We start from the raw sequence: 72,089 nt of genomic DNA on the forward strand, positions 1-72,089 counted from the left end.
TTTAGTTGACCAAAACCTTTAAAAAAAAAAATCTCATGTGCTTATTTTCTCTGTTCACTTCCCTTTCTTGTTCTTTCCACCCTATTTCTCCTTCCTCTTTGCCATCTCTGGTCCCAAATAAAGAAAATGTAGAGAATTCTTCTAATGACTCTGGCTCCTCATAATAAAGATACCATTAACCCCTTTTTGGGGGGAGGGTCTTTTGCTTTCTTTTTGGATTTTCAAGAGTCATAGGCAGATTATTCTGAGGTCTAAAGCTCTGCTGTTTTCTACACTGTGTTACTTGATATTTTGGACACCAGAAAACACTTGTATGATGAAAAATAAATTGACCTTGGTGTATAGAACGAACACACTTTGAGAGATGACTGGCAGTTGCTTATAGTGAATGATTATCAGTCATTTCTTTGTATATTGAGAAGACTGCATGCTATCTTGGCCCTCTGAAAAGGGCACCACCATGAAGCCGGTAATCGAGTTAAGAAACAGATGAAGCTAAAGAGCCCAAATACACCTTTCTGGCATAGACCTGGCTATCTTTTTTTTTTCTTTTTTTTTTTTTAGTTGGAGTTCCAATCTTTGTCGCCCAGGTTGGAGAGCAGTGAGTGGCACACTCACAGCCACCGCAGCCTCAACCTGCTGGGCTTAGATGATCCTTCCGCCTCAGCCTTCCAAGTAGCTGGAACTACAGACGCACGCCAGCACGCCTGGCTAGTTTTTTGTGATTTATTGTAGAGATGTGGTCTCACCAAGTTGCCCAGCCTGGTCTCGAATCCCCGGGCTCAGGCAGTCCTCTTGCCTCAGCCTCCCAAAGTGCTGGGATGACAGGCTGAGCCACTGCGACCAACCTAGACCTGGCTATCTTAAAACCTTTTTCTAAAGTTAACTTACATCTTTAAGAAAATCTCCATTTGTGATAGTGTCTGTCTGTTATTTTCAATTTATAAGTCATGACTTTATATTAAAGTGCTTTTTCTGTGAATTAACTGAAATTTTCTTATACTATTTTTTCCTTAAGTAAAATGGGAGAAAGGAATTTTACAAAGTGGCAAACAGAAAATCTTATTGATCTATAAGATCTGCTTCTGTGTGTCTGTATGTCTATGTGCTATGTACATGTTTCACTGCCAAAAATATATAAAGAATTCTAATTAACTAGATAAAAGTATTTAAATCAAATTTTTTTTTCAAGAAAATAAAAACTTTAACTCAAATGCCTTTTAGCTCTTATGACTTTAGTAATCTTTAATCAATTAAGACAGCTTTAGAATTATTGGTAAAGCAAAATAGAAACATCTTTAAATTTTTCTTTTTTTTTGAGTTGGAGTCTCACTCTGTCGCCCAGACTGGAGTGCAGTGGCCGCTCCCGGCCACCACAGCCTCGACCTGCTGGGCTCCGGCAATCCTTCTGCCTCAGCCTTCCGAGTAGCTGGAATTACAGGCATGCGCTACCATGCCCGGCTGATTTTTTGATTTATTGTAGAGATGAAGTCTCGCTGCCCAGGCGGGTCTCGAACTCGCGGGCTCAGGCAATCCACTCACCTCAGCCTCCCAAAGGCACGGGATTACAGGCTGAGCCATCGAGCCCGGAACTAAAATTTACTTTAAACATTTTGCTGAGTCTGTTGATCAGATATTGCCTTTACTAATTTTTTTTTTTTTTTTTTGAGTTGGACTTTCACTCAGTTGCCCAGGCTAGAGTGCAGTGGCAGGTTCATGGCCACAGCAGCCTTGAGATGCTGGGCTCAAGCAATCCTTCCACTTCAGCCTTTCAAGTAGCGGGGACTACAGGTGCTCACCACTATTCCTGGCTAATTTTTTTATTGACTGTAGAGACAGATCTCATCAAGTTGCCCAGGCTGGTCTCCAACACCTGGCTCAGGCAATCCTCTGGCCTCCACCTCCCAGCACTAAATGTTTTAAGGTCATAAGCTGCTTCTGCGATATTTTTGATAATTGAGTTGTTTGTCTTGGCCATTAAACTCTGGCTCTAAACAAGTAAGGCTTGACAACATGTGGAGTTCTCCCTGGCCTAGCACCCCACGCCTTCGATCTGCTGGGAAAGGGCAAGCATCCTCCGCAGCTCTGAGCTTGGCCCTGGGCTCTGCATCCGGTACAAAATTAAAACTGCTTACCTCCTAACTTTTTTCACTAAAAATACAAGTTCCTAAGAGTTAACACTGTAATTGATATATGTAAGTAAGCTACTAGATAGATGAAAAAAATTTTACAGACAGAACGTATAAGGAAAGTAGGATGTGCTTTGGTAAAAAACTATAAGAAGGAACAGGAATGTGGATCTTGGTAAAGGAACAGTAACTCTGTTTAGTGTAGAGGGATTTTAAGTTGCCTTAAATTTGAAGGAAAGATGATGGCTAAGACCAAATGGATATAGAAAGTTAGAGAGGAAAGTACATTTTAAGATAAAACTGAAGGTTTAAGCAAGTTGTAGAAGGTTTGTGGAAGATGAATCTTGCAAAAGAAATTTTATGTGTGATGAATTTGGCTAAAAGTTAAATGGAATTATTTAGTGTTTATATAAGTTAAACATTAATATCAAAAGCATATTGATGCAGGGTCAGAGTCTTAACCCCAGTGTTGGAATATCAGGATTTTCTTGGAACATTGATCTGCTCTTTAATTAAAAAAAAAATTGTGGTCAGGCTCGTTGACTCAGCCTGTAATCCCAGCACTTTCGGAGGCCAAGGTGAGTGGATTGACCAAGCCCTCAGGTTTAAGACCAGCCTAGGAAACTTGGCAAGACCTCATCTCTACAATAAATCAAAAATTAGCTGGGCGTGGTAGCCCACACCTATAGTTCCAGCTACTTGGAAGGCTGAGGCGGAAGAACCACCGGAGCCCAGCAGGTCGAGGCTGTGGTAGCCGAGGAGCATGCCACTACACTCCAGTCTGGACGACAGAGTGAGACTCCAACTCACAAAAAAAAAAAAAAAAATTGTAAAGGTTATAAAAGGTTTATAGAAATCTTACTTTATGATCAAATTTATTAAACTTAATAGATTTGTTTATAATGTTTTATTTAAAATAGCTTTAATGTTAATAATATTCTAAAGTGCCAGGCACGGTGGCTCACACCTGCAATCCCAGCACTTTGGGAGGCAAAGGTGAGAAGATTGTCTGAGCCCAGGGGTTTGAGACCAGCCTGGGCAACTTGATGAGACCTCGACTCTACAATAAATCAAAAAACTAGCCAGATGTGGTGACACGCACCTGTAGTTCCAGCAACTTGGAAGGCTGAGATGGAAGGATCGCCTGAACCCAGCAGTAACTGTGAGCATGCCACTGCACTCCAGCCTGGAGTGACAGAGTAAGAGTCTGACAAACAAACAAATAAATAAATAAACATTTTTTAAAACTACACTAATGCAAAGATAAAATTTAGCTTTCTCTTTTAAACAAGATTTCTATGTACTACTAAAAGTAAAATATTTTTGTTTACCTTTTGAATAAACTGCAAAAAAACAAAAAAAGAAGAGAGTTTCAATTGGTCTCATGCTGTCTTTACTAGGTCTTATTGTTTCAGAAACTGAGTAGCTTATCAAAGAGTAAAGGTTTTTGCTTTTTCAAATATTTGTATTACCATTCTGGTAAATGAATGACTTACTTTTCAGATTCCTGTGACTCTGTTTTGTGACATCAGGGTTTTAAACTCTGATATTTCACCATCTTTCCAACGCCAAAATTTCAAGTTCTAAATTCAGTCTTTTTGGCCTCATTAACTTTTAGATATTAGTTTCCCTGAAGTGACACATTTGTCTTATTTGGTATGGTAGAATCATACAGGAAGCATTGTCAAATATGAAATGGTTGGCAGGTGCAGTGTCTCACACCTGTAATCCCAGTGCTTTGGGAGACTGAGGCAGAAGGATTGCTTGAGACCATCCTAGACACATAGTAAGACCTCATCTCTACAAAAAAAATTTAAATATTAGCCAGATGTGATGGGATGCAACTGTAGTCCCAGCTATCTGGGAGGCTGAAGTGGGAGGATCGCTTGAGCCCAGGAGGTCAAAGCTGTAGTGAGGTGAGATAATGCCACTACACTCCAGCCTGGGCAACAGAGTGAGACCCTGACTCAAAAAAAAAAAAAAAAAAAAAAAAAAAAAAAATATATATATATATATATATATATATATATTAAAAAAATATATATATGTGTATGTGTGTAACTTTCTTTGGGATATATTTATATGTGTCATAGCATGCATATTAGATTCTTATAATTCTGATATGTCTTATATGTTATCAGTAATAATAGTGATTATGATTATGTCAAATTGTTGTATGCCACAGAAATGACCAAATTTCCTTTGACCATGGCTATCTTGACCCTTGTCATTCCACAATTATTGTTTTACTTTGATCCTTTTCTTTTCTTTTTATTTTTTTTGAGTTGGCATCTCACTCTGTCGCCCAGACTGGAGTGCAGTGGCACGCTCCCAGTCACCGTGGCCTCGATCTGCTGGGCTCTGGCGATCCTTCTGCCTCAGCCTTCTGTGTAGCCAGAACTACAGACGTGTGCTACCACACCCAGCTATTTTTTATTTTATTGGAGAGACGAGGTCTCACCAAGTTGCCCAGGCTAGTCTCGAACCTGCAGGCTCAGGCAAGCCACTCACCTCGGTCTCCCAAAGTGCTAGGATGACAGCCTGATCCTTTTCAAGAAGTAATTTATAACCAGTTATATAATTCTGACAGGTGTCTTTCAGTACAGGTTTTTGGTAACTTTAAAGATTGTTCCATTAGACTAGGAAAAATTCCAGAACTCTTATTGGAGAGCTTATGTGTTCATGAGGATTGCTAGCATAATATTGAGCAGAACAGGGGTTAATTACATGAAATGAAGTAATAGAAGATTAAAATAATTTTATGACCTTTTGTTTAGAGTATTACTGATTCTCCTTATTTTGTTTTTCAGAGTCAAGAAAACCTTTTTTCTTTTGAACCATTTACAGCTTCTAACAACTGAGTAAAACATACCCTTGAGAGCAATGTTTGAAGTGTATTTCTTCTACCTGATTTATCCGGAACTTAAAAACTATTTGTAAATATTAATTTATGGCAATATAGTTATTTGCATAATTTCAATAAGAATCTGTTATCTTTTGTAACAAGACACAATCGGAGACACCAGTTATTTTACCAAGGTTTTGACAAGAATGACATTTTCAGATATGAAAAGACTGCTTTGAGGAAATAGCATTGAACACAGAGCCAATAAAACCTCTGGAAAAAAACAGCCTCAAACTTTGTCAGTTTGTTACAGGATTCCTGACCTCTGTTGAGTAGAGATCACTTATTGACAGGCCCAGGAAACCTCAAGTCATTTCAGGACCTTAGAAGAGAGAATTCACCCAATTGATGCAGGTATTCTGTGGGTTCAGATAAATTCTTTGCTGATCTTGAGAGGTGTTTAAAAGGTCTAATCTTTTTCATAGAGTGATATGAGTTCCTAACACAGAATCAATCATGCTGCCCATCAAAAGAGGACTGGTTAGAAAAAAAAAGTGGTACATATGCATGAGGGAATATTATGCAGCCATAAAGTAGGACAAAATTATGAACTTCACAGCAACTTGGTTGGACTTAGAGTCTATAATCCTAAGTGATCTATCACAAATACAAAGAACAGAGTATCACATGTTCTCACTCATAAGTGGATCTTGAACATTTATTGTAATACTCCAAGAAAGGGATTGGCAGTAGGTAGTAGTGGGAAACTGCCAGGGGAGGGGGGATCACATCTCATCAACAAAGGTACCTGCATAATGAACATTTGTATACCTAACCCTGAATTGTACCCCACATCTTTAAAATAAAAAATTTAAAAGTTAAAAAAAAAAGGTCTAGTCTGAGATTCCTGGTGGAAAAGTTCCAGCAAAGCCAATTTAAAAAGAGCTATATGGAAAATAATTATTCTTGCACCTTATGCAAATAATAAGGCCAAGTATGATAAGACTAAAACTTATTTTGCAAGTAAATTGGTCCTACTATGGTTTGTCTTCAGTAAAAATGGAGGACTGGAGAAAGAAAACTATGTTTCAAAAGAAACTATGGTACATCTCTTATTAGATTCTCTTGTTCATTATTTTTGAGTTTTTGTTTTTTTTTTTTTTTTTGGAGTTGGAGTCTCACTCTGTCACCCAGGCTGGAGTACAGTGGCATGCTCACAGCCATCACAGCCTTGGCCTGCTGAACTCAGGAGATCCTTCCACTACAACCTTCCAAGAAGACAGAACTACAGGCCTGTGCTACCACGCCCAGCTAATTTTTGATCCATTGTAGAGACGAGGTCTCATCAGTTGCCCAGGCTGGTCTCCTGCGGGCCCAGACAATCCTCTCGCCTCAGCCTCCCAAATTGCTGGGATTACAGGCTTGAGCTACTGTGTCCGGTCGTTTTTGAGTTTTTATTTTCTACAGTTCAGACTGAATCCTAAATTCACCCCTGGCTACAAATTTTCAAACTAATGTTTTCAAATTTTTTCTTCCATATTTCTGATTAAAGGCTGGCCATTTTGCCTTTGGTTGGTGGCAAACACAACCCTTTCCATGAGGAAAACAAAGAAATTAGCATTTAAGCAGTCCCTGACCATCTGGATCTCTCTCTATTCCCAGACTTTCATAAAAGAAAGGCAGAGAAACGGCTGTCCAGGAAGAACTCTCCAGTTACAAGTAATGCGTATCGATAACTCCCATATAGCTTTAAAGGTATGCAACAGCTTAAACCCAGTCACCCTCCTCTTGTCCGAAGACAGTCATCTATCCTATAATCTCATATGCTTAGATGTGGTAAGTGTACTCCAGTAGCCCAGTCCTTGAAAGTGAACCCATCAAAAGTGCAGAAACCAAATGGTTCACTGATGGGAACAGCTGTATGTGAGAGGGAGAGAGGAAAGCAGGACATGCCATAGTCTCCCTCACGGAAGTCGTAGGAATGGCACTCTCCCATGGGGTGCTTCTCACAAGAAGGGGTACTAGGGTTGGGGGAAGGAGAGATCCTCAATGTACACACTGGTTCCAAGCTTGCATGCTCCACCCTGCACGCACAAGGTGTTGTTCAGAAAGAAAGGAGCATACTGACCTCTGACAGCAGACAGGTTAAACATAGCACAGCCATCCTGCAATTGTCAGAAGCTACAAGGAAGCCAACCCGGGTGGCTGTGATCTATTGCCATGGCCACCAGAAAGAGGTCACCAAGGTAATTCACGGAAACAGCACGACTGGCCTGGTGTCCAAGCAGGAAGCTTTAGGAGAGGTTACCTTCCACTTGTCCCCCATTCCTTCTCTCCCAAATTCTACCTTACTGACCCTGGCATACTCCCAGAAAGAGAGAAAAAGCCTTCAGATGGGGGTACGCTACCTGGATGACTGGTAAGCCCCCACAAACAGCTTCTTCACCCAAGGGAGATTGTCCTGCAGACCATTAGGGAAGCCCATTCCCATACCCAAGAGGCCTTTATGATGGACTCTACTTGCCTTGCCAACAGGTGTCTTCATCTTTGTTCTTGGATCTTTGTTCAGGTGTCACCTTGTTCATCCAGAGCCGAACCCTTACTTAGGGATCTGCCTCCTCCCAGCTATCACTACCATACTTGCATCCGTGTGCCCCAGGGACACCAGTAACAAAATGCATAATCAACTAATGACATGCATCGTGATAGTCTTCATTCTATACTCATCCCTCATAATAGAGACTCATCCCTCTTGGTATCATAACTCTGTCATAAAATTAGCAAGAGGCATTATCTGGAATAGTTCTCCTAAACTGTCTAGTCTCTTATGTCTAGGCGAATTGAGGCCATAACACTACAGATGATGGTTACTCAAGGGCTTGAATAGCTATGCTTGCATCCAGAAGATAACCAGACCTACTTAAAACTAGCTAGGGAGAAAATTTCATTCCTCTAACAACCTACATCAACACCCAAATTCACTTGAAGAAGTTACAGAAGACAGACTTTCACCCCAGCACCCCTCAAGAATAAGGAAGACTGGGCGCAGGGGATCACACCTGAAATCCCAGCGCCTTGCAGGGCTGAGGAAGGAGAACTGCTTGAAGCCATGAGTTCAAGACCAGTCTGGCAACACAGAAAAACCAAAAAGAAAAAAAAATGAGGCGTGAATACAAAAAAAGGTGGTAGTGGGTTGTTACCCACTGTGCTGACCACATGACAGAGCTGAATTTCTACCCCAACCTAACCCTGCTTATCTTTAAGAATCAGTAAGACCTGTGGACAGAAGTTCCCCTTCGACTGGACCAGCTGAAACCAATAGGCTCCAAGACGGCAGCTCACTCAGCCTCTAAAGAACCATTCACCTCATCACAGTCTGCTTTCCATACTAAATGGCACATTCCTCAGCAGCCATGACAGGAAATGTGGGACACGGACCCAAAAATTAGAGAAAGGGGATGTAATCTGAATTCTGGGAAATCTCTGCCTATTCCCTAAGATGACATGAATATTTCTCCCCTCATTTTTAATGTCCAACCCCCTCATTAAGGAAAATCTATATCTTTTTTTTTTTTTGAATTGGAGTCTCACTCTGTCACCCAGGCTGGAGGGCAGTGGCATGTTCCCGGCCATGGTAGCCTCGACCTGCTGGGCTCTGGCAATCCTTCTGCCTCAGCCTTCCAAGTAGCCAGAACGACAGGCACGCGTGACCACGCCCGGCTAGTTTTTGATTTATTGTAGAGACGAGGTCTCACCAAGCTGCCCAGGCGGGTCTTGAACCCACAGGCTCAGGCAATCCACTCGCCTAGGCCTCCCAAAGTGCTGGGATTATAGTCTGAGCCACCCAGCCCAGCCAGGAACCCTATATCTTAACCCCAGTTTGGGAACCATGCTCCTACTTCTCCATAGAATTAAAGCCTGCACTGCTTGATTCCATTTTCCATTTTGTATACTGGCTTCATGTCACCGGATAGGAAAGAACTCCATTTTGGGGGTTGGTACTTTGCTGTTACTTTGTCAATAACAATTTTGGCCTTTGTAAAAGGGGATAATAGCTCCCTTTCGAGTTCATTGTAAGGTTTAGGATTCACAACAGATGTAAAGCGTTTAGCACTATACCTAGTGTTTATTAAGTACCTAATAAATTACGCTAGTATTAGATGATACTTTAAATGATTTCATTACAGCCTTCCCATAGTTACATGGTGGCATATAAAAGATCAACTTTTGAATTTCCCATAAATCACTCTGTTTACAACCAAGTTCATTACATTAAATTACATCCACAGGGAACAGCTGATTTGTGTTTTATTCATTTTCTCACGCAATAACTACGGAATGATTGAGGGCCACGGGGACAGAGCAGGAAATAAGACCAGGGCCCTCTCGCCCCTACAGAACTTACTAGAGGGAGCAGACTATAAGCCAACCGAAGATATCTATGTGAAGCAGTGGCACATGCGACAGGAAGGGAGAAAAGCACAACATAGGGGCCAGGGGAGGGGTCCCTGTCTTACATAAGAAGGGAAAGTCCTCCCTGAGGAGGCACCCTGTGAGCAGAAAACACGAGGGCTGTGAGGCCATGTGTCGGCTGGGACTTCTAAGGAAAGAAAAAGGCATGTGCAAAGACCCCGAGGCCAAAGTCTGCTTGATGTGGTTAAGAAACAGAAAAACAGCCAGTGTGTTCAGAGCCAAAAATGCGGTGGGGAGTGGGGCGGAGAAGCTGGGGAGTGCGGGCAGGCCCCAGAGGACCCTGCAGGCCACTGAGAATGAGAGGAGGGTTGTGAGCAGAGGAGGGCCTGAGGGGATGCATGGTCCCCTGCCCTCCCCCAACACTGGCTGTTTTAAAGGAGAACTATTCTTGAATTCTTTAGTTTCAGCCGGCTCCGTGGTCACTATCCCGCGCCTCAGCCTGTAATCCCGCGCCTTGGGAGGCTGAGGTGAGTGGTCTGCCTGAGCCCGCGGGTTCGAGGCCCGCCTGGGTAACTTGGCGAGACCTTATCTCTACAATAAATCAAAAATCAGCTGGGCGTGGTAGCGCGCGCCTGTAGTTCTGGCTACTCGAAGGCTGAGGCGGAAGGCGCGCTGCCTCAGCCGGAGCCCAGCGGGTCGAGGCTGCGGTGGCCGGGAGCCTCCGGTCTGTGCGAGAGTGAGACTCCAACTCAAAAAAAAAAATTCTTTTGTTTCTGTTTTTGTTTTTCTTTACATTCCTAGCAGCTGTGTGGAGAACAGGGGTGAGAAGACAGGCGTGAAGGCAGGCCGGCCAGGTGGTGGCGACGTGCAGGGGAGAGGCCGGGCGGCTGGGGTGGAGAGCAGAGCAGCACCAGGAGCGGGAGTGCTTGGCTTTCAGACGTGCGGAAGGCAAAGCCAGCGGGGCTGACAGATCCCCTGTGGGCGTGAGTGACCGGAGCTGGGCAGGCCTCCAGAGCTTGGTCCTGCGCAAACTGCCATTTACAGCCATAAGAAAGCCTGCAGAAGGCACGGGCTTGGCTGGGAAATGGCAGGGCTTGGTTTCTGTTTTGTCAGCATCAGGAAGCCTTGTAGGCACTCAAGGGCAGACACCACGGAAGCAACTGCCCGTGGAAGCCTAGGCAAGCAATCCGCTCAGGAATCACCAGCTCCAGGTGGCACTGAAAGCCTTCCGGATGAAATTAAGGAACGAGTAAGTGACTGTAGATACAGACACCCAGTATGAGTTCTGGGGTCAGAGTCTGGAAGCCAAAGCAGCACCCCCCGAGCTGGGGAGGACAAGAAAGCAGTACAGAGAGAGACAGAGAGACACAGAGATTTGCAGAGAGTTCCCTTCCAGTCTTTGCCTACTCATCAGCCCGCATGTGAGAAAACCACCCAGGGCCAGGGGAAGAATCACCTCTGAAGATTAGAGGACACAGCCCTCAGCACACACACAGGGCCTGAGTGAGTCCCTAATCCCATTACACGAATGACAAACCCCATAATTCAAGGACAGTGAGTTGAGGTGAATGCTGCTCAAGGCCTACCCCCCAAAAAAGCCTTAAAAAGAGGCCTGAAGGCATCGAGCTCTGTCCCAGCAATCTATCTGTATCCCAGAACAAAGCTAAAACACATTTGTAAAAATAAGTATTATGCATATTTTTAAGTAAACTACTCAGTGCCTGACATTCGACCAAAAACCACCTGGCATGTACATGTGGGAAAATACCACCCACAATGAGAAAAAAGTCAGTCAATGTCAACTATCTCAGAAATTTCTTAGTTGATAAAATTACTAAAAAATCATACTAACACCATTATTTCAACTGTGTTCCATATGTTCAAGAAGCTAGAGGAGACTGAGAAGCTTACGCATGCATATGCGAGATGTAGATACAGATACCCAAACTAAACTCCTGGAGATGAAACGACAATGCTCAATAGTGAAAATGTACTGGATGTTTAACAGCAGATTCAATATTGCAGAACAGATTAGTAAATTTATTTAATTTGTTTTAAGACAGGGTTTCTGTCACTCAGGCTGGAACGCAGTGGCATGATCACTGCCCACAGCAGGCTCGAACTCCTGGGCTCAAGTGATCCTCCCACCCTGTCCTCCTAAAGTACTGGGATTATAGGTGTGAGTCACTGCACCCAGCCAGATTAGTGAATTCAAAGACATAGCAATAGAAACTATGCAAAATAAAACACAGAAAAGACTGACAAAAATGAACAAAGCATCAATTAACTGTGGAACAAATTCAAGTGGCCTCATATAATTACCAAAGGAGAGAAGCAGCAGAAAAAATATTTGAAGAAATAAGATTGAAAAACTTCCAAATCTGATAGAAACTATAAATTCAAAGACCAAAGAAATTTAATGAAATTCAAGGACAAGAACCATGAAGAAAACCACTCCTAGGCACATACATCATAATCAAGTTGCTTAAAACCAAGGAACAAGATAAAACCTTAAAAGCAAGCAGAGATAACAGGCATGTTCCAGACAAAGGAATAAAGAAAGGTAGATGCCTTATTGGAAACAAAATAAGCCAACAAATAATGAAATCGTATCTTAGTATTGGAAAAAAAATCATAAAAACCTAGAAATCCAAATTGAGCAAAAATATCCTGACAAACCAGAAATGAAATAAAGATAGACATGTTAAAGCTGAAAGAACTCATCATCAGCAAATCTACACTTCAAGATCTGTTAAGGAAAGTTCATCAGGCAAAAGAGAAATGACACCATGGAAATCGAATCTACACAAAGACATAAAGAGTCCTAGATATGGTAAAAATGTTGGTAAATATTAAATACTTGCTTCCCATTATTTAAATCTACTTGTTAAAATTGGCTGAAAGATATATACATACAATGTACTGAATATTATTCAGCCTTAAAAAGGAAGGAAATTCTAACACATGCTACAACACAAAAACCTTGAGAACATTATGCTAAGTAAAATAACCCAGTCATCAAAAGATACTGTATAGCCAAAATAACCCTTAGCAAAAGAAACAAAGCAGGAGGCATCACACTCCCAGACTTTAAACTTGATTATAAGGCTACAATAATCTATTTACTGAACTATTTACTGAATAGATTCTCCTCTAGTGGGGAGAGGAGAATCTATTCAGTAAATAGTGCTGAGAAAACTGGCTGATCACATGCAGAAGATTGAAACAGAACCCCTACCTATCACCATACACAAAAATTAACTCTAAATGGAATCAAAGACCTAAACATAAAACCTCAAACTATAAGAATCTTAGAAAACACAGAAGACACCCTTATGAAAATTGGAACTGGCAACCAATTCCTGATCAGAACCCTAGGTGCCCATACCATAAAAAATAAGATAGACCCGTGGGACCTCATCAAACTAACAAGTTTCTGCAAAGCCAAAGAAACCATCAAGAGAGCAGAGAGACAGCCCACAGAATGGGAAAAAATATTTGCCAAATGTATATCTGACAAAGGCCTAACATCTAGATCTACAAGGAACTCAAACGCGCTGAAAGGAAAAAAACAAACAGCCCCATTAAAAAGTGGGCAAAAGACATGAATAGACACTTCTCAAAAGAAGTTATATTGGCAGCCAACAAACACATGAAAAAGTGTTCAGCCCCACTAATCATCAGAGAAATTTAAATCAAAACTACATTGAGATATCACCTAAGAATGGCCACTGTTAATAAAACAAACAACAGCTGGCTTGGTGGCTCAGCCTGTAATCCCGTGACTTGGAAGGCCAGGATGAGTGAATTGCCTGAGCCCAAGGGTTCAAGACCCGCCTGGGCAACTTGGTGAGACCTCATCTCTACAATAAATCAAAAATTAGCCGGGCTCGGTGGCTCAGCCTGTAATCCCACGCCTTTGGGAGGCTGAGGTGAGTGGATTGCCTGAGCCCGCGGGTTCAAGACCCGCCTGGGCAGCGAGACCTCATCTCTACAATAAATCAAAAAATTAGCCGGGCGTGGTAGCGCGCGCCTGTAGTTCCAGCTACTTGGAAGGCTGAGGCGGAAGGATCGCCGGAGCCCAGCAGGTCGAGGCTGCGGTGGCCGGGAGCGGCCACTGCACTCCAGTCTGGGCGACTGAGTGAGACTCCAACGCAAAAAAAAAAAAAAAACAATTAGCCAGGCATGGTAGCACGCACCTGTAGTTCCAGTTACTCGGAAGGCTGAGGCAGAAGGATCACCGGAGCCCAGCAGGTCGAAGCTGCGGGGGCCAGGAGCGGCCGTTGCACTCCAGTCTGCATGACAGAGTGAGACTCCAACTAAAAAATAAAAATAAAAAATAAAAAATAAAAATAAAACAAACAATAGATGCTAGTGAGGATGCGGATTAAAAGGTATGCTTCTGCACTGCTTGTGGGAATGCAAACTAATGCAACCTCTTTGGAAGACAGAGTGGCAATTTCTGAAAGAACTAGAACTTGACCTTCCATATGACCCAGCAATTCCCCTATTGGGAAAATACCTGGAGGAACTCAAATCATTCTACCAAAAAGACGCTGCACACACGTTTGTTGCAGCTCTATCCACAACAGTAAAAGCATGGAACCAACCATGCTGCCTGTCAAAACTGGACTAGATTTTAAAAACGTGGTACATATACACAATGGAGTATTATGCAGCCATAAAAAAGGAAAAACACATGAACTTTGCAGCAACTTGGATGGATTTAGAGTTGATCATACTCAGTGATCTACCACAGAAATAAAGAACAGAGTACCATATGTTCTCACTCATAAGCTGACCTTGAACCATATCCTAATACTGTAAGAAAGGGACTGGCAGAAGTGGGAAACTACCAGGGGAGGGAGGGCGGGATTGGCAGTTGAGGGAAACTGCGGGGGTAGGGGGGATGATACCTCATCAAGGGTACCTACATAATGAACATTTGTATACCTAACCCTGAATTGTGCCCCACATCTTTAAAGTAAAAAATTTAGAAGTTTAAAAAAAGATATAGCCGGGCTCGGTGGCTCAGCCTGTAATCCCGCGTTTTGGGAGGCTGAGGTGAGTGGATTACCTGAGCCCGCGGGTTCAAGACCCGCCTGGGCAACTTGACGAGACCTCATCTCTACAATAAATAAAAAAAATTAGCCACGCGTGGTAGCGCACACCTGTGGTTCCAGCTCTTTGGAATGGCTGTGGCGGAAGGATCGCCGGAGCCCAGCAGGTCGAGGCTGTGGTGACTGGGAGCGGCCACTGCACTCCAGTCTGGGCGACACAGTGAGACTCCAACTAAAAAAAAAAAAAAGATATATACTGTAAGGTTACACTTACATGAGATATTGTATCTAGAGAAAACAATTCATAGGAACAAAGTAGAATGGTAGTTGCCAGGGACTAGAGAGGGGGAATGTGGAGTTACTGTTGAACAAGTACAGAGTTTCAGTTTGGCAAGATGAAAAGAATTCTGGAGATGGATGTAGTGGTGGTTGCACAACAGTGTGAATGTACTTAATGCCACTGAACTGTATATTTAAAGATTGTTGAAGCCGGGCTCGGTGGCTCAGCCTGTAATCCCAGAGCTTTGGGAGGCCAAGGTGAGTGAATTGCCTGAGCCCGCGGGTTCGAGACCCGCCCAGGCAACTTGGCGAGACCTCATCTCTACAACAAATAAAAAAATTAGCCGGGTGTGGTAGCGCGCGCCTGTAGTTCCAGCTACTTGGAAGGCTGAGGCGGAAGGATCGCCGGATCCCAGCGGGTCGAGGCTGCGGTGGCCAGGAGCGGCCACTGCACTACAGTCTGGGCAACAGAGTAAGACTCCAACTCAAAAAAAAAAAAAAAAAAGACTGTTGAGATGGTAAATTTTTTGTTATATGTGTTTTAATGCAATTACAAAGGAGAGAGAGAGAGAAGAAGCCGCTTAAAACAAAAATAACTCACTGGGCATGGTGGCTTAAGCCTGTAATCCCAGCACTTTGGGAGGCTAAGGTAGGAGGACTGCCTGAGCCCGGGGTTCAAGACCAGCCTGGGCAACTTGGTGAGATCTCGTCTCTACAATAAATAAAAAATTAAAAAAAAAAAATTAACTGGGCATGATGGCGTGCACCTGTAGTTCCAGCTATTTGGAAGACTGAGGCAGAATTGCCTGAACCCTGCAGGTTGAGGCTGTGGTGGCCATGAGTGTGCCACTACACTCCAGTCTGGGCGACAGTGAGACTCCAACTCAAAAAAAAAAAGAAAGAAAAATAACAATGCATGAGGGGGTACAACATATGTAGAAGTACAGCATCCAGAATACAGATGCTGGGGTAAATTGTTGTTTCTTATGCTCTACATAAAGTGGCGTATTATCACTTGAGATGGACGTGTGATTAGTTGAAGACCTGTACTATAAACCCAAAAACCACCACTGAAGTAACCTGCAAGAAGCTATCCCTTCTAAGTTACAAAGCAGCGAAAACAGAATCACAAAAATGCCTCTGTCCACTGAAAAAGCCTAGAAACAGTGGCACCCCTGCAGCAGCAAGCACAAGTGCACAAGTATATCAAAATGTATCAAAGCATATAACTTTAAACATGTGCATTTATGCCCATATATTTCAGTAAAGTTGTTTCCAATAAAAGTAGAAGGAGCCACTGGATAAGTGAAAATCCTAGCATGTCTTTCCACACACACATTTTTTGACCCGTTCTTTCAGGGATGTAATAATTGCATTTTGCATTTTGTGCCCTCTTTAAAATTAGGTGTTATCACGACTTACTTTGCCCCATGAAATGTAACTGCGAGCAATTCTATCAATTAAATCCTGAGATCTTCCCTAGTTGATGCACAACTGGTCCTATATTCTTCTTTTGCCTGAGTGATGGTGGGAGGTGTGTGCAGATAAAACTTGGGCCAGCCTGGGTCTACAGAGGCCCATCCAGAGCCATGTCTCTCTGCCAGCAGGAGGGGACAGGTGGTCCCAGTGAGAAATGAACTTCACTGTGTAAATCACAGGGAGATCTTTGTTACTGTAGCTAATCTAGCCTGTCCTGACTGAAGAGTCCCATAACAACAGATGCATCTGATCATGCACATAGTTTTGTTTGGCAGCAGAAGGCAAATAGGCCCAGCAGCCTCTGAGGTCTCTTCCAACTTGAAAATGTGACTTCTGCGTCACGGGTTTCACCAGCCTGGGTGTTGAACTGAACTTACATTTTTAAGCCTCTACCACCAAGTGCAGAACTTGGCTCCTTCTCAAGGTAACACCCAGGCATTTGAGTCCCCAAATGCTCTGACACAAGTCCACTCGGGTTCTTTGACTCCCGTTCCCAAGGAAAGTCACCCTGCCGCTAAGGCTGTGACCAGTGCCCTCCACCACGACTATCTCCAAGAATCCCATGCCACCAAGGCTCCTTGTTGGCCATCAAGTGTAAGGTCCTCCCACATAGTCAGGGAGAAGGAAGGAAAGTACCAAACACCTGAAGGACCCACTGACCTGGGAAGGAGCGAGTAGGATCTAGCTGGAAGAAATTCTTCTCCCTTTATTTTTTTCTTAGACAAATCTCCAACATGCCAGGCTTTTGGACACCCGTTTCACTCTGCCACAAATGTCCCCCAAAGAAAAAACTGGAGAGAACACGCATTAATTTCTCAATAAATATTCCTTCCACACAATCGCTAGTCCCTTAGAATCAAAGCAGTCCCCAAGAATATTTGGAAGAAACTTATTTTCTCTCCAAGATCCAAAATCAGTGAGATGCAAAAAATCTTTCATAGTTATCATTCAAGGAAATTTGGCTCCTTTAAACCTCAGCTACACAGATTTCTCTTTCCAGTTGTGATTCTGACTTTACATTTGCAAACTAAATGATCTCTTTAGGTGGTTTTTCCAAAATAAAGTGTCTTTCCCTGAAGGCCTATTTAAGTCTTTGTTATTCCCAAGACAGAAAGCTGCTCACAGCTTTGTAACAGCAGCTTCATAATACTTATTCCTACCACCCAGTGCAGTTTCAGTCAATAATGCAAACTACCCCTGCAGCCCAGTGGTTTCTTTCTTGTCCACAGCAGTTTCTGGCAGGAAGAAAACGTCAATGCAAAGACCAGGAACGGTCTTCCAGCGATGCTGTTTCGTCCCACTTCCTGGGATGGCTGCCTTTCTTCTGGAATGGTTTTGATCAGAATCAGTTGGCTATACTCAGGCGCCTACATCAGCCCCGATGTGCAGAAAACCAGACAAGAGACACATGAGTCGCTGAGCCATTGAGGAGGAAATCTCCAAAACAGTTCAGGGGAATTACAACGCTCGATTTCTCAGCACGAGGGCCTGTCTGAGATTTGGAGGCAAGGACATGTCTTTGCTGCCAAAGCCAGAGAGGAGTAAAGCAGGAGCCAAGTCGCCTTTGGGGAAGAGGGAAAGTCTGAAGCCAACTTGCATGGAGCAGGGTGCCAAACGGAGCCGGGGACCAGGGCAGATGTGTGGACTGGCATTTTCCACACAGCGCGGACCACTCGGGAACTTTGCCACAGCCATTTTTAGTGGTCTACCACCTGTTTTGTTTTGTTTTTTGAGTCGGAGTCTCACTCTGTCGCCCAGACCGGAGCCTCGACCCCCCGGGCTCCGGCGATCCTCCCGCCTCCGCCTTCCGAGGAGCCGGAACGACAGGCGCGCGCGGCCACGCCCGGCCGATTTTCTGATGGATGGTAGAGAGGAGGTCGCGCCGCCCAGGCGGGCCTCGAACCCGCGGGCTCAGGCCCTGCTCGCCGCAGCCTCCCCAAGGCGCGGATGACGGGCTGAGCCGCCCAGCCCGGCTTGGCAAGGCACGTCGCTGTTTTCGTGGATGTCCAGAAACCCATCTCGGTACTGCCGGCAGCGCCACCACCTGGATCCAGGCTGCCGCTTCTGCTCCCCGGAATTCATTTCCGGTGTTCGTGTAACGGCGACAGTTATGCCTTTCAAGCAGACCTGCTCGAACTCCATCACGGCTCCCCCCTCACCCCGGCAACCCAGCGTCTTCTCGCGGCCCGGCAGTGGGACATGACCTGGCTGCCCGTCGCCCGTCTCGCCTCAGCTCCGGGAGCTCCTCTTGGGCACGCGGCTGCGGCTGTGGTGGCCTCCTCCACGGCCCCAAGCGCTGCAGGGTCCCGCAGCTCGAGGTCTTCCGCTTGGGCTCGCCCTCTGCCTAAGATGCCTTTTCCAAGGAGCTGAATGGGGAATGACTCCTCCGCTCTCTGGTCTCTAATCAAATGCCACTCTCTCAAGGCACCCTGCTGAAGTGGCAGCGGCGGCCTCAGCTGTCCTTGCCCATGACAGTGCCGTCTTCCAACATATCCTATTACGAGTGTCCCCTCTATCGACGTGAATTCCTACCATTTTTCCCGTTTAACTCCCCCAGGAGCAGGTTGCGTCTGGGCGCGTGCAAGAGTGGCTGACTCCGTAAGGAGGAAAACAGTCAGCTTGGTGGTGACACGCAAGGCTGTTAATCCAGCAGTTTTCCTTGCGTGCGGATGGGAATGAGAAGAGTCCAGGATAAGGGACGGCAGTTTCTGTCTTGGGGTTTAGCTCTATTATCACACCTGCTAAAGCAATAGTGTTGGGAGGGATATATTTCATGCATATGAACCGGCATTTATTTTTAAATGTGTTCTTCAAAACATTAGAGAATTTCTGTGATTTGAATAAATAGTTACTTTTGATTTAAATAATTTCTGAGTTTGCCGATAATAAAGAAACAGAGAATTTTTTAAATGTTATTTCAGATCTTTACTTCTAAATATTATCATAGCATGCATCCAACGTAGAGTTGCAACTCTGTAATGCCAACATTATTTTCAGAGAGATGAGAAGAAGCAGATGTGGAGAAACGTCTACATTTGTGCCATATGAATTATCCCATGCTATTTACATTCTCCTGCTAACCATTAGTTTCAGGTCTATATTCATGTGAAAAGAGTTTGACCCACATAATACTTTGTATTCATTATGTAGGAAATGTATGTAAAGATATTATTGATCCAATAAGGGCATGTCCTAAGAAATTTGCGAATCAGTGAAATTTCAACCTTTGAAATATATAGAATTTCACACAGTGGACATTTGTGACAGTACCATGCACAAATAACATGCTTCATTTTCATAAGTACACTAATAAAACCATCTTATTACATATAAAACCCCTATAACAAAGCATTACAAATTTGAACAATCAAACTGCAGTGTGACCTAAGTAACAGCTTTTTCAAGTAAGGTGAAAAAGACGATAATAAATGTATCTTATATATTTATATGCATTAACATGTTGCAAATGTTTTCCTACACACTGTATCTTATTTCTAAGGGAAGCAAAAAGGGAGACAAAAGTAGTATATTATATTTGTATTACTAGTAGTAATTCAAGGATCACTCCTGCCTGTAAGCAATCCATTATTTGTTTCTAGATCACTGATTTCAAAGGGTTACAATGAAAGTGGTACTAAGCATACATAATGAGGTCTTGGAACAATTATTGGACAGGAAATCAGGAATTCTGGAATGACTTATAGTAATGCTATTAACCAGCTCCCCTTGGTAAGTAACCTAACCCAATAATCCCTAGCTTTATATGGTTAAAATCACCATGGTCTTTCCCAAACCTGAAATTCTAAATCAGCACTATGCAATATAAATACAGGGGTGGCAAAAAAAGTACAATGTCTTACTTTTCAAAGCTGAATTAAATTATGGTAGTAATGTGTAGTATGACATTCACTCAGTCGTGCTTCTGCCATTTTCTTTAACTGTCCTGACTGTCACGTGGTAATGCTTACATTCATTTGATTGACACCATCTTTTGAGTGAACATCATACTTAAAATGTGTATACTGTTTTTGGCACCCTCATATAAAGCAGCTAAATCAGTACTATTCAATATAAATATAAGGCAAAGCACACATGTAATTTAATTTTTCTTAGCCACATTAAAAACATTTTTCAAAGGATGACATTAATTTCAATCATATATTTCACTAAATATATTTCAAATATAATTTTAACGTGTAATTTATCTAAAAATTATTGTGATATTACATGATTTTTATATTAAGTCTTTGCAATCTGATGTGTAGTTTATACTTATAGCTAGAAATACAAGGCTATAGTGCACTCCACCCTGGGCAACAGAGGAGGACCCTGTTTTATAAAAAACATAATAATAAAAAAAATTAAAATTAATTCCTATAAAATAAAGAGAGAGAGCATTTACTAAGTTGTTTAGCATACGCAGATCAAAACCTTTCATATGTGTTGATGATTATATTGTGGATGATTTTATTTGAACACATAATGATGCACACACAGAAATCTACACATGCCTGTAATGGTGTACAGCAGCAAACCATGTCCCAAGTTTAAAATTAATTGACAACTCCAATGCAATGCTAACTTTTCCATTTCCTTTTTTAAAAGATTTAGGAAATGAACTATGGCGTATGGAATATTGATTTTAAATTTAACTGTTTTCTTGTAATTATTTGCTACTAAAATATATGTATGCAGTAATTACGAGAAAGTTTGATTTGGTCATATCTGATTTTCTATGCTTTAGTCTCATTTTCTTGGAACTAGAATACATACAGTGTATGACTTGTCAAGTTTAAGCAAATATTATCAGATAAATAGTATAGCTTATTAATTTAACATGTCTGTTCAGCATTTTCTAAGTGTCATGTAAAGCAGAAATGATTAAAACAACAAGCTTATGGTGTTTTCAGGCCAGATTATTCTGTGTAGAAATGATTTTTGGTGTCAATCAAATAACATAATTTTTTTAAAAAGAGGCTTTCATTGGTTAAGGATTCAGGACATCAAAAATGAATGTTCTAGTGATTTGATCTCTTGCTACACCTTGGCTAGGCTCTGCATCTTCCACACACTGATTTTGTTCTCAGGCTCTGTGGGGTGCAGGGTGATTCGGCAGTCCCTTCTCTTGTCCCTTATAAATAAATTAGACTTCAAGGGCCGGAGTGCTCGACATTACCCTGGCATTGCTGCAGGACCTCTTATCAAACTCTGACGGGTCATGTGACCATCTTTGATTCAAGTTCTGTGACGAAAAAATGCACAGCCTGTCTTCTAGCATGCTGTTTTTAGTTTAGAACACCAGGAACATTTACAGACAATAAACCCTTTTCTACCATTAGTATAAGAATCCTAAGAATGTTTCGTTTATTCATGCCTAATGTTATGGATCCATGTACATATGTTGTTGGATTTCTCCATCAATCCAAATCCACGGTCCCCTGTATTCCATATATTCTACAACATTTCACATCCATTGATGTTACCCCTCCATACTCTTTTATACTTGTATGGATTTTAAGAATACTGATTTTTTAAAAATATCATTTCCTTAAAATGTTTAGTGGGAAGATAAATATACATACTGAATTTATTATCTTGAATCAGAGATTAAAGTGAATATAGGCCCGGCTTGGTGGCTCAGCCTGTAACCCCCTCACTTTGGAAGGCTGAGGCAAGTGGATTGTCTTAGCCCACGGGCTGGAGACCAGCCCAGGCAACTTGGCCAGACCTTACAATAAATAAAAAAAATTTTGCCAGGTGTGGTAGTGCCCATCCGTGGTTCTGGCTACTTGGAAGGCTGAGGCAGAAGGATCGCTGGAGCTCAGCAGGTCAACTCTGGGGTGACCGTGAGCATGCCACTGCACTCTAACCTGGTCAAAGGAGTGAAACTCCAACTCAAAAACCAAACCAAAACAAAAAACACAGGTACATGAGGGGGACTCCCCAAAAAACAGAATTATCTTTTGGAGGGCGGACTTTCCCTGTACTAGAAACCCACTGGCATCAATTTGCCAGCTAGCACTGTTTTGAGGACTGTGCTTGGCTTCTGTGATTTCTCTTTTTAGGTTTGTTCCTTGCATTTGCCCATTTCACAATGGGTGATTTGCGGGCGCACCTGCTCCACACCATGCGAGTGATCAACAGTTTTTGATCAAAGGTGGCATGACTTTCATCCCCCACCCCCCACTCACCTGATCCTGCCCTGAATGACTTTTTCTTGTTTCCCCGGTTGAAAAAAGTCCTCAAAGGCAAGTGTTTTGACCATATGGAAGGGGTGATACAAAAAATGGCAGAAGCACTAAAAGGCACCAAAACCGATGCCTTCAAAAACGGGTTTGAGCCGTGGAGAAAGAGTCTCCGTAAGTGTATTGTACCAAAGGAGAGTACTTTGGAGGAGACTGAAGTTTAAACATGCAAGAATAGATTCACTTTTTTAAGTAAATAAATTCCAGGTTAAGTAAATAAATTCCTGCTCATATTTTTTTTTTTTTTTTGAGTCGGAGTCTCACTCTGTCGCCCAGACTGGAGGGCAGGGGCCGCTCCCGGCCACCGCAGCCTCGACCTGCTGGGCTCCGGCGATCCTTCCCCCTCGGCCTTCCGAGTAGCCAGAATTACAGGCACGCGCTACCACGCCCGGGTGATGTTTTGATTTATTGTAGAGATGAGGTCTCGCTGCCCAGGCGGGTCTCGAACCCGCGGGCTCAGGCCATCCACTCACCTCAGCCTCCCAAAGGCGCGGGATGACAGGCTGAGCCACCGAGCCTGGCTTCCGCTCATATTTTTACAAAAAAAAAAAACACGGTAAATGGTCAAAAATTCCATAAATAAGGAAACCAATGCAAACACACTCACACACTCACCATTTTGTTTGTTTTAACGGAAAATGGAGGTCGAGCAAGAGTCAATATACTCCAGAGCCTTTTGCCTGTTGTTCTAATAAGCATATTCTACATGATTGTTACTTTCCTAGGGTTGCCACTTAAGTTTCAGAATGGAAGAATTGTCCTGATGCGCCTTGCAATGTAATTCTAACTTGTCTGCTAACACCAGCAGATCTGTGGACTACTTTATAGTTTATATGGCCACATGTACCCGGCCAGAACATCACTTCGGACACCACTAGATCACAGGGATAGCGCGGTATGATGGCGTGATGAGATGGCGTGGCAGGAGGACCTGGCGGGATGGCATGGTGGAAGGGGAGGTGAAGGGCATGGGCAGTGGCTTGAATTCAGGGAGTTTTTATGTAAAACGCGACTTAGCTACTTTCAGCCATATGAGTTTGGGGAATTTGGATTTGTGAACATTAGCCGAACTTCGGTTTTTTCCCTGTTAGTTGGGATGTTGATATTTGCTTCGTCTTGTTCTTTGGAGACTTAGCATCAGTGTTTGTGAGCCACGGGCCTGGGTGGCTGCCGCCCTGCTGCCGACGAAATCAGCACACAGATCCCCTGAGCAAGGCTCACCCTGATGTGCCTTCTCATCGTCGTCCAACGGCCCCGACACTAAAACGAGGACCAGAGAAGATGGTCAGGTGAAAGTTCAAATCACATAACAAGATCCCGCTAATGCATTCTTGATGTTTCTTTGCCTCCTTTTGACATTGTTTGGAGAAGAATAACATTAATAGCAGTTTCATACTACACCTTACCAATCACGAGAGAACTCTCTGGATGGTAAAACATGTGAAATGCTGATATGTCTGATTTACATTCCGGAATGTGTCATAGCATGAGAAGTGTGCAAACCTTTCTACCATAGGACTGAGAAAACTGACAACAATAAAAAGGGACAAAAGATGAATCCTTACATAAAGTGTTTACTCAGAAATGTTTATGGAGTACATATTATCTCATCAGAAAGGAAATTGGAAAATATATAGCCTGCTTTTGTCAGGTTTCAGCACATTTTCCTTTTACAGTGATAGAGATGACAGTAGAACATTTCAAGATTATTTAAAAAACTAGTTCATTTAATTAAGACCAAATAGTTTTTTAGATTAACTCTTATTAGTATATGAAGTCTGTGAGACTGGGTTCACTGCTTTGCTGCAGAGATGGGACAAAAATACATCACATTCATCAATTTAAATCTCTGAGCGTAGCAAAGTATTATAAGGATCCTCAAAACATTTTATGTCAGATCATCTTAATTGGTGTGAGTTTGGGCAAATCTTGTGTTCTTCCTTCCTCATTTTCTGCTTTCAGAAATCATGACTATAACAAGCCAGAACTGTCAGCCTCCACGATGTTGCCCATTACTGAGGTATCAGTGTCAAGATATGACTGCAAAACTTGTTTTTCAAACTGAAATACTGCCTGATTGGAAATGTCTCAGAATTACTCATTTCATAAGAAGTTACTTACCAGGGATTGGCAGTAGTGGGAAACTACTAGGGAATGAAGGGCACACCTCATCAACAAGGGTACCTGCATAATGAACGTTTGTATACCTAACCCTGAATTGTACCCCACAAATTTAAAACAACAAATTTTAAATTTTAAAAAGTTACTTAGCAAATACTATCTTTCATAAATATAATTAGTGAGTTATACATTATTTATTGAGAATTCTATAGTGCACACAATTTATGGCAACTAGGAGGAAACAGAGGAGAACTTCATATATTTAAAAGCTGTGTTATACTTCTCTTCTACATCCCAAATGGATTGAAATATATGACAATAAAAACCATAGTATTATAAAAAACCAATTAATATTAAAAGTGAAAGAATTATATCCCATAATCTTCTTTTCATATATCTTATCTGTAGTGATTTTTTTTTTGTAATTTCTTTAAACTGTTTTATAATTCATTATTTCTCTTCTGGGTTAGGTGTAATTTGATATTTCATCAAACTTTTGACACCACTATCACAATTTTTATTTTCTACATGTTTTTCCTTTTCAGTTTATTATTTTGAAAAATCTTAAATTAAGAGAAATATGAAAGAATAGCACAATGAATACCTATATAACCTTCATGGAGATTCACCAGTTGGTAATGTTTTTTTACTTTTGTGTGTGCACACACTCTCTCTCCTCACGTGCACACATGCACGCCACACACATGAACATTATCTTGCTGAAACTTTTATTTTTTTTCCAAAGAAAAAATATTTATTAGATGTGGGGTACTATTCAGGATTAGGAATACAAGTGGTCATCATACAGGTGAAGTTTGGGTCTCCCCTTGATCCCCTCTTCACCTGAATTGAGATCTTATTAATGTTGTGTGCTCCACCCCTACCCTGGCAGTATCCTGCTACTGCCAATCCCTTTCTTATAGTATTATGGTAAATGTGCAGGGTTCACTTATGACTGAGAACATGTGGTGCTCAGGTCTGTAACTTAAAAAAGAGGCAGTAACCCAGCAATCTCCTTACTGGAAATACACCTGGAAGAACTCAAATCATTCTACCTGCACATGGATGTTTATTGCTGCACTATTCCCAATAGGAAAAACATGCAGCCAACTGTGCTGCCCATCGAAACTGAACCAAAATTTTAAAAATGCGGCACATATGCATGATGGAATATTGCACAGCTATAAAGAAGGACAAACATACAGACTTCACAGCAACTTGGGTGTATTTAGAGTCTATAATACTCAGTGATCTATCACAGAAACAAAAAACTGATGATGCTCTACCCTAAATACTTCAGCATGTGTCTCCAAAGGGAAAGTCACTATTCCACATTATGACACCAACTTTCTCCACTCCAGAAATTAACATTCTCATGATGACATTATCTAACATACGGTCCACAGTCAAGATGCTCTAACAGACCTCAAGTTGTCCTTCCTACCTTTTTCTTCACCTAGGTCCATCCAAGAATACAAGTATGCTTGTGGCTTGCCAAAGGCTGTGGCTGTCCCTACCAAGGCTGCTTAGAAACATCAGCAGATGACTTCTGGCAAGATGGTGATAGGACAGGTAGGATTGTGAGAGTCTCTGCAAAAGCAAGTGTCCGTAATGATTCTCACTTTCCCCCGGGTGGCAGCTGCTGCTGCTGCTACCAGTCTGCTCCTCAGCCAGCCACCCAGGCCCTATGCACTGCTCAGCCAGACCCAGGCCCCACGCACTCTTTAGCAGCTGCCACTGCTACCACTGCCACTGCTGCCAGCCACAATGGTCCACTGGCTGGAGACCCTCAGTCCCACTCACCCCTCTACTGCTGTAGCTGCCGCAGCCACTGCCCCATCTGGAGCAGCCCTTGTCTCCTGGCCCCATAGAGCTCCGGGTTTCCTCACCAGTTGCACAGCCCTGCACCAAGCCACCCTGCACCACACTGACCTACAGAGCCTGGCTGTCTCGCACTCCACCTCCCCCAGCTTGGTCCAGAGATCAGTAGGACCAGAGATCAGCTGAAGCCCTGAGACCAGGCAGAGACCTGCATTGTCCCACCCAGTTCCACCCAGCCTCCAAATTGGGAACTAAGGAAATTGAATCAAATTGGGAGAGACAGAAGCCCCTACCCCACGCTAGATTGGACACAACAGGTCAGCTCTGAGTGGCAGATCTGACAAGGAGCAAGCCAACTGAGTCAAGATTTGATCCATCCTCCTTCTACAGCAGGCCTGAGACATCTGACCCTAGCAGTGAGCAACTCTAGCAACCTGCAGTGAGAGCTAGAGATCAGAGCTGAAGGGACATTGGACTTACAGAAATGATCTCAAAGTGAGTCTGGCTCCTTTTTTCTTTTTTAATTCCTTTTTTGTTTTACTAATTTTTCCCTCTATTCTCTCTCTTCTTACTGTTATAGCATTTTTTGGACTTGCTTTGTTTCTGCTATTTTACATTATTTTTTTCTTTAGACTTTCTGTTTGTATAGAGGAATAATACATCAATAGGGAGGTTGGTTGGCTTGTGTGTTTGCAAGATTTTCTGTATGTTTTAGTTTCTTTTACTCTTTTCTGTCTTTGTGTCTCTTTTCACTTGTTAGTCCATATATTTGTCTGTTTGCCCTTTTACTGTTCTCTCTCTCTACCGTCCTCTCTTTCCCTTCTCTGTTCCATTCTTTTCCTTTCTCTTACCTCATTTTTGTTTTCAGGAGCAAATATATACCCTCACTGCATGGACAAATTGCAAGGCAGTGGGAAGTGGGTTCCAGGGTACCCATACAACTATTGGTGGATACTGGAATCTGCAGATAGATTTTGAATCACAGCACCCCCTCCAATAAATCTCAAAACGGAAAAAAAGTGCAGCCAAAACCCACAGTCCAGCTTCAGAATTGAACCAAGCAGGAGGATTCACAAAAGGAAGAATAGAAATTTGAGCAAACTGAAGTAAAAGCAACCCCACCATCCCTGGACAGCAGAATTAAAGAAAAGGGGATGGGAAAGGGAAAAAATGGAGAGGAAAATCTACACAAATGAAGAAAAACCAAAAGAAAAATATAGATCTCAAACAGACCCCTGGGAGGTCAGACACTGAGAAAACAAACTTCAGAATGCAAACAAGGAAGAGCCCCCTGAATGACTGGTCACATACTACAAAGCCAGACACCAAGACATTAATAGAGAGAATAAATAGAATTGAGGAGAGATAAGAGAAAAATAGGAAGGAGTTGATAACTGAGATAACAGCAGTAAAGAATACTGTAATTGAGATAAATAACAAACTAATAAGTATGGAAAAAAGAATTAGCCAAGCAGAAGAATCTCAGTGTTTGAGGACCAAAATACAGAACCAATTCAAAATGTCAAAAACATAGAAAAGAATCTTAAAGAGGCAGAACAAAACCTTCAAGAGATGAGCAATTACTTCCAGAGACCGAACCTGAGAGTAATTGGGCTTCCTGAGGCAGAAAGAGAGACAGAGACCACCCTGGAACAAACATCCCATGAAATTATTCAAGAAAATTTCCCTCATCTCATCAGGGATGAGAAAATTTAAACACGGGAGATTCAGAGAATCCCTACAAGACAACAAATGAGAAGATCAACTCCCAGACACATAATAATTCACCTAAACCAGTAGGTATAAATGAAAAAATCCAAAAGGCAGCAAGAGAAAAAGATCAGATTACCTACTAGGGAAGACCAATTAGAATAGCAGCAGATTTATCTATAGAAACACTTCAGGCTAGGAGAGCTTGGAGGCCAGTCTTCAAAGTTCTCAAAGATAAACAATTTCAACCAAGAATAACCCACTCAGCCAAGCTAAGCTTCATCATTGAGGAGAATTAAAATGTTTCCTAGACATCCAATCCCTAAGAACTTATGCTGCCTCTAGACCACCTCTATAAGAAACACTTAAGAAAGTATTAACCACAGAAGAAAAGGAAAAAAGAAGAACAACATTCTTCACAGGAGTATAGGAAAAAGATTGAAAACACACATGAATCAACCCTAAAACCAAAAGAAAGAACAAACACAAAGGAATAACAAAAATTCTATAAGATCCTCATGAAAGGGATAAACCCTCACATTTCAATAATTAACCTGAATGTGAATGGATTAAATTCACCACTGAAAAGACAAAGAATGATAAAATGGATAAAATATCATGAGGCAACAATACATTGTCTTCAAGAGACTCATTTTACCAGAAAGGACACTCACAGACTCAAAGTAAGAGGATGGGGAAAATAATTTCAGGCAAAAGGACCACAAAAGAAAGCAGGAGTTATAATCTAATTTCAGACAAAATATTCTTTAAGCTATCAAAAATTTTAAAAAGATACAGAAAGTCACTACATAATGATAAAAGTTTCAACCTATCAGCAATAAATATCTAGCCTAAACATATATGTACCAACATAGGAACAACAACTTTCATAAAGGAGCTTTTAGGCAAAATTTAAAAAGATATTGACTCTAACAGTATCATAGCTGGGGACTTTAATATCCCACACACAACCCTAGACAGATCATCAGGACAAAAAAATAAGCAAGGAGATCCGGAACCTCAATGTGACTCTTGACCAAATGGACTTAATTGATACCTACAGAACACTCCACCCAATGACCACAGAATATACATTCTCCTCATCACCCTATGGAACATACGCTAAGATCCACCACATCTTTGGCCATAAATCAAGCGTAATCAAATTTCATAAGATGGAAATTTTGCCATGCACCCTCTCAGACCACAGTGGAATTAAAAATAAATATCAACATGAACAAAGTTCCCCCAAAACCCACAAAGACATGGACACTAAACAACATGATGCTAAGCAACTCCGGGGTCAACATGGAAATCAAGACAGAGATTAAAAGATACCTTGAAGCAAATGCAAAGGAAGAAACATCTTACCAAAATCACTGGGATGCCATGAAATCAGTAGCAAGAGGGGAATTCATATCTCTACAAATACACATGAAGTAAATGGAAAGATCACAAGTTAATAGCCTAATAAGTCAGCTAAGGAAGCTGGAAAAGTAAAACCATCAAAACCCTAACTTCAGCAGAAGAATCTAGATCACCAAAATAAAAACCCAATCTGGGACATAGAAGACAAAAAGATAATACAAAATATCAGTGAAATAAAAAATTGGTTCTTAGAAAGGATAAATAAGATCAATGGTCCCCTAGTTAGACTGACCAATAAATAGTGAGAAAAAGCCCCCCAAAACACAATCATTAGCAAAAGATGAAGTCACATCTGACCCTGAAGAAATACAAAAGATTACCAGAGACTACTACGTATGCTTCTATGGAAACAAATTTGAAAACCTAAAGGAAATGGAGGACTTTCTGACATCACATGACCTCCCTAGGTTGAAACAAGAAGAAATCAAGATCCTAAATAGACCAATAACAATCCAGGAAATTGACTATGTCATAAGAAAACTATCTACAAATAAAAAGCCCTGGACCAGGTGGTTTTCCAGCAGAATTCTACAAGACATACAAGGAGGAACTGATACCAATCCTATTGAAAGTATTCCAGGTGATTGAGAAAGATGGAACTCTCCCAAAATCATTTTATGAAGCTAACATCACATTGATGCCCAAGCCCGGTAAAGATCCAACAAAGAAAGAGAACTACAGGCCAATATCCTTGATGAACATAGATGCTAAAATTCTCAACAAGATCCTAGCAAACTGGATTCAACAACACATCTCAAAAGTCAATCATCACAACCAAGTAGGCTTCATCCCTGGGATGCCAGGCTGGTTCAACATTCATAAACCATAAATATAATTAAATATCATCAGGCATAAAAACGAAAACCACATGATTAAATCATTAGATGCAGAGAAAGTTTTTGATAAAATTTAGCACTCATTCCTGATAAAAGCCCTCAAACATCTAGGCATAGTTGGAACATCCCTCAAAATAGTAAAAGCCATCTATGATAAATCCCCAGCCAACATGCTGCTGGACAGACATAAATTAGAACCGTTTTCCCTGAAAATTGGAACATGACAAGGATGTCCACTCTCAATACTCCTGTTCAACATAGTTTTGGAAGTCCTAGTTAGAGCAATCATAGAAGAGAAGGCAATCAGGGGTATCCAAATAGGAAAAGAGGAAGTCAAGTTATCTCTCTTTGCAGACAACATGATTCTATACCTTGAAAACCCAACAGAATCTGTCAAAAGCCTCCTTGCACTGATAAAGGACTTTGGTAAAGTCTCCTGGTATAAAATAAATTCACAAAAGGCAATCACGTTTCTATACAGCAATAATAAGCAAACAGAAACCCAAATATAAAGCACAATTCCATTCACAATAGCCACACACATAAAATGAAATACCTTGGCATCTTCCTAACCAGAGTTGTGAAAGACCTTTACAATGAAAACTATAAAACACTGCTCATAGAAATCAAAGATGACACAAACAAGTGGAAAAATATTCCATGCTTGTGGATTGGAAGAATCAACATTGTTATGTTAAGCTGTCCATTCTACCTAAGGCAATCTACAGATTTAACACAATACCCATCAAATTATCAGCAACATTCTTCTCAGACCTAGAAACAACAATACAGGACTTCATATGGAAACATAAACGACTAAGAACAGCCAAAACAATTCTCAGCAAAAAAACAAAAACAAAAACAAAGCAGGAGGTATCACACTCCAGACTTTAAACTTTATTATAAAGCTACAATAATCAAAACATCCTGGTATTAGTACAAGAACAGGCATATAGAACAATGGAATAGAATTGAGATTCCAGAAGCAAAACCTCAGCTTCTCAGCCAACTCATCTTTGTCAGAGACTCCATCACCAACCAACGGGGAGAGCAGAACCTATCAGTTGGTGTTGGGAAAACGGGCTGACCACATGCAGAAGATTGAAACAGGATCCCTACTTATCCCCATAAACAAAAATTAACTCTAGATGTATCAGAGACCTAAACGTAAAACCTCAAGCTACAAGAACCTTAGAAAATACAGGAGACACCCTTATGAAAGTTGGAACTGGTAAGCAATTTCTTAGCAAAACCCAAAATGCCCTGGCCATAAAAGAAAAGATAGAAAAGTGGGACCTCATCAAACTAACAAGCTTTTGCAAAGCAAAAGAAACCATCAAGAGAGCAGAGAGACAGCCCACGGAATGGGAAAAAATATTTACCAACTGTATTACTGACAAAGGCCTAACATCTAGGATCTACAAGAAACTCAAATACACGGAAAGGAAAAGAAAACAAATAGCCTCATTAAAAAGTGGGCAAAAGACATGAATAGACACTTTCAAAAGAAGATATAAGGGCAGCCAACAGACACATGAAAAAGTGCTCAGCCTCACTCATCATCAGAGAAATGCAAATCAAAACCACATTGAGATAGCACCTAACCCCAGGAAGAATGGGAATCACTAATAAAACAAACAATGACAGATGCTGGCGAGGATGTGGAGGAAAAGGAATGCTTCTATGCTGCTGGTGAGACTGCAAACTAGAGCAGCCTCTTTGGAAAGCAGTGTGGTGATTTCTGAAAGAACTAGAAATTGACCTTCCATATGACCCAGCAATTCCCCTATTGGGAATATACCTGGAAGAACTCAAACCATTCTCTAAAAAAGATATCTGCACATGTAAGTTTGTTGCAACTCTAGTCACAATAGCAATAACATGGAACCAACTGTGTGGCTCATTGAAGTTGGACTGGATAAAAAAAAATGTGATACGTATACACAATGGAATATTATATAGTCATAAAGAAGGACAAACATACGGACTTCGCAGTAACTTGAATGGCTATGGAGTCGATCATACTCAGTGATCTATCACAGAAACAAAGAACAGAGTACCATATGTTGACATTCATAAGCGAAACTTGAACAATTTTAATACTATAAGAAAGGGATTGGCAGTAGTGGGAAACTGTCAGGGGAGGGGAAGTGGGATTGGCAGTTGAGGGAAACTGCTGGGGGAAGGAGGGGCATACCTCATCAACAAGGGTACCTGCATAACCAACGTTTGTATACCTAACCCTGAATTGTACACCACATCTTTATAATAATAACAAAACAAAACACCAAAAACAAAACAAAACAACAAAACTACACTGAGCTACCACCTAACTCCAGTCAGAGTGTCCATCATCAATAACTCAAAAAATAACAGATGCGGGAGAGGATGTGGCAAAAAGGGAACACTTCTACACTGTTGGTGGGAATGTAAACTAGTGCAGGCTCTGTGGAAATCAGTGTGGTGATTCCTAAAAGTTCTAAAAATCGACCTTCCAAATGATTTCGCAATCCCCCTACTGGGAATATACCTGGAAGAACTCAAATCACTCTATAAAAATGATACCTGCACACGTATGTTTATCACAGCCTTGCTCACAATATCAAGAACATGAAACCAACCATGTTGCCCATCAAAAGAGGACTGGATTAAAAAATGTGGTATATATACTGATGGAATATTGGGCAGCCATAAAGAAGAACAAAATCATGAACTTCTCAGCAACCTGGATGGAATTAGAGCCTATAATACTGAGTGTTCTTTCACAGAAACAGAGAACTGAGTATCACATGTTCTCACTCATAAGTGGACCATGAACAACTACCGTCATGCTATATGAAGAGGATTGACAGTAACGGGAAATAGCAGGGGTGGGGGAATGGGGAGGTGGGGTTGACAGTAGTCTAAATCTGCTTGGGGAAGGGGTGCACACCTCATCCACAAGGGTCTCTGCACAATGAATATTTGTATGCCTAACCCTGAATTGTACCCCACAATTTTAAAATAGAAAAATTAAAAGTTAAAAAGAAACATCAGCAGAGAGTGTTTCTTCTTCCCCAACAGAGCTGAGGCTGTGGTCCTTGTTTCCCTGTCATAGCCCTTTCTGACAGGCATGCTCAGTTTACTGAAGGATCTCTCTAGGCACCTGTGGCTTGGGCAATTGATCTCATAACCAGTTAGCAGAGAAGAAGAAACCTGGGCTGCAATTATAGATGGGCTAGCATACTTAGGTCAGCTGCAACACAGACTGCTGCATGACATAGCCCGATGGGGCAGCCCTGAAGGCTGCAGTGAGTAGGCCTCCAGGTGTGGTACCTCCACAAAGCAACCCACATGGACCTTGTCATAGGAGGAGAGCCAGAAGTGAGGACACGATAACTGGTCAGTGCTGAGTGGGTGGGTCATGAAAGGGCCATCCAGGAAAAGTAGGCTCAGGGGGTCTAGGGCGGAGGCATGTAAGTGGACTTAGGGAACAGAACTGAAGCCATGGGCATCTTTAAGATCTGTGATACTGCCCATTAGAAAGCATCCACCATATGGGAGTATGGGACAGATAGGCTGATTCATGCAGTGTATAAAAGCCTGATTCTTTCCGTAAACAGTCCAGTTTGGTAAAAGGGGTCATGAACAGAGATCCCTCAGTGGCAAGCATGGAGATCAGGCATGCAGTTGATTCCCTCAGAGTGCTTCCAGTCCTTCAGGGGATGACAATTTTATTCCAGTGGACTAATGTGAGAAGAAACAAGTTTCCATGTTGAAGGTATTGATTAAACTGTGATTAAGGCAAGTGCTCCTATCACACAAAAGAGAGTAGGAAGCATAGACCTGAAGTCAGGGGATCCATGGACTCTTTCTTGGTCCTTCCATTTCCAGTAGTAACCAAATATGGGAAACTGTAGTGACTTTGGCCTGGCAAATAAGAGTATTGTTACTTTGAGGACAAAGGTCACTGTCATCCGGACAGCCAGCCTAGACCCACCGCAACACAGGCTGAGTGTGGAGAATGTCAAAATGGGCTTCGGGGGAGGGAGATGGTGACTACCAGTCATGGTCTTGAGACAAATTACAGCAACAAAGACTGCATCTAACTACAAGTTTATGGATCAGAATTAATGTAGAATACTGGTAAATCCAAGTGGTGCAAGAGGACAGTCGTGTCTATGTCTTCTACACCCTGTTTCACATACATTTGGTTTAAGGTTTTGTTCCATCTTTGCTGCAAGCAACCAACACATACTCTTGGCCTAATAGCACCTTGTCTCAACTCTACTAGATGTTGACGACTCTAATGCCACTGGGTAGAGTTATCGTAGGACTCCACTCAGACATTCTGACGTATTCACAAAACTTAGGGGAGAGGGGATAACAAGCCTTGTGGAAATCCTTGTCTAAGGGAAACAAAATCAGTGGATAAATTATTCCATCCTTCCATGTCTCGGACAGAAAATAATGAAACACATTTCACATGGCCCTTCGGCGTTTTCCCGAAGGAAGCGAGGCTCGTGCCCTAGGTCACTGGGATTATTCAGCTCAGCACACACCTATGCGTTACCTTTCCTCCTTCCTGTTTCTTTCTTCCTCCTCCACCCATACAAATTCTTGTGGCTCACTTCCCATGGTCAACTACACGCAAGCAAACTTTTGTCTCAGGTTCTCCTTGTAGTAAGATGAAGCCAACTGAATTTATCTAGAAACAGAGTGTGTAATTTATGTAGTTCATCTAGTGAATAAGGACTTTCCCAGCAGTCACCGGGAGTGTTTGCTCACTCTGCCAAGCAGGGCAAACATCAGGTGTAAAGTATAACTAAAATTTATAGACTCAATATTGTAGGCATAAAAGTGAAGAAAATCAGAGTCAATAAATGAAATATCAATGTAATAAAGCATTAAAAACAGCAATTTTTAAAGTAACTGAACAATAATATTTTATTCTTTCATCCAGGTACCAGTGTTCACTTAAATATGTTTCACCTAGACTCTTAAAAAAAAACATGATTTGAAACTCTCATACTCTGCAGACATTCTGGTTATTGGTAGATTTCCTTTTGCAATGACATATTAATAACATATTTAAACGTTGGCCACTAAGTGAGTGGTCTCTGCAATCCCTTTGTGCCCACTATTGAAGTAGCAGACTTGCTTTTATAAAAAACAAACAAGTCTTAGATAAAAACTACCCCTTCTCATTCCTTTCTCTTAACTTTCAAACTCTTTGAGGGAAGGAACTGTATATGTATTTATATGTAGGGGGAATTTTGGAAGATGCAGTTAAAGTTTTCTCTTTTAGGTTATTAGAGACTGTATTTCGTGAAATTCTGATAAGCCCCATGTGAATCACAATGATGAGTTGCATTGGAGATGGCAACCAACACTTACAATTAAACTCTTTCTCAAGTTCCAGGCAGTGAATAAGTGCTATCCAGGACTATCTCAGAGAGGAGAGAAGCTCTACCAGTTTGCGAAGGTAATACTTGTGATGAATCAGTGGGGTGAGGTTCTTTCTGTCTCCACTCCAATACAAACTTGTGTGTCTGTGTCTGTTTGTGTACAATGCTGACCTGTGTGTGTAAGGTTCTGGAACAATACTGGTGGCTTCCATGTCAACTTTAGGGATGGAGATGGTGCATATGGTAGTGAAATGGTGACATAACAGAAACAACAGGAGTTATAATTGCTACCTGAAATGGTCAACTTGACCACTTGGTGAATGGAAATCCCATATGGTTCTGGGAACATTCCAGGAAGAATAGCAAATGAGGAAAGCCCTAATGTTCCTGCAGAGAACACATGTGACAAAGGGAAGGGGTTTAGCAGGTGGGGGTTCTTTAAACTGGTAGAGACTCAGCTAGAGAACACTGTTGTAGGTACCTGGAAAACACATGTCAGTACCAGGATCTCTGCCCAGACTTAGCACTGTGCAGTTCTCTATGCTTGGTTTAGTATATGCTTATAAACGTTTTCTGTTAAAGAGGGTGTTGGGGCAGGATTATCTCAATTTAAAAAGGAACCGATAATATTACTTTCCAGAATATATGCCAGAAACAGAAATATTGTTTAGAATACGTTTTACCTGGATTATGTCAAAGTGGTACAGAAGTAATTTAAAATATCTGGATGATTAAAAAAAAAGAACATAACATTGGATTTAGTAAGATGTCTAAAAATGGTGCCAAGAATAAGAAAACTGGAATGTATACAATAAACACCTTTATAATGCATTCTGGGGCAAACATTACCTTGCTACTTATATTTTATAGGCATCCCAAGGACAATATAGAATTATAGTCATTAATCTGAATTTTGTCAAATCAGAAGATAGTGGACTTAGTTACTACCAATTGAACAAGTTAATCTCCCAAGAGAACACTAGAAGTTCAAGTTATATTTGTACCAGGAGTTGGAAGCAGACAAACCAAAGATTGCCAAGTGTAGCAACTGGATTTTTCTTAGTGACAAGATAATAGATGCACAGAAAATTGTTGATTGCCTGGCATACCAGAGAACAGTTAAGGGCTTGTTGCCAAATTAGTAGAATAAGACGGAGCTGATTCACTCCTCTACTCTAGCCTGCAGACTTTTGCATTTTTCCTTTGTGATATTTAATGAGATGTTGTGCAGACAAACACATTCTATAGTAACAACAGAAATTCCAGGGTTTTATCCAAGACCAGAATAATCAGACTCAACAAGAACTCACGTTAAAAATATGAAGCTGACTTGATCATGGTTTAGCATTACAATTGTATGATGTCTATTTAATTTTCGATCTCAAAGTTTTATATTAATAAATTGAAGTCTCTAATGTAGACTCTCCCCTCTATAATTATTTCTAATTATCCCTGCATATGTTTTACCTATGATAAATGCCATTTGTTCTTCTTTTATTTTCTGGATTACAAATTTGTTATGATTAGCAGCCAAGTTTTCAAAACATTTTTTACATAATAGTTCATTTTGGAGTCGTATGCAAAGAAAAGAATCCTCAAAATTGTCCACAGAAAATAAAAACAAAAGCAAAAACCTATGCTTAGCAGGCTGACCTGTTTCGATTTGGATTGTCCTGCAGTCTAAGGTAAGTTTACCTCAGAATGGGGCTAACGTCTCATAATACCTGCAGGCCTACTTCTCTGCTGCCACTTCCACCCAGAGGTGTTTATGGAAAAGCTAGACTTCAGGATGATGATTTCTCTGATATTGTCTTCATTCAGACTTATTCAAGCCAATCAGAGAAGATACAGTGGAACACCTGGTGACTTTATCATTCTTATTTGCTTCCATGACTAGACACACACACATGCACACACACAGGTCTAGTTGCCAACCGTGCTGAAGACATTCTGGGGGTTCGACTAGGGGTATGTTGCATGACATCAGGAGTGTGGCTTCTAGAGTCAGACCACCAGAGTTGGAATCTCTGAAACACAAGTTTTTAAACCATGAATTGGGGCTAAAAACAGTATGAATTGCATTCAACTGTTTTCCTAGTAAAAGAGGAAATCAATATATAGAAAGTATTAGTACGGTGACTGGCACATAGTGAATGCCCAGGAAATGTTAACTATTATTACTTCAGGAAATGGTTAGAAGATACTTAAATACTGAACTAAACACAAGCTTTAAAGGTAAAAATTTTGTGGCAGGAAGAAATGAGGAACCAGCAGTCAAATGCTGGGATTCAGATAGATTATGGTAGACATCTGTGTGTGGTGGTGACGAATACTATGTTTCTATTTCTTTTTTCCCAAGGGAAATCTACTGATGTGGCTCAGGTGAGGCAACATTGCCGGCCATCTCTTCCCACACTCTCAGAAGTGAGTACGTGATCTAGTTGTGCTAGACAGAGCTCCTGGTGTCTCACCAGTATGTGATTCAGAGAAGGGCATTTGATCCAAATGCAGCTGGTAGTCCTCAAAGTTGTGAGATTTAGACTTTGAGTGTCAGAGGACCTCTTTTCCTTTAGTACAACAAGTCTTAAGGATATGTTAGATACCAACTTTCTTATCAAATCTACTTAAATACAATGCCAAAGATTAATAATTTCCCAAAATGGGGGGATTAGGGAAGACAGCATCCTCAATGGAATTGTTTGAGCCCTAAGATCTGCTTGTGCCAGAAGCCAGACTGCTCCCAGAAACTGCAATTTTGTGAGTCAATAAATCAATATATTTTCTCCCCAACTTTTCAGAGTTGCATTTCTGTATATACAACTGGAAGACCGTTGACTTAGTATCTTGTACTGAGATGCAGAATGTTGTAGTAAAAAGAACTCTAACTGGAACTAGAAGAAAAAATTTCAAACTTTGATACTACATATGAGTATTAAAATCAGGGTGAATAATTTAGATTATTTAACTATCACGTTAATTATTATAAGGTAAAGATCAATTTCTACTCATCTCATAAATCTTTAGAAAATGTGGAGAGACAATATGTGAAGAACTATGTTATGCAGAGCTAAATTTTGTAATCACAAAAATAGACATCTGGGGTGGTTAGTATTTTATCTTTCTAATGTTGTTGAAAATATACCTACAAGTTATGAGTACCCACTTGCCTTTACTCTCAGATCTCACAAATATATTAGTCAATTTATTAATGAATAGACTAGAATAGGGTTGAATAGAATAGGTGAAATTTTCCAGTGTACAATACACATTTATTGAATATAAAATTCCAAAGTGTTTGTAGCAGAGTGATTGATCATGACCTTTAAAAACTCTATACTCTGCTAAATTACCAGTGTTTGATTGCTACTGAGAAGCATACTGATGCAGCTTTAAAAAGGAAATCCTCAGGATGTTGTTAAATATCTTACACAAATTTCAAAGATGAATTCAGCGAATATTGGCCCTTCTACCACATTAATAATAGAATTCTTACCTGCTCTTGAATTACTGAGCATGCATGTGCATGTTTGCATCTATGTATATGCAGATAGCAAAGAAATTAAAGGTTATATCCTTTATATTTAATTTTTCTATCGCACAATATATTGATAGCTCTAGTCTTTGCAGAAAGTATTGAAAATGCATTGACATTCAAATGGAAGTGGTAGTTAAGATTTTGTTAGAAATTCGGATCTAACATTGGTCTGGGGTTATGAGGGTGATTAGTAGTCGTTCCTGGAGTTCTTCCTATCACAAGTCTTCAGTCTGAGTTTCTTCCAGTCATTATAGCCCTGAAGTCAGAACTGTCTATGCCATGTTTGCTGACCTATAAAATGAGTGCCTGGGGTACCTGTTTGAGTTCAGTGATCCACAGCATAAAGAACATCAAAGTGGAAATGATGACTGTAAGATTGGCCGTCTCCTCAGAAAGGGCCAAGTTGACCATGCATTCGGATGAATCTACTTTGTTCCAAGACAAAGTTGAGACACATGTGGAAATATGGCCCCGAGGATGTCTTCAAGGCTGGAACTGTCCTCATTTCAGTTTGCGTTCTTTAAGGGCATCCCGGTGATGCCTTTCAATTCGGCTAAAACGAATCTCAATAGTTCTTTCCTTGTCCTTGCTCCATGCATGATGGGGGTCTGTCGGTTTAATCAAGGTGATCTGATCACAGGCCCTGAGCCGCGGAAGGAAGATGCTGTCAAGGCTCATGTGTTCACAACGGCCTCCAGATTTGGGCAGGGTCAGATAAGTTGGAATGGCTGATAATTCTTCATCATTGTTAATATTGGTGTTATGTGGTTATATGTGTGTATATGTGTTGACATATATACACACACACATATAAAACTGTAACTTTATAATATTACAGGTTTTTTTCTATTCCTTAATCACTTCAAAAGAGAAGTAAACTTTTAATACATATCTTGAGAAAATCTCTTTTTTTTTTTTGAGTTGGAGTCTCACCCTGTCGCCCAGGCTGGAGTGCAGTGGCCGCTCCCAGCCACTGCAGCCTCGACCTGCTGGGCTCCGGCGATCCTCCTGCCTCCGCCTTCCGAGTAGTTGGAACTACAGGTGCGCACTACCACGCCCGGCTTATTTTTGATTTATTGTGGAGATGAGGTCTCACCAAGTTGCCCAGGCGGGTCTCAAGCCCGTGGGCACTAGCAATCCACTCACCTCGGCCTCCCAAAGCGCGGGATTACAGGCTGAGCCATCAAGCCCGGCTTAGAAAATCTCTTTTAACACAATCCTGCATCATTATAAAACCAAATGTAGTATTTGGAGGAAGTGCATTTCATTCCAAAGATGGAAAATAGAGCATAGATTTACTCCTGAGGCTGAACTTCTTTCATAAAGGATCTTTAGAATTTTCTTAAATTTTGCCCTGGGATGCTTTATTTCATTGATAACAACTAATGTCTGAAATGCATTCAGATAGAAAAGGAATTTTAATTTCCTTATTCCCTTATCAATTAATGCTGACACGCAGTTTGGTAAAGTGGGGGAAATAAATATTAAAATAACATCTACTGAGCATCTACCATGTGCCAGGCATTAAACTTTGCGTTATACAGTAAAGTATGTCTCCTTATGCACATTTTATAGATAATCAAGTTTATCATGCAAAAAGTAAAGTCACCAGTCCAAGATTATACCATCAATTAAACCTGTCTCTGTGCTCTTACTGCTGTGCCTTCCAAATTTTCATTTCCTTCTTAATAGCACATTCCAAATAACAGAATAAACTTTTACTTTTCATTTAGAATACTTATAAGAACCTAAAAACATAGAATATTCAGAAAATATGTCTCCTCAAAGAATGTTTATAAATTCAGTGGTAGTGTGACATTATTTTATTGATAGATCCTTAAGCTAAGAAAGTTAAGAAAAACAAGTGTGTGATGTTGCTAGGAATAATATATACATGTATATATAATCTGTGACATTTCAATGCCTTCAGGCTCAATGACTTGAAAAACTTAGTGCTACTTTAAAAATATTAGACAGCAGACATTTACCCTGGAAGTAAAATAATAGCCTAGCAACAGTGGCTTTGTATTTGTTTAAAGTCATTTGGAAGCTGGAGAATCATTTTCCACACATGAAATATTTTACTCATTAATGGAGAACACTTGATTCATTGCATGTCATAGACCTTTTGGCATTTTGTGTTAGATAAATAAACTTAGGCTCACTGTGATGGAAAGAGAGTTACGGGCAGAGATGCTACTTATGATCAAGTGTGACTTGTGCCATAAGAAATAATAATTTGTCAACCTTAGTAGGAATTAAGAATCTGGGCTATTAATCCTGAGACATGACAGGACTTGAATTACATGTTACTTAGAAATATGGTTGCTCAAATCGATGGGAAAATATGATTCAAACATCAACTGCTTCTTTGTAATTTTCTTTTTTTTTTTTTTCTTTTCTTTTTTTCGAGTTGGAGTCTCACTCTGTTGCCCAGTCTGGAGTACAGTGGCATGCTCCTGGCCACCGCAGCCTCGACCTGCTGGGCTCAGGTGATCCTTCCGCCTCAGCCTTCCAAGTAGCCGAAACTACAGGCACATGCTACCAAGCCCAGCTAATTTTTGATTTATTGTAGAGTCGAGGTCTTGCCAAGTTGCCCGAGTTGAACACGCGGGCCCAGGCAATCCACTTGCCTTGGCCTCCCAAAGTGCTAGGATTACAGGCTGAGCCACCGAGCCTGGCCTGTAATTTTCATTTTGATGTTCTATAGATGATTGGAGTGTAGACTTTCATGCCAAGCTTTTGAAAAGTATTGCATACCTTCTGTCTATATATTGCTATCTGTGTGTTAACCCAGAAAACGCAAATTGACCTCCACTGTAGATATGGCTCTATGCTGAGGCTAGAAGCACTGTACACGCTGAGACCTGGAAGTTTGGCATTTCCATTATTGCACATCACGGTTCAGAGCAGATATCTTAATGACTGCAAACATGTTTTCATTTCTAACAATGGCAGTCATGTAGTTTCTACGTCTTTATTGAATGTATGCTCAAGGAAGCTTTGTTGCCAGGTGAACTGAATTAAATTACCTGCAATGAGGTGGTTGCATGTTGATATTTAATCCTTTGTCCAAAATTATCACATCTGTATTATGTAAATCACATATATGATTATTACAATTCTGGAAATTACCACTTCTGTTTTTTCTAATATGTTAAAATCAATTTAAATACACTGTTCTTTCTTTTTTCTTTTTTTTGAGTCGGAGTCTCGACCAGCTGGGCTCCGGCGATCCTCCCACCTCCGCCTTCCAAGTAGCCGGAACTACAGGTGCGCACTACCACGCCTGGCTAATTTTTGATTTATTGTAGAGATGAGGTCTCGCTGAGTTGCCCAGGCGGGTCTCAAACCCGTGGGTTCAGGCAATCCGCTCACCTCAGCCTCCCAAAGGCGCGGGATGACAGGCTGAGCCAGCGAGCCCGGCTCACTGTTCTTTCAAAGTCTATAAAATGTTTTGGTAAAACAAAATGATTCTACCTTGCCTACTTTCTCTCTCACGCCTACAAAGTCAAAGCCAATGTGATGGGTCTATCTTGCTTGTACATGAGGATTTCGGTTCCCTTCTGCACCTTCTTGTATTTTAAAACCTGCTCTATCTATTTTAGTTTATTCAAGTAAAGTCTGAGGTCACTCATGCACATTCAAGCATGATGCTCAAGTCTGATTATTTGTTATGTGTTACCAAAAACCAGAAGGCTGTATTACTTTGGAAAAAAATGAATTTAACATTAGTTCAGCAAAGCTTTATGATATTGCTATTTCGAATCATTTTGGTTCATTGATTAAATAAAAGGAAATTTGACTTGTTTAACAATGTTTATATAAGGGGGATATATACTAATCTTTATGCAATTATACCCTCTGTGTTTTTTATTTTACAGTGTAGACAGCACACTGAGTGAACTGTCAGCATACTGAATATAATTCTTACCCATGAAGCATTTGATTTATTTTTAAGGTGGGAGGCATTGAAAATAATTCTATTTCTTTAATGTTAGACAATAGGTATCTACTCCATGTCCTCCCTAAAAATAGATAAAATGCGATCTTATTAATTTTCTGTATCCAAGTGCAAATCATTATTGATGGTCCAAATAGCTCCAAGTATTACAGAACAGAAGCTGGCAGTTGATTAAACCAATGAATTTTACAAGTTTATAGCTGTAGTGGCCCATTCCCACCCCTTCACTTGTAAGTGAAATATGCAAAGGGCATAGCCAAGTTTGGGTTTGGAGTTTAAATCCCTGTTTTTTTTATACCCAGTGACTGAACTTGATCTAGCCACTGAGCCTGTATGATCATCTGTTTCCTACTTCATTAAATGGGACTGATAATTCTTATAAAATATCTGCATCTAACAAATGCTCAAATGTATTTGCTTTCTGATAGTGTGTATAGTACTTTATCTATGAATTGGTACAAATTCTCTGTTTTAAATAATCGAATACAAATTCTCTGTTTTAAATAATCAAATACTGGGGAGTAAATTTTTATTCAAAGAGAAAATATGGAAGATGAAACAAACAATAATTTTTCCTCTTTTTATCAAAAAGTTTTTATTTCTTGTGTGCTGCTTTGGGCAGAAAAGAGAGAATGGAGGTCTGTTGGTGGAGGCCATGACAATCCAGGACTCAGCATGGGAACCGAATGAAGACACCCTTCTGGAAGGCAAAGCCCCAGAAGGGATCCGTGTGTGTGGCAAAGCCCCGCGGAAAGTCTTGAGGAAAGTTCTACATGAGTGTCCTGTGACTCATGGTCGCCTATTCGTTCCCATTATATTGTTCAATAATAAAGCAGTTAATGCTTCACCATTGGCCATGCCTCAGGAAATGCAAATAGCAACCCAATGGGTCACAATGACCCAACCAATTACTCCAAAACCTACTGTGACAAAGTGTACTTTTCACTGTTCTACTTTATGTTAAAACTATGGTATCGAGAAATGACAGAAACTGAGGTACAAACTGAAGCAAACACAGTTAAGCCATACAAACAACACCAGAGTAGCCACAAGTTTAAAACTTTGAAACAATATTACAAACCCTTGCCAACTGTTAGAGCAGGCCCCCATATAGGCTATAATACGAATGGTAGAATTTGGTGGGCACCTAGAGGGAAGAGGAGTATGCAAAACTTAGAATGGCTTGACCCTCCATTACCTTATACAGGTGCATATGATGATGATATGGTTAGAAAAGTCTGGATAGATGAAAGACATGTTAAGTAGAAAAACTTATCTTTACAGGAAAAAATAAAACGCAGTGGGCCCCCTTGGTGCCTGCTTTCTAAAACCCAAAGGTCAGCACTTAGTAAAAAGTGAAACGATTGGTATATATAAATAAATATAGACACTGCCTCATCACAGACAGCGACCTTTAAATTAAAACTACATAAAGGTTATATGCCTAACACCTTTATATCTATATAGACTATTTACCTTTATAAAGCATAAGTTTTACTTTCCACTTGCTCACCTTTTGACTAATATTAACCTTGCCCTTTTAATAAGTTGCTACTTCCAAGAACAGCTAGTTTCTTATATGTAGACATTATTAAACTGTATAATTATTAGAATTGTAAAATCATTAGTACATCATACAATCGTTTCAATATGTTTTTATTGTTAATTTTTTCCTTTACTGTTAACTTTCTGCTAAGTGTGTGCCAAAAATTATGATATAAATAAATCAGCACTGCTGTGCTTCAGTGCCAGAGTGCCTGGAAAGAAACTCTGGTCACGACTCTTCCTTCCCTTGCCTCATCACGCCTCCTTCTTGGGTCCCCGTGAACCCCCTGGAACTGGCCTCCGGCAGTCTGTGATTTTAAATAATACGGAAGACCACTTCAGAACCCGAGGACCCCGGGAAAAAATGTGAATTGACACACGGGTGTCTTAAGGTGGTTTAGTAATGAACCTTGTGAGCGTCCTTTCCCGGCTGTTTTTTTCTCACAACTCTCCCCTCCCTGGGACTCGCTGACAGTGGACAGGAGCCAAGCAGGCCTCAACCCTGGAGCCTTCCTCAGAACTCCCTTGCAGTCAGACGTCACTGCTGGCCTTGCCTGTGCTCTCTTGATGATCTCTTTTAAAAACGCAATTGGCAACTCTTGTTATCATATGTTTATAGAACCACTAGTTATCCTTGGTGTAAACTAATAGAATGTTTTGTTGGCCATTGAATTCATTCATAGTGTTTATTGAGGCCAGCCTTATGTTTGCTTCACCGACATAGCTTATACTTTAAGAACTCTGGATTCACCCTTTTTAAATTTAGACATGGATATCTCTGAGCACTGAGTGATGCTGAGAAAGGAGAGGGCAGGGCGCGTATCATGAAGGCTAATTCTGGTCTGTTTCACACTCACGATGGCAGAAAGCATCACTGTGATGAATGCCTGGACGTGCCACCCTGCTATCAAAACAGTCCTTGAAGAAAGGGCTCCTACGGTTCTGAGAGGTAATGAAGGCTCAGCACTTCCATCTACTCCATTTCTACCAAATCCAATTTTTGGTTGAAGGCCCATCCTCTACCCAGATCAAAGGGACCAAAAGCAGGAAAGTGGTTTTGCTTATCCAGGTGAAGACCACAGGCTGTTGGCATTAACTAAGTGTGGATTGGTGTGGACACAGTTCAGGTATCTAGTCTCAATTCCAAATGTAACTGGATTTCTTTTATCTGGAAGGATGACTTCAGAGCATAAGAAAGAGGTATCAGGCCGAAGCTTTCTGACTCGGTCCGTCAGAAGCATCATAAGCACAGGCTTTTTCACAAGACGGTATATCATTGTTTGGATATCTGGCTGATTTGCTGAAATAACAAATATACAGAAAACATTTCTTTTTGATAAATAAGGAAATACTATAGTAGAGGTTTAGTATCGGGTTCTTGCTTTGTGCATTTTATTTTCTTTTAGCAATAATGACTTTTGCTTTTTTCTTTGCTTATGTTAGGGGAGAAAGAAGACATGTTTATTGCACAGTCATGGTTGATTTTACACTTCAGCAAGGCGCCCTTAGAAAACATACTAGAAAGCCATACACTATTTCTGCATGCTTCCATCTGTGTAGTAAATTAGTATTTTTATACTTCTATTTGTTATATATAAATAAACATACTTCATTCATCTCACAGGTAGCATGAAGTCTTTCTGTTTAAGTGATTTAATTGGAGCGTAAAACAACAAACAAAAGGTTGGTCTCTAAAAGACTGTTCTGCTATAAGCTGCCATTTCTCTTTGCTAAGGTACTGTTTTAACAACTTATTTCTGATTTAAATTCTGGGCCATGCTCCTTTCTCCTAGGCATCGAGCTGTTTTTCTAATCCAGTCTGTGCCTACAGGTGGCAGCGACCCTTCACGGTTGCAGTGATGTGGATTTAAATGTGCTGGATTGTAAAGGAAGCTGAATTCATGGAATGAAATCATACCTTAGGACTCTTTTTCCAGATAGGTTCTTCTACTTTTAAGAAGCACGCATGCATGCTAATTAAAGTGCTGTTATGAACAAGGGTGAACATCAAACACCAGCCTATAGTCTGTCCTTTCTTCTTTGGGGCCAGGAAAGACTTATGATGTGAATTTATCTCCTCTTCTTAGTACACAAAAATCAAGATCACAGATCTGCTGAGCAACAAGCTCCCATACCCCTACTCCAGGAGGTCATAACTGGCTAAGCATGGAAAACCGTTCTGTTTCTTTCATGTTGATATGTAGATTATATTGAAGAAAGGCAGGATAATTATCTATCTAGAATTCACACCTTCACAAGTGTCACATTGGTCCTACAGACCTGGTAAGCAGGACTTGCTGCCACACTCGTATTGATGTTCCATCGACTTCTTCACTGAACCACTGCTTTAGTCTTCAACAGAATAGAAACCCTTGAATAGAGAAGCTTATCAAACACTTACCTTTCCACATAACTTTCTTCATTGTTAAGGAATCAATGCCACCAAAGAACTGTGGAATAGTATTTCTTACATTAATTAACCAACTGGAGGCTCAATTAATGAGCATCTGCTGGATGAGCTGGGAATAAGAGCCAGTCATACTTGGTGTGTGATGGCACCTCATCACTGCTGTGCTGAGCTGCTCAGGTGATGATTACTCATTCATATTTTAACAAGTTTAAAATTAGAGTATGTTCTAAAATGGATGACTTCTGACAACCCCTATCCATGAGCTGAGATGGTGCTTGCTATCACCTGTACGTGTGGAGACATCAAAATCTCAGCCTGAAAAACATACAGAATAGATGTCTGCAGCCAGAAAGAAAATCCCAGGGACAACTGAAAGTCCTTTGAACTCCCAGGACCCACACGGTTGCTGGTTGGCAGCAAAAGCAGTAGAGAGATAGACATGGCTATCACATCTCCAAAGCAGTCTCAGATGGATTCTGGTTCTAGAAAGCCAGCAATGGAACCCAGAGTCATGGCCTTGAAGTGAGATCCTGTCTTTTTGCTGAGAAATGCTGCTGGGCACGGTGGATGATAACACAACTGTTTATCACACAGTGGGCGATGCTCAAAGAAAGAACCAGGCGTTGACAAATCTGACTCAAGAGCTGAATTGGAATCTGCCTATGAAGAAGCCTTGAAAATAGCTAAACCAATTTATCTTGCTTGTATTCTCCTTTTTATATATGCATGACCTAGTATGTGATTAAAATGGTCTATGTATAATTTATTTTTCAATAAACACACATTACAGAAATTCATAGTAGTGGCAGAGCTTTTTCTTGGCTGTGGTTTTCCCTCCTAGTGACGTTTAAACTTGTGTCTTAATGTTGACAACTTTTTAGATGTGATAGCAATAGTATAATTATGAAGTGAAGTGGTTATAAAAAAGTAATAACTTTTTAATAATATCACTTATAGTAAAATTGCTACCAGAAATTTCCAAAGTTCCATTCTTCACTTTTCTGAGTTCCTGCCTCAGACCACACTAGACATTTCTGCCTCTTAAAGTGGCTGAGGAAGAAAGGTCTTTTTTTTCCTCCACATTTCCTTCAAGCTCCCTGAAGGAAGTTCAGCCAGAGAATCCAAGTTAGGGCGAAAGTTGAAGGATGCTCATTTTTGCTTGAGGACCAAGCTGTACTCTCATGCAGAACTTTTGTGATCAAGTGAGCACTGTATTTTAATTTCCCTATGTCTGTTGTGCAGAAACTCCATGTGTGGCTTCAAGGGTTGTGTCTATGCTTAAATGGTTCTGTTCGTTTATCTATTTTAATCAGCTCAGAATCTATAGGGACATGTGGATAACATATTAATTCCCTCCAATCTCCCCAAATATTTGTCTTTCTAAGTCTATGCCAGAAGAATAAAGACATTTCATTTTAAGTTCATTAAAAACTGCACAAGAGGAAAGTAAGACAACCTTCATGCTATGTTATTCTTATGAAACTGGATTTACCGAACACATGTTAAAGGTGAAAACTGTGCTTTCAAGTTTTCATAGCATATATATGTTGGATATTGGAAATCATATCACCTTTTTGGATCTCTCAAAGCAGGTGTAAAATAAAGTTTTGTATCTATACAATATTTTTCTTATTTCAATGTGATATGAAGATATGATTTTACAAAGGCATGTGGTTCAAAAACTGAGGTAGAGAAGTTGCACATTTTGTTCCTATCAGATATGTTGCATTAGCATAATCTAAAATCCAATAATTTTCTTTTTCTGAAATGGCATTACTCCTAATTTTTTTAAAAAGAAGACTATAATTTTTTTAAACTTTTGACTATTGTTTTTCTCTTTTATCTTTCAAAAACAATTTGAGATCATGATATTCTGCTTTTCATTTTTTAAAAATGATCGTTATGTAACCCCAGAACTATGAGGCAATGAGTTCTGTAGAAATGTTTACTGTTCCAAAAAATAAAAATAAAAATCCTGTCACAACTCCCAGTTGAAATTAAAGGAAAAAGTGCATACCCCTGGGAGCGCCAACTTGATAATGGGCACGAGGGCAACTGAGAATCGGCCAAGAGGCCTTTAGACACAGGATGGCGAGGCTTTGGGGTTTGCAGCAGGCTCTTCCTCATGACTTTCCATTATTGTCAGGTAAGGCTCACAACTGATTCATAGGAAAGAAGATGTTTTCTGTTGTGAATGAGGCCTGTACCATTTATCACATGTCATTTGTTAATGCAGATTCATAATTCATCCTAAGGAAAAATACATTTTGCTTCATTATTTTAAAAATAAATTTCAAGAGAAAATAATACCAATGCATTCTTTGTTCATTTTCATTTTGTTTTAATCTTTAAAACAAGAAAACATTTAACATACTTTTATAAAAATATTAAACACAGAACATCATTTGGGAAATACAAATATAGAAAAAAGCTTCATGGGTGAGGAAGTGGAAGGCTTCTCTAAGGCCATGTATACATTTGATGAAATCTACAAAGCATTTACAAGTGAATTATTGACAATAAAGTCAGGGCCTTTCTTAGAGAGCCATAAAGATAGACACATTTGATAAAAACTAAAGGAGAAAGTTACTTGATCAATGTTGATATTTATAGGAGTAAGAAAACTTTCTTAACTGCTACCTTTATAACTTTGCTTTTTAAAAATTACTACACACATTTAAAAAACTTTTTTTACGTTTTCAAACAAGGTTTATTAGAGAAAGAGGGAGGAAAGAAAGGGGTGACATGCCAGAGCTGGCATGGGCAAAAGAAACCTGCCCACATTTTAAAATTAAACTGAAATAGTACATCAGGAAAATTTGGTATCTTCTCTCCTAAATAATAATAATAGTAATAATCTCACCTTTTTTAGGAAAATATTGAAAAGCAAGTTTATCATTAAAGGGTATAATTTCAATAGTGCGAAATTTTGTCATTTTTAACAAAAAATGGACATACTCTAGTGTACTCTTAATTGTTGGCCTGTCATTCAGATCATGTGGCTTGAGGTTAACAGAATTCCATCTTCAATGACCCTTGCTTTTATATATCCAGGGATGCAAAGGAGGGTCAAAGTTCTTCTAAGCACACATTTACATTGCAGTCTTGTGACTTTTTAATTTAAGGTGGAGGTTGTATATTAGTCAAATGGTTTGTGAAATATCTGACTCAGATAAACAGTGAAATGAGATGTTTGGTTTTTGCTACTCTGTAGGGACTTTCCGTATCTCTTTGTATTTCAGTACAATAAATGTGTCTGTAATTTTCAGCATGGGCATCCACTCTGGCTTCTCAATCTTCTCTCTCCTCGCTAATAAATTTGGACCCAAGTTTGACAAGGTGACATATTTGCTCCTCTAGCAATGGCTTCATTACCTCACTAGAGGTGTATGGACACATTTGAGGAAGTATTTGCATTTGGACTGAGTCAGGAGGAAGACACATACAGGTGGTATGTGATGCTTTGCCAACAGGAAAAAAAGGCATTAATTGTCCATGGCCAGGGGCTAGGGCTTCTTCACTCATCATTATGCACTAGCACCTTGCACTGAGCTTCGTGGACTGTCTGTAGAACTGAGTGGATCTGATTGAGAAGACAGCATCATACAGGAGGAATGCTGTATCATACGGTATCATACAGTGTCATACAGGAGGAATGCTGATACTCAGCTCTCTATTAATGCCACACCTTAGCATCTCCCCTCCCTGGCTCTTTCTGGAGGATTGTTAAGATCCCTTCCTATTTCTGGGAGTTTCATCCACCCTGGTAAGCTTTTTTACTTTGTTTTTACTTTTTAGAAAGCAGGATTTATTGAGGGGGCAGAAAAGCTCCCACAGTGGGAAGGGACCGAAGGAGGTTGCCCGGGAAGCTTATCTGAGGAGCATCCACTCTGAGCAAGTGGTGCAATTATACCAGCCTTGCACAGAATACACTTTTGTCCAAAATTGTTCTAATACCTAGTTTGGGAGAAAATAAGATTCAAGTAGATATAAGCCGCATGCTTCTGTCTACAGTCCTAGCAATGTGTTGAATATTTTATAATTTGTTACTCCCAAATGTTAAAACCAGGGCTTACTTACACATGGTTTATTGTAGAGGAAGTACTAAGATTTCATTTGTGTAACTAAGCACTTATTTTTATCATGTTTCAATTTTTAAGTCCCTTCTGTTAATAGGTGATAGCAGTCATCATGCATTTTGTATCAAACCCACTGTTATTGTTATGATCAATATCTTATTTGGAAGTATGAAGGCAAATCATGCTTAAAGCAGCTTGAACTTTCTCAGTCTTTATTTCACATTAACTGTCTGTATTGGTCATTCTATTCAGAATTGGTCCAAAGGATGATGAAATTGCTTCAGAAATGTCTTGAATCTGGAAGTTTCTTTGAGATCGGCATGCCTTAGCTCTACTTCCCTGTTTGTTTTATTAATATGTTTTTCCCAACAGGCTGTTAGCGGATTTTTCCCAAGATACTTAGTGCACAAGTTGTTTTTGTTTTCTTGTTTTTTGCCAGAAAAGATTAATGTGTACCATTTGTTGTCAGCTACAGAGTTCATTTCTTCTATGACTGATATCCAAATGCAAGTATTTTATGATGTGGTGAAGTGATATGTCCCTTCACCATGAAGAGAATTCCTAGATTCTCAGGAACTCAACTTCAATGAATAAAAGTTGTCTGGGGAATACATTAGACACCCTAAAATGAAGGCTGTCCCATGGAGAAGAGTCTCACATGTGAATCACATGAACCATCATATGGAGATTTTTCAGCAAGGCAGTAAAATTTTTGAAGTTTCCCCTTGGGGCTCTAGTAGCAATTTTGATTTACCTACCAATGGATGATGTAATCAGAGATGACCTCATTAATTCCAGAGCTGACCTCATTAATTCTTGGCAAGGATAACTCACATCTGAAGGGTTCTTACAGAGCCTCCCTTTTCTTTTCCTGGAACCTGATTTTGATATATTAGATGATATTTCTTTACTATTGACCACACATAGATATAATTTTTCATTAGAATTGAAATAGATTGATTTCTTCTGAAAATGTCCTGTTTGTTATTAACCACAATTTACAGCTAATGTGTTTTCCCCTCCACCACCCATAGGGGAACCTTTTGGAATAGAAGCAGCCTCAATGCTTGTCATGGTTCAAAACAAAAGATTGAAAATAGTTTTACATTGTTTACTAGGAGGGAGCTACTACACCAGTCTATTTATATTTGTTACTGTTTCTGGAGAAAATTCCATGGTGCAAAACAGAAGGAGGAATCAGTGTACTTATGTTAATAATAATAAGTTGCATAGGCACTGAGACTTTTATGTCACCTTAAGAATGTTACTTGTTACACATCTACTTTTTGTTTCTTCTGTTTTGTTTAATTCACCCATGATTGAGTTTCTACCTATCTCTAAACTTTTGGTGACTTTTGAATTTGTTTATACTGTGTTTAACTTTTATTTGTTTTTTTCACTACACATTCAGCGATTCCCTGTGTTCTTAGAGTCAATTGTTTGTGCCTCTCTGAGGTGTGCTTTATGTTCCACAAGAAGTTTGTGACTTTTGGTGACTTTTTCCCTGTGCAACTCATGAGCTTGGGTCTTTCTCATCATCCTCTAGACCTGTCTAGGGAGAGAATCTGTTGTGTAATAACCATCATCTGCATTTCAGTATGAGTCTGACCTGGCCTCAGAACATTTCTCCTATAGTATTTTAAAATGTTTAAAAATGATAATCTCAAAGACCATTTTTTCCTGAGGATTTATTGGTTTTCTCAAATGGGAAAGGTTTCTCCTTCATGATCTCATGGTTCCTGGTTTCTGACACTTCACTTATTCATTCATTCATTCATTCTGTCAGTCTTTGTTGATACTCTAGGCAGCAGGCTTGTTCTAGACCCTGGAGCACAACGATAACAACAGCCACAAATCTGCCTTTAAGACACCTCCATTCTAGTAAGAAGAGACAGACAACAAATAAATTATTGAAATGCAGGTATATTATATATTGAAAGGTGATAAATCCAATGGAGAAACATACAGGAGGGAGAGCAATTGGGTGTCCTGGGCGGGGGGGCGGGGACTGGGGCATGGGCTGCCAGTACTTGGACAGAAATCGTCTTGCCGGTGATATGCCATTTGAGCAAGGAGGCAAAGGAGGTGGAACCATGATTTGTGTGACTTTGGGAGGCACACTTGTGTAGGCAGCAAATGGGGTGTGACCTCTCCTGTTGGGGGAGCTCAGAAGAGCCCCCAGCGCTGGAGAAGAATGGACTTTGTGTTGTGAGTCTGTTCGTGCCCTGCTGAGTTCTCCCCACACAAGGGGAAGGAGCATGTCATAAACACGTTTATATTAGTATGGCCCTAGTACAAAACTTGAATATATGTTTCTTTAAAGTTTAATAGTAAGGACTTGGGCAACTCTGAGAATTTCCAGCAGACAAGGTTTCCAGTCTTGGGACCTGAAATCTAGGAAAAAAGGACAGAAGAAAAACCAGCATCGTGATTACTAGCTATCTTCCAAGACTGCAGAAAAGTATAAGTTAACTCAAATTTTTACAAGTACCTTGAATATTTGAATGTAAAGATCAGGTCAAGCAACAAATATTCTGATGTTGACAACATGCGAACATGTATCATCCAGTACAGCAGAAATAGAGCAATCTTTCCATGGAAGGACAGACAGGTAAGTTGGGGGATGTTTAGTCAGGGCTCACATTGAGGTTAATTTCTAAAATCTGTTCAACAGAAGCAGCTGAATAAAATTATTTGAAAGCTTCCAAATGCAAGAGATCAGTGGAAAGTACACAGACTTCTAACAAAGTTCAACAGAATATAAAATGGGTATAAGCCGGGCTCGGTGGCTCGGCCTGTCATCCCGCGCCTTGGGAGGCTGAGGTGAGTGGATGGCCTGAGCCCGCGGGTTCGAGATCCACCTGGGCAACTTGGCGAGACCTCATCTCTACAATGAATCAAAAATTAGCCGGGCGTGGTAGCACGGGCCTGTAATTCTGGCTACTCGGAAGGCTGAGGCGGAAGGATCGCCAGAGCCCAGCAGGTCGTGGCTGTGGTGGCCGGGAGCGGCCACTGCACTCCAGTCTGGGCGACAGAGCGAGACTCCAACTCAAAAAAAAAACAAAACAGGTATAGATGAGGGTCTTTTGCCTTGAAGAGACTAGTGCTATGGATGGGAACACATGGGCTGCAACTTGAGCAATAGGAATTTTAGGAACGGAGACACTGGGGTACCAAGTCAGAGAAGAATGTGTAGAGGTCTACAACAGTACGGAGACTCCACAAAGAACCAAAAGTTGAATTACCATTCAACTCAGCAGTCCCACTACTAGGGATCTACCCAGAGGAAAATAAATCACTGTTTAAAAAAAGATACCTGTACTTGTATGTTCATTGCAGCATGAGTCACAACAGCAAAATCATGGAACCAACCGACGTGCCGTCTACCAATTATTGACTGGCTAACAAAAATGTGGTATATATACACTGTGGAATACTACACAGTAATAAAGCCAGAGTGAACTCATGTCCTTTGCAGCAACATGGATGGAACTGACAGCTCATCCTAAGTGAATAAGCTCAGAAAACCAAACACCACATGTGGTCACTTATATGTGGGAGGTAAATGGTCATAATGACGAAAATGATAGATGCTGGGGACTCTAATGGGGGTGAAGCTGAGAGGACAGTTGGGGTTCAGAAAGTACTTACAGGGTGCAAAGTTCACTATCTAGGGAATGGGCCATCTGAAACTTAATCCCCACATCTGCGTGATATGTCCGTGTAATAGACATGTGCTTGTACCCTTTCATTCAAAAATTTAAAAAAAAAACAACAATTGAACAATCTAAAATTTTTTTAAAAGTGTGCTATAATCTGGGCCAAAGTTTGTCTATGAATTTGAAGTGAAGCAGATACCAGTGGTTTAGATGAGTCTACACATAAAGAGCCATCCATTCCCTTACTGTACAGATGGATTTCTAGAGGTCATTTACAGGAGGAAGAGGCACATCCTTGGGAAACAAAGTAGCTCCAGGAGAAGAAAATAACCGTGTTAATTTAAAGTGAGTGGAACATAAGAGAAGCAGAGCATTGATACATACATGGTTTGACAGACTTCAGTTTTCTCTATTTGGGGGAATTAAATTTAATCCATTTAGGTTGGAGTCTTTTATTGTTGCTGTTGCTATTTGAAGACACAGTTTCACATAGTTAGGAAGCTTGGCTGCATATGTCTCTTGTATAGTCATTAATAACTGCAGTGGGGAATCTGCAGCACAGACCTTGTAAATGAATTTTATTCTTGGGACAGGCCACATACAGTGATCTTGTTCAATCTTGGGTCATTGAAGCCCTCAAACTGTTTTGGTAGTCTAGTCCAGTATAGAGCGAAATAATCCATGCTCTGTCTACTATGTTGATAAAGTCTACTCCTGCATAGCACTGAACAAGTGATACTTTGACTTTATGCGTTAAAGCCAAGATACCTGTTGGGATTGGTGTGATTCAGTCACACATGCAATTGTTAGACTTGTACTGAGTAACCATTTTGGGGTAGATCAGTTATAAAGGTGGAGGAGGTAGCAGAAATACTTACTTCAGTACTAATAAAAATTATAATCGTATATATATATATACACACACACACACACACACACACACACATAATTTTAGTTTCCCAAGCATATTTTAAATTTTTTTTTTTTTTTTGAGTTGGAGTCTCACTCGGTCACCCAGACTGGAGTGCAGTGGCCGCTCCCAGCCACCGCAGCCTCAACCTGCTGGGCTCCAGCAATCCTTCCGCCTCAGCCTTCCGAGTAGCCGGAATTACAGGCACGCGCTACCACGCTTGGCTGATTTTTTGATTTATTGTAGAGATGAGGTCTCGCTGCCCAGGCGGGTCTCGAACCCGCGGGCTCAGGCAATCCACTCACCTCGGCCTCCCAAAGGCGCGGGATTACAGGCTGAGCCACCGAGCCCTGCTATATTTTGTATTTTTTAATCTATTTGATCTTCACAACTATTTTATGTATCTTGTGGTTATATTATTCTTCTTCCCCATTTCTAGGTGAGGAAATGCAATCAGAGAGACTAATATCTTTCTCAGTATCACTGATTTCTTGCATGTATTCGATTTCTGTTAAGCACCTACTGTATGCAGTGTGCCTTGGCAGACATGGGAGTAAAAGAATGCATAAATCAATCTCCACCTTTTGAAAGTCACAACCCAGTCAGGGAGGTGGACATGAAATTCATCCATGTGATAATATCTGTTCTAATAGGGATGACTTCCAAGTGTTTTAGAAATACAGGGAAAGAAACCGTGATATGTACCAGCATTTAGTCTATGCGGATATTAAAATATTTAACAACATGTGTGCCTGAATTCCACATGCAACCATCTTTTGAGAATGTGAATACCTTTCCTGCAGATAGATGAGAAAGGATGCCCTGGCAAAGGAAGCTAATTTAAAATGAAGAAACTGTGGAGAATAAAGAGATAATTTTGTTAATCTTTCTGAACCCCAGTTTCTCCTCTGTAAAATAGGAATAAACAGCACTCCTTCATACAACTATTGATAACATTAATTTACAAATATGGCTTCTGAATTATTTTGTAGACATAAAATTTTTTAAAGTTTAATTTAATTTTAAAGACATGGGGTGCAATTCAAGATTAGGTACATAAGTAGTCATCATACAGGTGAAGTTTGGTCCTCCCATTGACCCTCACTTCACCTGGTTTGGGATCAGGTGCCCTTACTGATGTTCTGTGCCTCCGCCTCCATTCCTCTCTCCACTGCCGATCCCTTTCTTGTAGTGTTATGCTAGATGTTCAGGATCCACTTATGAGTGAGAACATGTGGTGCTCAGTTATTTGGTTCTGTTTATGCACATAAAATGTTTAGAACATGGTAAGTAGTCAAAACGTTAGCTCATGCAGTTATGATTGTTAGAGCTGTTGTGCATTTTCTTGGCAGTTTGGAGATTTATATACCTAAAACATTGTATATTAAGGTAAGCAGGAATATAAAAATGATTAACCCTGACATTTAGACTTGATGCTGAGGAATTTGATATCGGTGACCAACTTTGGGACTCATTTTCAAAATAAATTATCTAAAAATGTCTACTGTTAATTACATGAATTCTTTTGGTTAACAGATTTTCTCTAAGGAATTTCAACCTTCTGTTATCAATTGCCCACTAAATTCCTCCCCTGCTAGGGGAATTCTTCACAACTTTAGATTAGCTTCCTTTGTTAGAGAATCTTTTCTCACCTGTTTGCAGTACGTATGGGAGGCCAGACAGAGGAGGGCAGAGCTGGTCTCAAGGGTGACCAGTGCTCAGCAGGTGTTCCTGTGCTCACACCTGTGCAGTGGTTGCATGTGAAGTCAGGAGCAACTCTCACATCTCGGAGGGACCCTTGGTCAACACTGAGAAAAGGAAAAGTCACTGACTCCACTGCAAAATTAGCACTTATCGTGCCCTCATAGAAACTAATGAAATATGTGGCCTCTCCAAATCATGGAAAGAAGATCTTTTGCTCTAAAACTTTTTTTTATTCCATCAAAAAATGTGGATGCTATTATTGTTGGATCTGGGATATAGAAGTTGTTTCTTTTCCTGCCTCAAGGAAGAGTCAAGTATTTGGCGACTCTGTGTGCTCATGTGCAAAATAGTAATGGTTATATTTTCCTTTTGCATTTCAGGACCTCTAAACATTTAGGTTGGTGGAAGATGTAGACTTCCTTAAGTCAGACTGCTAAATATAATGTGTTTTCATCTTGTGTTTTGAGTTTTGTCCAACAGACGGAAGTCATTGGTGTCTGACATGATTTCGCGCTCCACGTCTGCATGTAGAGGTAGCCCATCATTCGAATGAGGACACTATAGGATACAGTGAGGGGCGAGACAAGCCAGGAATACCTTGGATGTCAAACCTGGAGTGCTCTAACATCGTATTCTTCCAGTATCTGAAACACATGTTCATGAAAATTAAGTGTCTCTTTGACATTGATGCAGTTGAATGCGCATGACATCATGTGTTTCTTTCATGAACTTTGAGGACATGAAGCAGGAGTGGGCATTCAAAAATAAATGTCCTAATCTGAAGCACAAGGCCACATGGAAGCTGTTTACGTTGGCTGTGTCTGTGACACTTTCGCATCAACACCAGACACCCAGCTTCAATTTGACCACTTTTAAAAGACTGTGCATGATCACGTGACAATTAACCTGGCACCCAGACGCCAAGTGAATGCTGTGCTGGCATGTTTCTGGAGAGCAGTCTGTGCATCTGGAATATTTAAGCTGGATTAGAAGAGACAATTTTAGCTGACAAGTAACTGGCTTATAGGTATGTAACAACCTACAAGTACAAAACTCTAATGGACTTACCAATGCAGATTTGTTTTCTTACTTGAATAAAACAAGCATTTGGTTATACACAGTTTCTTTTATTAAACAATATTGTGTATCAGCTGTGGTGCCTGTGAGGTAGGGAAACAGTGAAGAAAAAGGAAACAAGTGAACGGTGGAAGAACAGACGTGGACATGCCATGCCATCTGTCGCCTTTGCCCTTTAGAGGTTTGGTAAGATGTTGATGGCTGCTGAGAGGCTCAGTGCAGCGCACACTCCAGGCTCCACTTAATTCTAGCCCTGTACTTGTGTCGCTGTTGTTTTTTCACAAGCCCGTTGCCCCACTGTCTACCGGTCATTTTCTATGAGCCACGTTTCCAGTGATCAGGTTGCTCATGTTTCCCTTGTCCTTGGATAACTGGGAACACGGTATTGTGACTGGTTTTACACGGTACAACAGAGACAGAGGTTCCTAACCCACCTCTGGCAGCCTCAGTCGCAGGCTAGTAGGACTGGTGATCAAAGTCTGAGAATTCTTGGTCACTTATGAGTGCAGGCAGCGTGACTACAGTGATGTTGTCTCTGTGTTCCACTATTACAGCAAATATTTAAACATGAATGTACTGAGAATAATAAAATGAGAAGTAAGAATTTTGGCCATATTTCTCATTTCCTAAGTGTCTGACTTACCATGTTATTAAAAATTCCAAATAATGTACCACTAAACAAATTTTCATTTTCGTTTTCTTCATAATTTCTGCAACCAATATTTTAATTAACTACATTTTATGTTGAATAGTCCTATTCTAAATTATGTAAATAAATCTGACTGGGTTATAGAAAATCTCTCAAAACATGTGAGTGTGCTCAAAAATTTAGTAGGAAGATTATCGAAAATAAGATTTCTAGGCTTCATTTATAGAACTTTAACTAAGAAGCTTAAGATAAGGTCTAGAAATTTTTCTTTTTAATGAGGACCCAGATTATTCATTATCAGTGCTCTGATAAATGCGTTTAAAGATATTCCAAAGTATTGTCAAATGTTTTCTTTCTTCACACTTACCAGACCACCCACACATTACAACAGTCTCCAACAAAAGGGCTGAAACAGTGTAGAGTGTCATTCCAAGTCTTCATTCCTTCAGCCTCACAGCCAGGGAGATGGGTGCGGTAAGATCCCCTTGTGGATGGGGAGGCGGGGGCAGACTCCAATTCCACTGCTTGCCAGCTGTGGATCTTTGAGAATAAAAAAATAATTCCAAGCTTCCTAAACAAACAAGTCTTCTCATTTGTAAAATAGGAAGGAAGGGGGTTGAGGGGGCAAAAAAAGGAAAAGAAAGGAAAAGAAAAAAACACTATAAGAATTAATTTAAAAGCACCTGGAGTTGTTTTCACAAGGGGAAGAGAATTGAATTAAATAAGAAATCTCTCTTCTGGGAGCTTCAAATGCCCAGGGCAGCTAGAGCAAGCTACAGTGCTGTTGTCATCTTCTTTTCCGCTGTAGGAAAAGCCCTGTGTCTACCCTGTTCTGTACATCACTGAGAACAACCAATATGAGAGAAAATCTAACAGCTATAAGGACAAATAACTGCTTTCCTTTTGCTAGATTTTTAAATTATACTAATTTTTAAAAAGCACAAAAATATTTTTAAAAAATACAATAATGTTGAGAACCAGTTTATAACAAATGCCTGGGATTATTCTTCTAAGGAGGAGAACAAATATTTTGGTATGAGCTTCTCTTTAAAATAAGCAATACTATGTTTTTATCATGCACTTTCCTTTCCCCCTCTTAATCTTGGGTGGTGGTTTAGAGCTGTCACCCATTCACAAGACTAGTGGTAACAGTGGAAACACATGTTAACTTCAGTTATGGACCTTAAAGTGTCTAATAAGAGAAATCAGCAGGAATGCAGTGGTGAGAATTAAGACAAGCAAGATGGAAAGGGAAAAGTCATCTGTCTTGAAGTGTCAATTAAGTGTAATGTTTTGAATACATGGACGATTCCGGAAAGATTAACTTGATTTAAATCGCTCATTAAATGTTCCTACTCTGTGGTCTAAAACCTTGACAAATGAAACAATAACCCTGAATGTCATTTGCAAATGTAATGCTTGTATTGATTTTTCCTCCCATGAAGTGCCGCCTCTGAATGCCATAACACCCGCGATTACCACGTCCTCCTCCACCCTTACACGGAGCCCCTGTCTTCTTGGAGGGAAGGAGGGTGTCGGTATTGTTTTCCTAGTTCTAGAACAGTCCATGTTACATGCATTTATTAAACACCTGTGCTTGTCTCTCTGTCCTTTAAAATGACAGTTTATATTTAAACTACTTGTCGCAATATTTGACCACGGAACCTTTTCATTGCTTACACCATTGATAAACAGAGTGCTTTCAGAGTTGGTGGAAAGACCTGGTGCGTGAAACTGGAATTCAAACAGCAAATGATGCCCCTTTCCCGTTAGCTATCTTGCCACATTTATGGTACAGCGCGCACACCCAAGGCCCATGCTTGCAGCAAGTGGAGCACTCAGTCTGTATGCAGCGAAAAGCAGGAGAACATAACTGACACATTCAGTTTGACACAGGGATGTGTGTAGACAAGGATAAACAATAAAGCGGGAATTCTGCCCTCTTCCAGTTGAAATTTCAGTGGATGAGCACTTTTCCAAAGGATGTACTCTGAAGAAATGTGGGTCTGTCACAGGTTTCAGTGATTATGGAATAAATATTCAACATGCGTGACTCACCCAGCTCAAATTAGTGAAACGATGGGCAATAATTGAGCATACCTTATTCATTTTAGAAACACTACTTCGTCTTTATTCCATGGACATATGATAGTCCTCAAAAAAAATAATGAGTTTAGTCTCTGTTTTCAGGTAGCATTTACTGTATAGCTAATAGTACACCATCCTGTCCTTGTATTTTGCTTGCATAATTTATTATATCCATTTAAAAATTGCAATATTCTCCTAACTAGAGTCAGTGATTGAGACGATTGAAAGTCGGTGTACAAAAGGATTGGAATGCTACAAGATTAAAGGACTTTTATTTGACTAGAGGATCTTGGTTCCAACACGGGAAGTGGAGGTTGATATAGTAATTACGGACTTCAGACTTGGAATTATGTCTCTACCTTTTTGGCTTAATTTATTTTTAATAACTATTTTTAAATTTTTAAAATAATACTGCTTTGCATAAAAACAGAATATACAAAAATGTGTAAGGAAGAAAGTCACTCATAAATCTATTACTTAATGATAATCTCTATTAATACTTTTGCAACTCTTTATTTTTTACACATGTGAGTGACAGATTTAACAACTAGAATCTGATAGGGTACAGTTATAAAACAACAAAATTACATTTCAACATTTTCTGTTGAAACTTGCTCTCTTGAGCACTCAATTTTTCTTCTCCAGATAAAAACTCAAGAAGCAGTCTTCCTGGTAACTCCTATATAAATAAAAGCCTAGCATGAGATTATAACTCCAACCTTCAGGGTTTCTGCCACTTTTAGATCGGGGCCCTAGTTTTATCATCTCTAGGAATGCTCTGTACACTATTAGGGCTAGAACTTTAGCATGTGCCAGGTATTTGACAAGCGCTTGGCCTCAGATATCTTGAGACAGGACCTCATTTCACATAGCACATGTGGTCAGGCTTATACACAAATAAGTTCCAGCTTTTTAATTTCACATTGCGTCATGAGTGTTATTCTATATTGTGAGAGGAACTTATAAGTATAGTATCTGATGACTGTGTGATAGTGCATTATAAGAAAATACTGCATGTTCTTTAACTATTCCCACATTGTTGTTTTCTTTTTAATCAGTTAAATGCATCTTTAGTCACCATTTTGGAACGTAAATTTTTACCTGGTTTTAACAATCATATTTAGGATGAATACCTTGGCATAAAATCACTGGCTCAAGGGGTAGGAGCATTCTAAGATGCTTGATAAACTCTGGAAAAGTTTTCAGGATTACTGAATGTAATTTACAGGGTCAGTGGCCAAGCGAAAGAATGCCAACTCACCGTGCTTTAACCAACCACAGGCTTTGTTTCTCTATGCTCGTTGTGTAATCCGCTTACTGAACTCAACCGTCAGCTTGAGACGCTCGGCATTTCGTCCCGCGTGCGCCTTCCACGCTGAACCAGCAGGTGAAAAGGCCGCCGGCGTCGCTCTGAAGCCCGCACTCGCTGCGCTTGACAGCAGGACGCAGCAGGCTCTAATCTCCTAACAAAACAATACACAGTAACAACAGAAAATGTCCCCTAGAAACCAGATTCCGACACGTCTTCTGACACACAAGCCGAGTCCTCTGAAATGGCAGTCCCCGAGTTCATCTTCGGGCGCTCGTAGACTCACAGCTCCATTTCACGTAGTTGACATTGTGGCCTGATTCAGTAATACTCTGCTTTGTTTTATTTTTGCATTCTGATACAGCCTTTTAATTTTTTAAATGAGATCTTCCGTCCCTTTTTGCTCATTTAAGTAAGTGATTGCCATCTAAATGGAATGATGGAAGACATGAGATTTAAGAAAGAGTGATGTGTGGTGTGGCGATAAGCATAAATGCCACAAACGAATGCAAATATTTAATAAGTCTCCCCAGTTGTTCTTAAGGGGCATCCTTTCACTGTCCCTTTTAGCAATCACGTTAAAATATCAACTTCACACTGTCCACTTCACACAGGCGTCATGCCATTAATGTCTACTGTTCTCCAAATAAGAATGAAGTCACAGGTTTATTTTAGTGTTTTCTGTGGCCATCCAGTTGTTAGCAAGCCTGTTTATCGCCCTTCCTTGAGCTACACAAGAAAAAACAAAGTTTTCCATCCTGATTGCTTTGCTATCTGTGCAGTGGATGATCGTTCATTTTGTTCAATAAAGAGGGAGAGTGGGTGTGATGAACTTCCTTAACTCGTATTTACTGTGGCAGAAAATGCTATTGCTGGCTCATCTTCCAAGAGCACATGCTGCGGTGAAGGATGAGCATTCAAAGTGCTAGAAATTTAATTCCAGATCTACAAGCAATAATTCTCAAACTGTCCAGCTCCTGCTAATACAAAATGACACATTTGAGAAGAAAACATTCATTCCCTTCCCAGGGCATTTCCCACTTGTCTGAGCAGTTGAAATGTTCCATTACATACAAATGGCCACTAATGCTTTTCAGTGGCTGTCCTTGGCGCACAGTCCCTTAGGCTAGAAAGGAAAATGTTTCTCACGAGGTTCTTCCCACAAAATGTACCCACTTTTTGCAGGCAAATGAAAACAGAGTTAAAAATCCACAAACTAAACATGGGAAAAGTAATGTGACATCTTAATTACAAAGGATTATGTGATGCTCAACAAGCCACAAGTATTCAGGTTCAAAGAAAAAACAAATGGCAAGCTACACACAATCAGTGGAAGTTTTCCCAGGATCAACTTTACTATTAATCATCTGTTAGATAATTATATGGTCTGTGTCATCTACAGATGTCTATGGTCATCTTCACTCTTTGGGTAAAATAATTCATCAGTGGTTCCCAAAACCATTCAACAGAGCCTTTCCTTCAGTGTACATTATATTATTCCTTTTCATGTATTTCAGCACTTGAAGATTGAGATCTTCATCTTAGTAGCACTTCCTGAAGTAATTTTCAATCCTTATTATTGTATTTCAGGATTTGTTGGGCAGATCGTGTGCATATCCTGGCCACACGAGGAGTTTGAATCTGGTTCTTGGTCAGCAGGAAGCACATGCTGGTGGGGAATGCAATGGCTCTTTAACTTAACCCACGTTTTTGTTGTGTCTTTCCTATTTGCCAGACACTGTCTAAGGGACTAGGGTTGGATGTTATAGAAATGACTACATGGAAACAATGGTACAAATGACACTAAGGTATTAGAAACACATTATCTGCAAGAAGCAAGTGATGTTAGAATTCCATATTTCAGCACTGATTAAATCTTCCAAGCTAAAAGGCCCCAGTCATGGATCCTTGTGACTGCCAGTTTGCTTTGCTGAATATCACAGTCAGTGACTGAATTCCACCCCACCCATTCTCAAACCACAAGAAACCTGATAAAACAGAGCATACACAGCAAAACGAGCATATCACCAGGCCTAGGAAAGCAAATGCAACATGATGCCTGGTAGATGAGTATGCTAGTATAGAAGGGACAATGCTGTTTACCTTTTACTTCTTCCTTTCATTCAACAAAAATGTTTGAACCCCTTCTAAGCATAATCTCTGTACTTACTGAAACTATGCAATGCAACCTTCTAAGGCATGCCCAGTTTCCACAGATAACATAGTCGTTGCAGACACAGTTGATTGCAGACACAGACCAGAAGGTCTCTCCCTCACAGAATAATAGAATAGGCAATCCCTTGCAAAATGATTTGTTTTCTACCAGCTATAATCGTTCTCTTGTAAAATGCCATATGTGAATCAAAATCACTGTTTAAAGGAGTTTTAACATATAACCACCGACATTTCTTTAATACAGCCATTTAATCCCTACATGCCTGTTTGTGAAGCGGGAAAATAATGCTTGTTATGAAAGTAGACTGAGGTGGAATAAGAGTACTTCACAGGTTGGAGATTCTAGTGTTGGTATGCTAAGGTGGAAATTCTAAAGCAGCCTCCCGCCTTCCCTCCATGTCCCTAGGCCAGCCATAAAAAATTATTTATGGATGGAAATGATTGCTGAGTAGAGTCTCAGGAGAAGAGCTGTGGTTTGCTCTTCAGTCAAGCAATAGCAATATCAAGATTTCCCCACAAGCCATCAGCTCTCGACGTGAGCATGCATGACCCCAGGAGCCTCTTTACTTGATGGATGCTCTCAGTGTGAAGTTATCTCCAAAGGTCTGAGAACACGCCAGGGTCAGTGTTTAAACTATGGACCGAATATTTACTAGAAAGACCCAGAAGCTATGTGCTTTAGCATGAGATAGTCAGCTCAGGTAATCATCCAAGAATTGATGTATCGCTCTGAGGTATAGCTAGCTTTCCTGCCTTAAACAGATGTGCAAGTATTAACCAGGCAAACCACTTGCCCAGTCACAGTTCTAAGGCCTCTGGGAGGACACCTCACAAGTTCCTTTCTCAAATGACCTGTGCTTGACTTCTGCCCTTGGTCATCTGTGTCAATTATACTTCAAACTCAACTGCATATAACTCCAAACTCATAGTACTGCAAAAGATAACCTAATCTTTGGCAATTACTTAACATTAGGATAATTATATGACATTTGTCATGGATTTTTCCTAAAGTCAAGAAGTTTTATTTCTGCTATCATATGTGTATCAATTGCTATACACTTGACTTATTTTTTACTTCAGCTCTTTGAACTAGTGACAAATTTTATGTCACTGACACTTAAAATAAGGGAAAAATATTATTTTTTTTAAAAATGTACCTTACCAGGAATGATCTCTCAACCAAGCAGATTTTTTCATGTCCTAGGGCTTCCCCTCAGTAATAAATACATTTTGTATAAAATACACTATATATGAAATTTAACTGGTTTTTATTTATTCTATATTATTAGAGTCTATTTCTTAAAACATGGTAGTTATATCTCCTGAACCGACTTCATGACTTACTCAAAGGTTGAGATCAACAGTTTGATAAGAACTACTACAGGTAATAGTGTAAATTTGCAAAATTCTGCAAGATGCTCAGAAGTCCCTCTGATAAACATCACTTCTCATCATTGGAGGCAATAATGAGATCACTGGCAAAAGGCGTTCATCAAGAGACCTACAGTTTAAAAAGCACACTTGGAACTGAAGTGGCCGCAAGCCCAAGACCCCCAATTGTGTGTGTGAACTCTGTCTTTTCCATGGGTAATCAGTTTTTTTTTTTTTTTTCTTGAGCTTGAGATTAGAAAAGACTTCAGATATTTTCTCAATACTGCACTCTATCCGGGTGGTGGCTACTGGTTTATTGTAATTGGCCAGATAAATAAAACTTATTTACTATCCAATCTATAGTCTGTTTTATGTTTCTTTTAAGTCATTTTCCAATTTAATACTTTTAGATAGATGAGGAGCATTGGGGATGGTAAAGAGAAGAGCTAGGCAGTCAGGAAAAGTTCAAGGGGGTCCCCACCCAGCCGGTGATACTCTGGGGGTAGTGAATGGACAAGGAGCTGTGAGCTGCACAGTATTGTCCAAAATAGTGGCAGAGGAAAAAGTTGGCTTCATTACCCATGCCCCAGAAGGCTAAAAACAAATATACAACACAGAGATTGTCACTAGTAATATCTTAGAACTCAAGTATGAGGATAAGACAGTTCTTGGGACCTGAGTAGTTACAAAATTCTGAGTATACAATAAGAGGATTGGACTTCCATACCACTGACACTTCTAACCCCCCTCCATCTGTCCAAAACCAAGTGGGAGAAAAATTATTTTCTGAATCACAGTTTCTACATTGGAAACAGTAAGTTTGAAGTAGACAACCAGCTTCTCCATTTTCTTGGGTTTCCTGGCAAGAGCGTGGTCTCTGCCTTGACCCATAGGATGCATCAGGAGTGCCTGAAGCAGGAGATATCCCTGAGGACAGCCAGAGACTAAGTGGGGAGACAGGACCATACCCAGCCCTGGAAATCCTCCTCTGTATCTTGGCCAAAGGAGATGCCCAAACAGAGTGGCTGCTCAGCAGCACCATGCTATAGGATGCACATTCCACAGGTCTTCTGTGCAAACCCCCAGCAATCTTTCCCTCACTGCCAGAATATACCCTTTGTGACTTCTCCCCTTAGGGATGGGTGACGCTATCATCATTTACTAGACTCGAGGTATACCGGGGCTTAAGGTGCAATTTAGTACCAAAAAGGAAGGAAGTAACCTAGCAGAAAAGAAACAAAGTTCAACAGGCAAATTACAAAGACTCCCCAGACAAACCCAGTCAATAAAAACCAAAACAAATCAGAGAGAAAAGACTGCAATAAATATCATCCCTTCAATATAAAGACGAAGAAGCATATCCACAAGAAACAACAGCAAACGGAAAATTATTATCTCCCCAAAGAGTCAAAACAAGGACCCAATGACTAACCTTAGCCAGACATCCATACATAAGCTCTCTGACCAAAAAATTCAAATTAGCAGTTTTAAGGAATCTCAGTGATCCACAAGATAACGCAGAAAAACAGTTCAGAAATTTGTTAGAGAAATCTAACAAAGAGAATGAAATAATTAATACAAAACATAATTTTGGAACTGAGAAATACATTTGCTCAACTGAACACATTATTAGAAGATCTGAACAACAAGATGAGCCAAACAGAGAAAAGAAACAATGAACTTGAAGACAGGCTATTTGTAAATACACATGCAGAGAAGACAAAGAAGAAAGAATAAAAAGGAATGAAGATTGTCTACAAGATGTAGAAAATTACCTCAAAAGACCAAGTCTAAGGATCATTAGTATTCAAGTGGGAACTGAGCAAGAGCAAGAGTGAGAACACTTATTCATGGAAATAATAACAGAAAACTTTCCCAAACTGTGAAAGATATAATTATTCAAGCATGCAAAGGTCAGAGAACAGACAGCAGATTTGACCCAAATAAGACTACCCCAAGGGATATGATAATCAAACTCTCAAAGGCCACAAAGAAAAGCTTCTAAGAGCAGCTACAGAAAAAAAAAGAAAGAAAGAAAACACACACACACACACACACACACACACACACACACACACACACACACACATTTACTTATTTATATTTATATGTAAACAAGCTCTATTTTGACTGTAAACAGATTTCTCAACAGAAACCATACAAGCCAGGATGGAGTGGGATGACATTTTAAAGTGCTAAAGTAAAAAACTGTCAACCAAGAATACTAGGTCCAGAATTATATTCCTGAGCTATGAAAGAAAGAAGTTTTTCCATGACAAACATTAGCTGAGAGAATTTATCACCATCAAATTTGCCCTATAAGTGTTCAAAGGAGCTCTTCAATTTCAAAGAAAAAACACTAATATGCAAAAAGAAAACATTTGAAGTATCAAATGTACTGGTAGACACAAATCCAGAATACTCTAACATTTTAATTGTGATGTGTAACCCACTAATAACTTCATATGAGATGAATTCATCAAAAAATAATGATGGCTACAGCCACCTGTTAAGGAATAACAAAATAAAAATATATAAATTGAGAAAACAAAATGAAAATGTAGAGAGGATAGAATTAAAATATAGAGTTTTCTTTAGTTGTTTTCATTGTTTCTGTACCTTTTAAAATCTAAGTTGTCATCTCTTTTTTAAAAAGACAAAACTTGTTATAGCTATAAGATGTTTGATGTAAGGCTTATGATAACCACAATGTCAAAACCTATAACCTATGATAACCAAAAAAAGAAAAAAATAAAACATATTACCAGAGACAATTATTTGACCACAGAAAAGAAGAAAGAAATAAGAGTATTACAAAGCAACCAGAAAAGAAGCAATAAAAAGGTAGTAATATATATATATCTTTATCGATAATAATACAAAATGTAAATGGACTTAATTTTTCAATTAAAAGGTTGAGTTGTTGAATAAATAAAGAAAAAAGATCCAATTATATCAAGAAACATACCTCACCTATGAAGATACACATAAACTAAAGAAATGTAAAAAGATATTCCATACAAGTGAAAATCAAACAGAGAAGGAATAGCTATGGTTATATCAGATAAAACAGACTACAAGTCAAAAACTATAAAAAGAGACAAAGAAAGTCTGAATATAAAGATAAAAGGGGCAATTCAGGGGGTGGTTATAGCAATTATAAATATCTATGCATCCAACACCAGAGCACCCAAGTAAAGAAAGGAAACATGAATAGATCTTACTGGAACAATAACAGTAGGGGACTTCAGCACCTGACTCTCAGAAATGGATGGATCATCCATATAGAAAATAAGGACACATTGTACTTAAACTATACACGACCAAATAGGTCTAACTGCCATCTACAGATCATTTTACCCAAATGCTGTAGAATATACTTTCTTTTCATTAGCACATGGAGCATTCTCCAGAATAGACCATATCTCAGGCAACAAAGCAAGTCTCAGCAAGTTCAAAAAAAGTAGAAATCTCATTCAGTATCTTTTTTGACCACCTGGAGTAAAACTAGAAATTAATAACAAGAAGAGCCTTGGAAACCACAGAAACACAAGGAAATTAAGCAACATATTTCTGAACAACCAATGGGTCAATAAATAAATTAAGAAGAAAATTTAAAAATGTATTGAAACAAGTGGTAATAGAAATACAGTATACCAAACCCCATGAGATACAACAGGAGCAGTATTATGAGGGAAATGTAGAGTAATAGATTCCTGTCTCAAAAAAGTAGAAAGACTTCAAATAAACAATCTAATGATGCACTTCAAGGAACTAGAAAAGCAAACCAAACCTAAATGTATTAGAAGGAAGGAAGTAATAAAAATCACAGCAGAATAAATAAAATGGGGACTAAAAAATTAATTAAACAGAAAGTTAGCTTTTTGAAAGATAAACAAAATCAACAAACAATTAGCTAGATTAAAAAAAAAGAAAAGACTCCAATAAATAAAATCAGAACAACAACAAAAATATATAACAGAGACCACAGAAACACAAATAATCATTAGAGACTATTTTGAACAATTGCATATAGCACATTGGAAAACCTAGAAGAAATGAAAAAATTCCTGGACATATACAACCTACTAAGATTGAGTAGAATAGAAAACCTGAACAACCCAATAATCAAGATGGAAACAGTTATAAAAAGTTTTCTATCAAAGAAAGCACACTGTCTTTTGGTTGTACTGCTGAATTCTACCAAACATTTAAAGAACTAATACCAAGTTTACTGGAAGTCTTTAAATGAGTTGAAGAAGTGGGAATGCTTTCTTTTTTAATTAATTTAATTTAATTTAATTTTTATTTTAAAGATGTGGGGTATAATTAAGGGTTAGGTATGCAAATGTTCATTATGCAGGTACCCTTGTTGATGAGGTGTGCCCCTCCCTCCCCTAGCAGTTTCTCTCAACTGTCAATCCCACCCCCCCTTCCCTGGCAGTTTCCCACTACTGCCAATCCCTTTCTTATAGTACTATGATAATTGTTCAAGGTCTGCTTATAAATGAGAACATATGCTATTCCTCTGTTCTTTGTTTCTGTGATAGATCACTAAGTATGATAGATTCTAAATCCATCCAAGTTGCTGAGATGTCCATATGTTTGTCCTTCTTTATGGCTGCATACCATTCTGTTGTGTATATGTACCATTTTTTCTTTACCTAGTCCAGCTTTGATGGGCAGCATGGTTGGTACCATGTTTTACCATGTTTTTGCCATTGTGAATAGAGCTACAACAAGAAGTAGAAATACTTTCAAACTCATTATATGTGGTCAACATTACCCTGATAATAAAACCAATAAAAGACACAATTTAAAAAAAGAAAACCTCAGGACAATATTATTGATGAGCATAGCTGTAAAAATCCTCAATACAATACTAGCAAACCAAATTAAGTAAGACATTAAAAAGATTGTTCCCCATGACAAAGTGGGATTCATCCCAGGAATGCAAGGATACTTCAACATATGCAAATCAATAAGCTTGACACATTACATTAACAGAGCTAAGAATGAAAATCATACTTTTTTTTTTTTTGAAACAAGGTCTCACTCTGTCACTGAGACTGAAGTGCAGTGGTACAAATCATAGCTAACTGTATCCTTGAACTCCTGGGATCAAATAATTATTCCATCTTAGCCTTAGTAGCTAAGATTACAAGCATACACACCCCTACTTGGTTAATTTTTTTCTCATATTTTAAGTAGAAATGGAGTCTCACTATGTTACCCAAGCTGATTTCAAACTGCTGGCCTCAGGTGATTCTCCCACCTTGACCTCCCAAAGCACTGGGATTATAAGCATGAGCCTGGCCCATATTATTATTTCTATAGAGGTTGAAAAAGCATTCAAGAAAAGTCAATATTCCTTTGTGATTAAAGAACAACCTTCAACAAACTGAACATAAAAGAAAAATACCATAAAAAGTCCATATCATATTGAACAGGGAAAAATTAAAAGCCCTTCCTCTAAGATATGGAACCAGGTGAAGATGTCCACTTTCACCACTTTTATTAAAAATAATACTGAAAAAGTTCTGGTCAGAGCAATTAAGGAAAATAAAGAAGTAAATGTCATTCAACCTGGAAAGGAAGAAGTCAAATTAGCCTTGTTTGCAGTGGCCATGATTTTATATTCACAGAAACCTGTTAGAACTGATAAAGAAATTCAGTAAAGTTTTAGGATACAAATCAACATACACAGATTTATATATGCCAACAGGGAATAATCTGGAAATAAATCAAGAAAGCAATTCAATTTCAATAGCTACAAAAAATATATAAAACACTTAGGACCTAATTTAACCAAAGAAATAAAATGTCTAGAAAAAGAAAGAAAAGGAAAAATCAAGAAAAAA

This window comes from Carlito syrichta, unplaced genomic scaffold, assembly GCF_000164805.1.
Source record: "Carlito syrichta isolate Samal-C Ts95f unplaced genomic scaffold, Tarsius_syrichta-2.0.1 Scaffold314340, whole genome shotgun sequence".
NCBI classification, from domain to species: Eukaryota; Metazoa; Chordata; class Mammalia; order Primates; family Tarsiidae; genus Carlito; species Carlito syrichta.